Source organism: Citrus clementina, unplaced genomic scaffold (assembly GCF_000493195.1).
Source record: "Citrus clementina cultivar Clemenules unplaced genomic scaffold, Citrus_clementina_v1.0 scaffold_2, whole genome shotgun sequence".
NCBI classification, from domain to species: domain Eukaryota; kingdom Viridiplantae; phylum Streptophyta; class Magnoliopsida; order Sapindales; family Rutaceae; genus Citrus; species Citrus x clementina.
Genome location: NW_006262688.1, coordinates 24,412,339 through 24,473,286, shown reverse-complemented (window position 1 = coordinate 24,473,286; position 60,948 = coordinate 24,412,339). Strand labels below are relative to the sequence as shown.

The 60,948-nt window shown below is 31.9% G+C and overlaps 2 protein-coding genes across 2 annotated transcripts; one reads left to right on the top strand and one right to left on the bottom strand.

The window, feature by feature from the left end:
* Positions 1-21,374: 21,374 nt before the first annotated feature.
* On the bottom strand, positions 21,375-23,591 carry LOC112101127 (7-methylxanthosine synthase 1-like). The gene is made up of 4 exons (XM_024191467.1): positions 23,225-23,591; positions 22,711-23,118; positions 22,351-22,611; positions 21,375-21,751 (listed from the first exon to the last, which is right to left on the bottom strand). Exons 1-4 carry the CDS (start codon positions 23,333-23,335, stop codon positions 21,389-21,391), a joined length of 1,143 nt encoding a protein of 380 aa, XP_024047235.1. The 5' UTR covers positions 23,336-23,591; the 3' UTR covers positions 21,375-21,388.
* Positions 23,592-39,157: 15,566 nt separating this feature from the next.
* Positions 39,158-41,220, top strand: LOC112100740 (probable caffeine synthase 4). Its single transcript, XM_024190084.1, has 4 exons — positions 39,158-39,636; positions 39,728-40,132; positions 40,312-40,515; positions 40,635-41,220. Exons 1-4 carry the CDS (start codon positions 39,562-39,564, stop codon positions 41,001-41,003), a joined length of 1,053 nt encoding a protein of 350 aa, XP_024045852.1. The 5' UTR covers positions 39,158-39,561; the 3' UTR covers positions 41,004-41,220.
* The last annotated feature ends 19,728 nt before the right edge of the window (positions 41,221-60,948 follow it).

The window sequence follows — 60,948 nt, the reverse complement described above, 5'->3', positions numbered from 1 at the left end:
AATTCATAATGAGCACTTAGTCAATTGTGAATTCAAGTTACGAAAAGCTTAAAGGCTTGTTATCGCAGAAGTTTTATAAACATATATGTAGTGTCAACCTAGAGAAATTGTTAGAAATAATTTTCTAAGCAAAACGCCCACGGGAAAATTGTAACAACGGGACCTAGGTCTTTTCTTGCATAGGATGACCTAGGTCCAATTCCTTAGAAATAATTTTCTGAGGAAAACGCCTGCGAGAAAATTATGACAAATGGACTTAGATCTTTTCTTCCATAAGATGACCAGGTCCTTTATTCCATAGGATGACCTAGGTCCAATTCTTTAGAAATAATTTTTTGAGGAAAACGCATGCGGGCAAATTGTAACAAAGGGACCTAGGTCTAATTCCTTAGAAATAATTTTATAAGGAAAACACCCGTAGACAAATTGCAACAAAGGGACCTAGGTCTTTTCTTGCATAGAATGACCTGTGCAAGAAATGACCTAGGTCCAATTCCTTAGAAATATTTTTTTTTTAGAAAACTACCCACAAGCAAATTGTAACAAATGGACTTAAGTCTTTTCTTGAAAAGAATGACTTAAGTCCAATCCATTATTTCTAAGGAAACTACCCATAGGCAAATTGTAACAAAAGGATTTGGGTATTTTCTTGTGAAAAATGGCCTTGTTCTAGTTACTTAGAAATGTTTTTCTATGAAAAATATCGATCGGCAAGTTGTAATAAAAAGACGTAGGTCATTTCTTTTAAAAGAATGTCCTAAGTCTGATTGCTGATAAAAATTTTTAAATCAAACGTCTACAAGAAAAGATCTATATAAAGGAATGTATGGTGTTAAGTCAAATCGACTTCGAATAAAAATTACTTGGTCAAAATTAAGAAATTTTAGGCTAAACTTTCATTAGGAAAATAAAGCATTTCATGCTGCGAGTTACGCCGAAAAGAAGCCAAAATTGCAGCCATGATTACATCCGTAGAAAATTAAAATCCAACAAGAAAGAAAAATTAAAATGCTGAAAAATGATCTTAGGAACAATCTAAGGATCCATGATGTGTTCACCCTCCTCAACATCCTTGCACATCTCATCATCTAACTCAGGAGGACGAAGGTGAAGATCTCCATAGCAATCATCAAAACCCAGAGTCGCAGGTAATATGATATCTGATGGTCAACCGATGGGGACTTCATTTCCGCCACTCGTGTACTCTTCATACTCTTTATTTCTAGCTTTTTCAATTTCAGCTTGTGCTTCCAAAAGTTCATCCTCAAATTGTTCATTTGACTCTTCAAGATCTTTTACACGGGTTTCAAAACTAGAAATCCTCTCAGCATCGAGAGCAATTATTTCTTCAGCCTTTTTTTGCTCCTCTTTGGCTAAATGCAACTGACTTTCAATTGTTAACTTTTCTTTATGGAGGGCAATGAACTCAGATTCTAAATTCTTTTTAGCAGCAAGAGCTTGAGATAGTTCTTTACTTGTGGCAGCAACACGATCTTCGGCAGCCCTAACTCATGTTTCATAGGATGAAAAATGCTCCGAATGCTACAAAAAAATAAAATAAAAAATAAGGAGAGGCAGAATAAAAAATGAAGGGTAAACATAATGAAGGAAAAAGTTCTTTACCTTTATAACAAGTCTCACTACAACCTTGAGAGACTCTATGGCCCCCAAATCCTTCACACTCGATCCTCCAGCCTCACTTACAAATTGGTCCCAATCAACATCATCGGCTTGATGAGCGCGAACTGGTGATGAATTAACACCTTAGGCAAGAACCGTAGATGGATCGATGATTTGATCAACAGTAAATTTTTTAGTCACTTCTTTCGGCATCAAAGTTTGGACTAATGTACCATTATTCTGATCCTTTGTCTGTTGCTGGGAAGTAAAGCCCTTCTCCATGAGTCGTGGCTTCTCCACGTTCTTTGTCTTATCTGACAGTCTCAGCCTCTCAATGGGTTTTGCCTTTTCAGATAACCTTGGCCTTTTTCTTCTTTTTTTTCCTCCAACAGGTTCATTAGTTGAAGAATCCATTATACGTTTAGTTGACTGAATGGATAATGGACTACTTGGAATTATGTGATTCTCGGTGAAAATATTGAATAAGCATAGGAAGTTGCAATCACGATCTTCTGGAGGCAACTTTTGAGCTGACCTAATGTTTTTCGCCTCTACTCCACGGATCGTGGGTCTTTTCCAAATATCTACAATTAAGAAGTGAAACTAAGGTTAGTAAAAAAATTAAATATGTGCCACATAATATATATATATATAAATCGCACTTGGTTCACGAAAGTGTGTTGGAACCCGAACCCGGGCATCAACGACTTCATCCCCAAACTCCCAATTTCCACTAACCAAAAAATAAAAATGCTTCCACCTCTTGATTGAGATGTGAACATGATTAAGTAAAATTTCATTGGAATCTTCATAAGCTTTGAAGTGCCAAATGTCATAAGTTTTGGGGTTACGACATAAATGAAATAGATATTGGAACTCGATCACAGACGGATCTGAAAATCCAAGCTTCCTCCATACAACCCACATTCCAATTATCGCTCTCCAAGCAGTAAGAACTAGCTGAGCAGGAGCAGTCCGAAAGAATGTAGAAGCTTTCAAATATTTGGGGCAAGAGGAAGAGAAGCTCCAACTTTGAACATTGCTTTTGTAAACCCAACACAGCCAGTAGGGGGTTCGCTAATCAAATCACTCTCCAACAAGTTCATTTCAATAGAACGGGGAATTTGGTACATGATCTGCAGTATTTCGACACCGACCCAAGTAAGTGAATTACTGCAATTGTCCATGGTCCACACACTAGAAGTCTTAGCGCAATTTTTGTCATACCAAACTTTAAAGTTATTTTCCCCATCCTCAGATTCAATTTTAACGCCTACATGTTTGAATGAATCCTTACTACAAGTCTCGCCATTGGTTGCTTCAGTTTCAGGTAACTTGGCCATATTAGGAACCTATTAATCAAACTCTATGCGAATTCTCATGCTAAAAGCTAAGTCTTTGCATACGAAAATTATATATGTGGTTACATTTATTTAAGTTTATGTGAATAAGCATGCAAAAATAAATAAATAAATAAAATGGCTAGAACTTTACACGTGTATATATATATATATATATATAGCCATGCACTGATTTGTGCATCCACATACATCATATCAGAAGTTTCAATAAACATGCATATAACATTTTAATATATGCATATATTAAATTCAACATGCATGCAAATAATTAAATCTTCACTTGCATGCAAATTGCTAAGTTTTCACATGCATGCAAATTGTTGACGTTTCATATGGACATTTTATTATATGTCAATAAATGCATTTTTTTAAATAAAAAGAAAGAACGGAAAAAATACCTTACAGCCGGAGAGACACCAAAATTGAGCACTGCTCTGGCGCGAATCCGTGAAACTCCTTCAAAAAATGCTCACCCTCTTCACTATAAATTGAAAGAGTCTCCCTCTAAGGTAAATTCTCTCATTAAGTTTTTAGTAGTGCTTGTGAATATATTATGGAGTTTTGAGGGTTTTTATAGATGAGAGGAAGGGGAATGCCATAAGTCATTTGTTGTAATTGGGCAAGAAAAAACAAAGATCATCGGAAATGAAAAAACAAAGAAAATTAATAGGAAATGATATACAATTTTTGAATTTCAAAAATTGAGTTAAGCCCGCACCCATTGAAAAGCCAAGGCTGGAAGCCATAAAATGATTCAAGCCTAACCTAAAGCACATGAAGTAAATAATAGTAATAAATAAAGTCTAACTTCTCAAATTTGAAAAAATAGACTGGGGGCATCTGTTGTACCAAAATTATAATAAACCCAAAAAAAGCCCACATGAATATAGGCTCAATAAGAAGTGATCTAGGTCCATTTTAAATAAAATGCTCAAAGGGCAATTCTTTGGCCAAGTGTTAAAGGTAAATTTCTGCAAAAAATGACCTAGATCGATTTTCTACAGAGAGCGACCTAGGTCCACTATTTATAAAGAAGTACCTAGGTTTGTTCTAAATAAAACGTCCAAAGGGCAACTTTTTGACAAAACGCTAAAGGTAAGTTTCTACAAAAAGTGACTTAGATCCATTTTCTACAAAAAGAGACCTAGGTCCACTCTTTATAAAGAAGGACCTAGGTCCATTTTAAATAAAACACCCAAAGGGCAACTCTTCGGCAAAGCGCCAAATGTATATTTCTACAAAGAACGACCTAGGTCCACTCTTTATAAAGAAGGACCTAGGTCCATTCTAAGTAGAACGCCCTTCAAAAAAGCGCCAAAGGCATGTGTCTACAAAGAGCGACCTAGGTCTATTCATTATAAAGAATGACCTAGGTCCATTTTCTATGAATAATGACCTAGATGTTCAACAATTACTTGGAAGTAACATTCTACGAATGTTACATACATGTGAAATGCTACAAAACCAATCCTCTTTACGAGGAACCAACATAAAAGCTGAAGTGCTCGAGCCCAACGAAGATTAAGAGCTTGAAATCATGACAAGTGTTTAAAGAAGACTTGTCAATGAGGAAGCTTGACACGTAATGACAGGTGTCTTTATGCATGAGTTTTGCGGACACTTGTCACTAAAACAATGCCACGTGTCATTATGATGCCTCCACCTCATGAATCAAATTATCCATATAATGATCAGAACTTCCCACATCAGAGGCCAAGAGAAAAAAAAAAGGGTAACAAAATAATGTCCTTCTTTCTTTAAATTCTCTTTCTATAATCAAATTTGAAATGCTGACTTGAGCATCAGAGGGTCATCGCCGGCAACCCCAGCACCCTTTGACAATTCATTTCTTTTTTGCAAAACCTTTGACAATAGAAACTTTCATATCATGGAGAGATGATTCACAAAGCTTAATATAAAAAGAAATTTGTAGCAAAAAGTTAGTTATTACGTGTCGAGTAAAAAATTGCAATGACAATTTTTTTAATAATATAATATTATTATTATTTTCAACAAACAAGCAATCAAACATATGCTTGCTAGATTTCACTTTTAAAAATTATGTTAAATTAAGCTAGCAAATATGTTTTTATATTCATCAAAATTAATTATTTTTATATTATAAAACAAAAATAAAATTTTCATTTAAAAAATAATACCAAAAAAGAACTTAGCATGTGTTCAGTCGAATCCAAAGTGACAGACCAAATATAAAATATAGCGCCTTTACTTTACTGTGCATGCATATAAATCACTGATTCAGCAATTTTTTTATTTTATTAGTTTTTAATAATATAATATTATTATTTTCAACAAACAAATAATCAAATATATATTTGGTTGATTTCATTTTTAAATATCATGCTAAATTAAACTACCAAATAAGTTTTAATATTCACCAAAAATAATTATTTTTATATTATAAAATAAATACAAAAATATTATTTAAAAAATAATACCTAAAAAAGCTTAGCATGTGTTCAATCGAATCAAATGTGAGCCATGGAATATAAAATATAGCTATTTACTTTACTGTGCATACATATAAACTGCTGTTTTAATAATTTTTTTGTTTATTATTTTTTAAAAAATATAATATTATTATTTTCAACAAACAAACAATCAAACAGATTTTATTTTTAAATATTATTTTAAATTAAGCTGCCAAATACGTCTTTATATTCACCAAAATTAATTATTTTTATATTATAAAATAAATAAAAAATAATACCAAAACGTAGGGATGGCAAAATAACCCGGACTCGGCCCGGGCCCGGACGAATCCGGATAATTCGGGCTAGGTTGAACCCATATGGGAGTGTAAAAAAATCCGGATCCAGAATAAATTTTAATAATCTGGATGGATCAAGGTCCGATTCCGGGTTTGGGATAACCCGTATATCCGGAACCCAGACCCGGATATTCTTATTTTAACATAATATTTAAATAATTTTTTAATATAAAAAAGGGAAAAAATGTTGATGCCTTAATCATCCTTTTCGTCCTCCTTCTTTTCTCTTCTCTTTCTTTTCTACTTTCACAGCCGCCTCTCTTCACCTTTTTCTTTTCTCTTCATCAAATCATCATTTTCGTTCTCATTCACTTCTTCTCTTCATCAAATCATCCTTTTTCTCTTCAATTATTCTCTTCATCAAATCATCGTCATCACTCCTCATCGCTTCGCTTCGCTGTGTTCGCATTCATCATCATCACCAGCCTTCATTTGGCTGTCGTTTCTCCATTGCGATCTCTGTTTTGGCTGTCGTTCATCCGCCTTTTGCGAATTGCGCTGGCGGCTGTGACGTGTTCATCATCATCATATCATCAGCCACCGATGTTCAATACTTCGCCGAACACCGATTGTTGAAGTTTGTGAACCAAATCCGTGAATCACGATTTTGAGTTGTAGACATGGATTTGTATTTTGTGAGTGTATGTCATGGATCTGTATTTGTAAATGGTTTATTGTTTTGAAATTAAAAATCTATAAAATTAAAATGGTTTATTACTTTGTATTTGATTTATGTTGAATCTGGTTTTGCAAATTTGTAAAGTGTATTTGATTTTTTTTTTTATTTGTATGTGATCCGGGTTGAAAACCCGCAATCTGAAAACTCGTAATAATCCAGGTTTAACCCGTTCCGGACCCGGTATCACAAAAACCGGGTTTAAATCCAAGTTCGGTATAACATTTTAGTATTCGGGTCCGGATCCGGAAAGGCCAAACCCGAACCCGGACCCAGATTTTACCATCCCTACCAAAACGTACCCGTAATATCATTGGACTACAAGTAATGTTAATCATGTGGAGGTTACTAAAAATGGTCGGCCAGAAGTAAAAGTGTGCTACTTAGTGGCGAATTGTACTGTTTGTTAAAAATTGGGATATGCTTAGTTTCACTAAGCCATATTTTTTCAGAATCACATCGGCCAAAAAATATGGTTTGCTGCCACTCATTATTGGATCGGATGCAAAGAATGTAGCAGATATGATGTTAATGAAGGCTATGCAAATACAAACTATAGAGTGTTCTTTTTTTAAAAGAAAGTAATTATAGAATTAGGGTATGTTCGGGTTGCATTAGGTTCCCATACAATTCCTATAAAGATTCTCAAATAATCAACTTTTCAAATAATTTCCTAAAATATTTGGTAAATCAAGATTATGAGAAAATCACTTGTTAAATAATTTGTAAAACGTGCTTGATGATAAATCATAAATGTGTCATGGCTGGGTACGTTGACCAAATAGTTCATATTTGCGGTAATAATAAAAATGTAACCATTTATCTTCCGATAAAAATAATTCATTTAGCAAATAAATAATCATTCAATAAACAAAATATATGAAATTTAATAAAATTGTTCCATTATCAAAATGTGTACCATCCCAGCATAGACTGTTGGTTTGAAAAATATTTTACAGCGAAAATATCTAGATCGTGTTAGGAAATTGGTGGGTGAAGCAGACACGCAGCTAAAGTAAAATTGATAGAAAAATAAAGAACAAGCACAAAAGAAAATACCAGAAATTACGTGGTTCGGCTTTTAGCCTACGTCCACGGGCGAAGACAGAAAGAAATATTATACTAGTGAAAAGGAGTTACAAGTATTGTAGTATTTTAGCTCACTACCCAAAACCCCAATACACCCAAACTCTCAAATCACTAAGCACACAAAATTCTTTGCTCTTGCAAGAATCACTTCTCACAACTCTCAATTCTCTCTACAAAATTGGATGAAAAATGAGGGTGGGAAGCCCTCTTTATATAGCCAAAATTTTGGCTCTTTTTTTTTTTTTTTTTTATTGGAGTCATTCAACACGGCACCACCAACAATGGCGGGCCGTGTTGAATGTTGAATGGTTGGCACCGGCCATCTAGATGGCCGGCGCCAGCCATGACTTTCAACATTCTCCCACTTGGAGATTTGATTGAGGACCAATCAATCTCACACACCATCCTTTCTGCTTCGCCATAGTCATGTTGCCTACGTTGCTGCTAGGCCACAGGAGGATCTACTCCAGACAAACTTATCAGTATTTATCGGCTTGGTCAAAACATCTGCTAGGTTCTCCTTCGTATGGATTTTCTGTAAATCCACACTTCCATCTTCCACTACTTCACGAACGAAGTGATACTGGACTCCTATGTGTTTTGTCCTGGAATGAAAGGCTGGATTCCTTGCAATGTGCAAGGCACTCTGACTGTCACAAAACACAGGAATTTTCTGTTGTTTGTGCCCGAGCTCCTCCAATAACCTTTGTATCCAAATAGCTTCCTTGCAAGCTTGTGTAGCTGCCATGTATTCTGCTTCTGTTGTAGATAAAGCCACAACGGTCTGCAGTTTCGAAACCCAGCTTACAGCTGCTCCCGCAAGTGTAAACACATAACCAGTAGTGGATTTCCTTTTATCAAGGTCTCCTGCAAAATCTGAATCCACATAGCCCCTGACAGTAAACTCTGACCCTCCATAACATAATGCAACATCTGAGGTTCCTCTGATGTATCTCAGAATCCTCTTCACAGTTATCCAATGCTCTCCGCCAGGATTCGCCATGTATCGACTGACTGCTCCCACTGCTTGTGCAATGTCCGGTCTTGTACATATCATAGCGAACATTAAACTTCCCACTACTGATGCATACGGTACTCGAGACATCTCCTTCCTCTCTGCTTCATTGCTAGGACACATACTTGAGGATAATTTGAAATTAACAGGAAGTGGGGTAGAAATTGACTTACAATCTTGCATGTTGAAGCGCCGCAAGATTTTCTTCAAATAATTCTTCTGTGAGAGCCAAATCTTCCTGTTATTTCTGTCTCGGTGAATTTGCATCCCTAGAATCTTGTTTGCTGGTCCCAAGTCCTTCATTTCAAACTCCCTAGCCAACTGTGCCTTCAATTCTTGGATTCGATCTTTGTTGGGACCTGCTACCAACATGTCATCCACATACAACAGCAAAATGATGAAATCATTATCTTCAAACTTCTTGTAATATACACAATGGTCTGAACTGAGTCTGTTGTATCCAAGGCTCATAATGAAGGAATCAAATCTCTTATACCAACACCTCGGCGCCTGTTTGAGACCGTATAGAGATTTGTTCAACCTGCAAACCAAGTTCTCCTTTCCTTTTTCTGCAAAACCTTCTGGTTGGAGCATATAAATTTCTTCTTCAAGTTCTCCATGAAGAAATGCAGTTTTAACATCTAACTGCTCTAGATGTAGGTCAAATGTAGCACACATTGCCAAGACTATTCTGACTGTTGTGAGTCGAACCACCGGAGAAAATATCTCGTTGAAGTCAATACCTTCTTTCTGAGCATATCCTTTCACTACCAGTCTCGCACGATACCGCTCCACTTGGTCATTGCCATCACGTTTGATCTTATAGACCCATTTGTTTCCAATGGCTTTTCTTCCACGTGGTAGTGGTACAAGTTCCCATGTCTTGTTCTTGTGTAGAGCTTCAATTTCTTCCTGCATTGATGTCATCCACAAAGCAACATCTGAGCTGTTTAAAGCTTCATGGAAAGTTGAAGGCTCTCCATCCTCTGTTAGAAGACAGTATGCAACGTTGATCTCTGTGACATACTCCGAGTGCCACGTTGGCGGTCGTCTCTCACGAGTTGACCGACGAACTTCTGGAGCCTCGGACTCAACTGGTTCTTGTTCCTCGTGCTCTGATGCTACTTCAGAAGAATCTGAATCTTCTGGATTATTTTCGACATATACCGGCACAGTCTCTGACTTTTCTTTTACAGTGCCATCATCTTCATCTTTTCTTTGCAGTTGATCTTCTACAAAAATAACATCTCTGCTGATGACGATCTTGTGGGCAGTGGGGTCCCACAGACGATACCCCTTTACTCCATCAGCATACCCCAAGAAGATACATCTTCTAGATTTTGCATCCAGCTTTGTTCTTTCTTGGGCATTGTACATCACGTACACAGGACATCCAAATGCATGTAGGTAGGAATAATCAGCTGGCTTTCCAGTCCACATCTCCATCGCTGTCTTCAACCCAATAGCTGTAGATGGCGACCGATTTACTATATAACAGGCAGTTTTGGCTGCTTCTGCCCAGAATGAATTGGGTAGACCAGCAGTCCTCAACATAGCTCTTATTCTTTCTGTAAGAGTTCTGTTCATCCGTTCTGCCACTCCATTTTGTTGAGGAGTGTATGCCACCGTGAACTGTCTCTGAATACCTTCTTGCTTACAGAAAGTAAGAAACTCGTCGTCTGTATATTCTCCACCATTATCTGTCCTCAAGCACTTGATCTTTTTACCAGATTCAAGTTCCACCCGCGCTTTGTATTCTTTAAACACAGGAAATACATCTGACTTTTTCTTAATTGGATACACCCAACATCTTCTGGAATAGTCATCAATGAAAGTCACCATGTACTTTGCACCTCCCATGGATATATCCGGTGATTCCCAAACATCAGAATGAATCAAGTCTAGAATGCATTTACTTCTAGCAATAGATCTACTGAATTTTAATCTATGCTGTTTACTTGTAACACAATGCTCGCAAAATGGTAAACTTACCGATTTGAGCCCCGGAAGTAATTTTCGCTCAGAGAGAATCTTCAAACCTTGTTCCGACATGTGGCCAAGTTTGAGATGCCACATCATCGTTGACTCTTCTCCATTTGATGCGACACACGCATCAGCCTCCTGTAGTGTTTCTCCTTTAAGCATAAATAGATTAGCACTGATCTTTTCTGCCTTCATCAATACAAGCGCGCCTTTAACAATCTTCATAATTCCATTCTCCACATGAGTTTTGCACCCATGATTGTCTATTTGTCCCAAAGACAATAGATTTTTCTTTAGGCCGTTGACATGTCGTACCTCCCCAATTGTGCGAATTGTACCATCAAACATTTTTATTTTGATAGTACCAATACCAGCGATCTCCAAGGCATGATCGTTACCCATATATACAGATCCACCTGAGATAGGTTCATATGTGTGGAACCATTCTCTCCTAGAGGTCATGTGCCAGGTAGCTCCTGAGTCTATAAGCCAGACATCAGAAAGTCGTTTTCTGCCTTCTGAAACAGTTGCTGCCTCACTGTAGAGAATTTCGCCATCATCCGAGGTACTTGCTACACACCCCTGAGCATTTGATGACTCAGGTTCTTTGCCCTCTCTTTTCTTCTGGTTACTCCAACACTCCTTTTTGACGTGCCCTTTCTTGCCACAGTTGTAGCATTTAACATTCTTCTTACTTCTGAATTTTGATCTACCATGATTTTGACTCCCACTGGGGCCACGTTCTGTTGATCTTCCTCTCGTCACCGATAGCGCCTCCGCTTGCTGCGAACTTGCTTGTCTGTTTTCCTTGTTTTTTCGCCTGCTCTCCTCATTTAATACGGAGGCTGCAACATCGTCGAAAACTAGACCCTCCACTGGATTGTTGTTCGTCAGGTTGATGATGAGTTGATCATACGAATCTGGTAGACTTTGAAGTAGAAGCTCTGCACGTTCATTTTCCTCTATATTATGACCCAACGTTGTGAGTTGTGAAAATAGAGTCTTCAATGTGTTGATGTGGTCGGTCACCATTGTAGATTCCGCCATTCGAAGAGTATAGAGTTTCCTCTTCAAGAAGATTTTATTGTGTAGTGACTTGGCCTCGTACAATTTTGTGAGAGTATCCCATATTTCCTTCGCCGTATTTTTCTCTGCCACACTGGATAATACTCCATCCGCAAGTGCCAAGTGTAGATCAGAAATGGCATTGCCGTCTACCTCGTTCCACTTGTCATCAGTTATCTCCATGGGCCTTTCTTCAATTGCTGCCAAGCAATTATTTTTCCTCAATACAGCTTTCATCTTCATTTTCCACAACGAAAAATTATTTCCATTAAATTTCTCAATTTCATACTTTGCCGCCATTTTATTGATAAATACTGTACACAAGCTAGTGTACCACCTTGAATAGTTGTGAGTATGTGTGAGAATGCACACCAGGAAAGTTCCCAGGAAAGACTGGAGGGGTCACAATGGTCCCACTTAAAACCCAGACTCCTTAAGCTCTTATCGCCTTTGTGACAGAACTTTCCTAGACATGTACAGAATCACACAGTTGCTTTACTCACACCACTATTCCCTGCTTTGCACCGCAAAATTCTTGGATCGCTTCCACCGTTTCACGTGAATAGTACCGTATACATGAATAGTACCGTACACCGTATACGTGAATAGTACCGTACTCCGTATACGTGAATAGTGCCGTACTCCGTATACGTGAATAGTATCGTATGCCGTATACGTGAATAGTGCCGTACACCGTATACGTGAATACGTGAACAATTCCTGACTCCAAAAATACAACCAATAGCTCTGATACCACTGTTAGGAAATTGGTGGGTGAAGCAGACACGCAGCTAAAGTAAAATTGATAGAAAAATAAAGAACAAGCACAAAAGAAAATACCAGAAATTACGTGGTTCGGCTTTTAGCCTACGTCCACGGGCGAAGACAGAAAGAAATATTATACTAGTGAAAAGGAGTTACAAGTATTGTAGTATTTTAGCTCACTACCCAAAACCCCAATACACCCAAACTCTCAAATCACTAAGCACACAAAATTCTTTGCTCTTGCAAGAATCACTTCTCACAACTCTCAATTCTCTCTACAAAATTGGATGAAAAATGAGGGTGGGAAGCCCTCTTTATATAGCCAAAATTTTGGCTCTTTTTTTTTTTTTTTTATTGGAGTCATTCAACACGGCACCACCAACAATGGCGGGCCGTGTTGAATGTTGAATGGTTGGCACCGGCCATCTAGATGGCCGGCGCCAGCCATGACTTTCAACAGATCGCAATTCTCATACAATATATAAAATTAGCATAATCTAGAAATTGTACTTTTGTTTTTTTGTTAAAGTAATCTAGGCTCCCAGATCACGATCCGTCATCACCAATCTTGTTAGATCACGATCTATCACCAATGATCTTCCAGGTTATGACTCAAGTTTAACCTGCACTTGACGTGTGAGCGCCTTTATCACTAATAAAAGCAACTAGCAAGAGAAAATATCTCTATCAAAATTAGAGAGAAAAACTTTTTTCTCTGATCCGTATATTGTGGCTCCTCTCACCTTTTAGAGAAAACAAATCCTTTTATATCTCTATTTGGTGGAAACCCTAGACTCCATATTTATATATTTTTTAATTCTATTAAATCAAATTTGATTTAAATTAAAAAAATAATAAAACTAAAAGTGGCGTTACTTTTTTTTGTTATAGGGGCCCACCTTGTAAAATAACACAAGGCCCCTTACACACAAGCATATTAAATGAAGCCTCCCACTAAATTATATATTTAGGCTTTTAACTCAAATAACTAGTTATCTTGCTTATTAATCCAGTAGCGGCGCAGTCAATTAAATGAGCTAACCCGGGGATCATATGGGTAGGTACAAAAATGGCTACAATAATTAAGTCTGTAATTAAACTAGTCCAATTATTTAATTCCAAATCTACTCCACTAAAAGATTGGAATTGATCTCCATAATTGTATGCTATGTAGGATAGTGTTCTCGAAAAATAATTCGACTCATGCCATATTAATTTCTTTACTAAACAATCCTTTGTACCACATCGCTAAATAAATTGATATCTCAACTGTCCAATCAATTTAATTACATCTTGTTCATTGACACTTACTGGTTTTCTCTAATGATCATTTTCAACATACTAATTACGTTGACACACTCTAGCCAGAGAATTCTATGATCAAGTGCCGAAAACCCATCAAGAGATGTGTTGTACAAATTCTATATTGTTAATCTATAATCTCACTACTCATAATTGCTTCCACCAAGATACTGGGTAATCTTGACTATAAATGTATGTCGCGCCCATTGGTAACTCAAATGAAATGACAATTACAAACATGAAACCATAATTAACTCAAGATTAAGATTGCAATAAAATCAATGCCTATGAGATTTAATAAGTCTGACAGTCATTTCAAAGTTAATTAAATCTTATATGTGATTCAGTTCAATGCAGTCAAACTACATTAGTAAATTCATACATGATTAAGACAAATCATTCAATGAATTTACTATAGTCTAAACATAAATAGAGCATTCAACTCTATTTATCAACTACGAACTTAATTTATTTAATCACAAGATAACTTGTATTTATGTCTTCTGTGAATCTATATGATGATCACATAAATACATATAATATGATTAAACGGATCTTATTCAAAATATTTATGTAATTGAAAATATCTCAAATATTTTATTAATCTAAAAATAAAATAATTAATATGGTTTAAAGAGCACATAATCCCAACACAATCGACTGACATTGTTACCTTTAGTCCACAAAAATGGTACCAAAGTGAAGATTGGCGGCATGAAACCACTACATAATGGTCATTGCTTGTCGATCTATTAAATAGCAATGGCATTGCATCAAATATTCCCCAATTTTGATGGTGGTGTGCGGTGGTTGTTGTACTATTTGGAGTGTATGCTTTGCCACCATCTCTCATTTTCCAACTGGAACATTACAAATACATAGGTCATATGATTTTGAGTTTGATAGTATTGGTGGTATCCAAATAGCACTTTCACAATCACCGACAATGGCATTGGTGAGGTCACTAGTTACCAAAAATAATTTTGGTTTTTCAATTTTATTTTTAATTTTAAATTTTAAATATTAAAAATTACATTTTTTTAGTGTAGGGATATTTTTGAAAGTTTGCTATAAAATTAGGGTAATATTGTTATTGCAAATTACAAATCAAAATTTTAAAATCTACTCTTATAAACTTTTAAGAGTTACTTCAAAAACAAATTATTTCATAAATAAGATTTTGTGATGATCACTCTTGCTATGAGTTTACCAAATATATTTGAGGTAATGGATTATCAAGTAAGTGATTATTTGGCAATCTAAAGCAATCCTAAACATACACCTAGGTCCTATTTAGGATTGAGATGCTATAATTTTTAAGCTAAAACTACTGTGGAAAAAAAAATTGTAATTATCAAACAAAAGTTAATAATATGTAGTAAATATAAATTTTAAATAATAATTTTGACAAAATTATTAAAGATATAATAGATTTTCTATTATACAAGTGAAAAATCATATCAATATAACTTCCAAGTTACAACAGCTAATGTTTACCAAACACTTTAGTACTGTATTTTTTAAGTGACAGCTGTCCAACCTCAATCCCAAATATACTCTTAGATTGTCATTATCTTAAAAGGTAAGAATCATATGGCCTCCAATCTTCAACTCTTCAAATCAAAATTTGAGAAATGCTGTGGAGTCACTCTCTAATTTATCCAAATATGCTTTATGATTAGATTTTATCCCTGCACATTTATTTTTTTTAAAAAGTTGATTCATGAGCCATTCATTCTCCCTAAAGCACACTAAATCTTAATTTTCTCTCTCTCCAAATGATCTGAATATCTTGCAAAGGTGGTAGCCCATCTGGATTCTTTGATGGTGTAATGTCAGCAAACTAAGTTAGTAATGGTTGCACTTCTTCATGAACAGTCTTCACCTCGAACTCATCTTCCTTTTCTAGCTTATTGCAACCTTCACAATCTTCCTCCAAAGACCCTTCACAATGGTCAAAAAATTATTCCTCTATATCTTAGAATTCTTATTCTAGTTCGTTAAAGGCACTGAATGAACCTTCTTCCTATCTACCAAAACTTATACACATTATTCCTTCCTCTATGGATTGCATCAACATTGAACTGCCAAGGTCGTCCTAGTAACAGATGAGACACATCCATAACTACTATATCGCACATCACATAACTTTTATAAATCTTTCTAGTAGAGAAAGAAACACGACACACCTTTTTTACATGTGCTTATGTAAAGTGCTGAATTTTTTTTGTTAAAAGTCCCATCATGTCAACCGACGCTTTTAAATTATGCTCTCCCTGCTACCACTATCAATTATCACATTGCACGCCTTATCGTTGATAGTGTCACGTGTTTTGAAAATCTTATTTCACTGGCTATCTTTTTTTATCTTTAGCGCCAATAAAACCTTCTACATAATACAATTCAACATCTCCTCTTCATCTGCTTCTAACTCTAGGGCTTCTTCATCATTCGCATCTATAACATTATCTACTTCGCCAACTTCAGCCTCTACCAAATTCAAATTTTTTGTACAACAGTCAGTCGATCAATGCCCTAATTCCTCACATCAGCATAGGCTTTACGTCTGGGTTATTATATATATGTGGTTCGTATTGCTATTGCCTTGGTGATTGTTGTCTAGGTGGCTGCTGTCTTAGCTGTTGCTATCATGGTTGTTGTGCCTGACTACTACCTACCCATGTTTTATGCTTATTTTTAACCCCAACACTGCTTGGTTTATTCTACACACTAATGAATTGTTGTTGAGTTCTAAAAACTACATTTTGCTTCCGTTCTTCCAATTTCTATGTACCCATGTCCCAAATGGCATTTACAATCTGATCTTGTATCTCTTGTTTTAATCCACCAAGATACTTCGCAACTATCCACAACTCTAGCTTATCCATATTGTTTCTTGTGTGTAGATGATAAAATTCCTTTGTATATTCATCGACATGCGTTCCCTTGTTTGCAGTTTTGATATTTTACATACAACTACTGTTGATAATCCACTGGTAGGAAATACTCTTTCATCATCCTCTGCATTCTAGGCCATGATTTGATAAGTGGTTTCACTGCAACTCTTCTTCGATTCTCTACATGTTGCCACTGTGCAGATGATGTGCGCTTAAACTTGAATGCCACAAGCTTAACCCATTTCTCTTGGGGAATCTCCATATATTAGAAGAAATTCTCTATATCTGCTATCCAATCTAAAAATTCGTCAACATGCATTCCGCTATAACAATCTGCAATATCAATATTAATCTTGTAATCTGAATTCTTTTTACACTTCCCGTCATAATCCTCTATCTTTTTTTTCGAATTACTCTATCACTCTTCACGCACATGTAGCTGCACCCGCCTTGCGAGTTCTAAATTCTGAGGAATTACTTTGCGATTGATGCCTAAAGGCACTACATCACGATTAAAGCCTTGATGTATCTCTTAATAGTAATAATCTTGAGGTTGTTCTTCACGATTTACTCTTACAACAACTTCCTAACGATTAACTCCTTCCTGCTATTCTCTCTCTGTCATGGAAATCATGAGACCCTTGATTACTTGCTCCATCGCTGCCATTCTCGGGTTATACATGTCCTCCATGACTTGCAAGACTACTTCTCTTACCATATGTCTGATAGTCTCCATATACGTTGTCTGCATCCCTTGGTCAACTTCTTCGAGGTGGTGCTCCTTTGTTTATGTGGTCGTACAATGATGACAGGTGAACCTGCTCTAGTACCAACCGATGAAGTGAAAACATAAAAGGTTGAAGATAGTTAAAACAAGGTTTCTAAATAATGAAGTTTACGGAGAAATATTGAATTGATAAAGCTAGGGCTTTGGCCTCTTTATATTTGAAATATTATTTTATAATAAAATTCTCCTAATCTAAATAAGAAAAAGAACAAATGGTGTCCAGATCCAAATTCAAAAAAATATATATAAAAATTTTAGAAGAAACAGAAAAAATGGGGAAATATCTTAAAATTAAAAAACGATCAGGAAAGAAGTAGACTTTTTGACTTGACCACAGTGCAGAACGACACATGGAGTTTTGGGTTTTTTTTATCACGACCTTTGAAACAATATATTATACGCCGAAACCAGACACCTGTAGCCCAAGTTATGGCCTCCAGAAGGTATCCTGCTCGTCATAAACAACATCTTACATCATCATTGAAAAAAAAAAGCAATGTCGGTGGCTTGTGATTCAAGCGTTGGCAAATTTTGTCGAGGGCATCTATAACTTCCCATGTTGGCAACAATGAATTAGGCCTTGAAGAGCATCTCATATCTGTAAGTCTTATGCAATCCGAGAAGCATTGGAAAACAAATCAAACAAGATTTGTTCTAGTATAAGCTTTGCTTTCAAGGTGGCCTCCTTTTGAATACAAGAAAATATATTCAATATATATAAATGAAACAGAAGAAAATAGTATATATATAATGAAACAGAAGAAATTAGTAGTGTGAAAAATGGAGAGGAGATGATGATGACCCGTTTCAATGAGTTATTTGCATAGCTAGTGCCTCATTCTCCTCCATTCATGTACATAACTTGTTCTATTTCCATGGCTTCATATTTGCAAGAGACTTCCTCTAATTCCATTGCCCTTCTATGTGGCTCCAGAGAAAAGATTCTTTCCAAGTATTTTTTGAAAACTCTTTAGAAATAGTATAAAGAAGGTAAATTTCAATCTTTTTAATTCATGAACAAAAAGGCTTAATTTATACAAGTATTTGAAATATGAAAAAGGAATTGATACAATTGATATAATTCAAGAATAATGATTGATTAGTAAAAAATGAGTTAATCAATTTTTATGTTTATTTACAATCAATCTTTCTTAATAAATCATTTGATTGATTGTTCTGTTTCCATGAATTTTGTTTGATTCTTATCATCCTCACTCAATCCAGCAAGGGAAATGTTTTTAAACTCTTAACTTGCCTTCAAAAACTATAAATACTTTATTTTTATTTACAATCTCATAACTGTCATGCAAAAAAATTAGAAAGCATTCCTTTGAAGTTTGTCTAAGAAATCTTTCAATTATTTTCATGTACACTTTTTTTTAAAGACTGGGAAAAATCAAAAGTAATAAACTCTTTTGATCAAGGAATTCTTTTAATATAAAAGCTGTTCCTTTGATTTTTTTAAATAAAATCTTCACTCAAGCATTTTATCTTCATTCCTTCAATTTCGACATTGAGTTTTTTTTTTTTTTTATTTAGGAGGGAGGTTGCTCATTTGTCCCTACCAAAATCAATAGATAAACTTACCTCCTAAGTTTTTTCATAATAATCAATAACCTCCCTACCATCATAATTTTATAATATTATCCTTATTTTTAAATATACTTTGAATCGTGTTTATTATTAATTAAATAAATTATATAAATAGAAATTAAAACAAAAAATTTAAATACTAAAAATAAGAATTTTTTTTGTGTGAATAAAAAATTAATAATAAGATATTTTTCTTATACATTTTTGTTATTTTTAAATATCTTTCTTTATAATAAATATATATTTTATATTCCCAAGGTAAAATATCAAGTAAGTGACCCATTTCTTTTCCTTTAAATTATTTATACGAGAATGGGTTATTGACTATTGTAAAAATAATAATGGGTAAAGTGATATAAATTGATTTCAAAAGAGGGAAAACTAGCAATATCCCTATTTAGAAAACCATTCCATTGACTTGTCAAGAAAAACAACAATTTTGAGGATTCCTTTTTATTCCCTTTTTCTTTTGACATCTTTCCTTTGTGATGGTGGAAGTGGTGGTGGCAGTGAGATTTTTATTTTTTTTTTCAGTGAAGAAATTAATAACAACTAAGAAGGATCTCACATCTCCCCTATTTAGATCACCATGCTCCATGGCTAAACCCACGAATTTGAAGACTCTCAATCCCATCAAATACCACGAAAACGTTTTAGAAATATTGTAAAGAAGATAAATTTCACTCTTGTTAATTCATGAGCACAAAAGCTCAATTTATACAAGTACTTGAAATATGAAAAGGAAATGATAAAATTAATATAATTGGGGAATAATGATTTATTAGCAAAAATTGAGTCAATCAATCTTTCTTAATCAATAATTAAGATGAAGGAAATCAATCATTTGATTAATAATTTTGTTTGCATCAAGACTGTTTGAATTTTATCATTATTTCCAGTCGTAAGGATGAAAATAGAAAATATATTAGCACATAAAATTGTCAAGTTGTAAATTGTGTAGTATCAAAGACATGAGAAAAACTATTATGGAACAAACGCATGTGTTATATATGTGACTATGTGAGCCCTTTCGATAATATATTTTGACACATATATTATACATATATATTTTGATGTTGACTAATTAATCATAATAAAAGAAATAATCATTGCTTACTGTATGTGTAAGAATATTATCACATTAATTTGTTGAAGGATATCAATAACAATGAGTGAATGGATTTTAATGGAACTCTCTCATCTATATTTTCGGTTTAATGGAGTTTAATGTGTACTAGATGACAAAAAAAGTTGCATTATTGTGCTTAATTTTTAAAAGGGAAAGTCCTCGCATCATACCATCCTTTGAGGAGTTTTACTTAAATAAAAAGAAAAAAGAAAATCGAACCATCCATAAAATTATATTCATATCCTCTTCAAATCCAAAGTTTGAAATTTAAATTTTATGTTTATTAAAATAAGTTTAATAGACAAATTAAAAAATCTAAGTAGAGTTTCACTCTTCAAAGTTCAAACCCTTATTATTATTTTATCTTCTTATTTTTCATCACATGAGGTTCGTAGTGACATTGATGTAGGATGTTATTTTAGGATTTTAGGATATTAGGATTTTTTTTTCATTTTTTAATATCTTCTATTAAAAAAGTAGAGTTAATTATGGTATGGGCCGGTGCTCTCAATAATATTGAGGGCATTAGTTTGAGTTCTCATGGAGCCTCCTCTTATTTTCCACCAAAAAAAAAAAATTAAACTATTTATGGGTGGGTTTATTATGTCCAATGTCATTAGTGAAAGTAGTGAATTTCTGAGCTAATCCCCATAGATTTTTAAGTTATAAATGCATGTATCTGAAGTATTAATAGGTATAACTCTAGATGGTAGTATATCTGTGTAGATTGTAATCACGAAAAATAAATATAAGTTATTAACCTGAGTTTTAATTTGTTCTATTACGTGCATTCCTGAATTTAATTATAAATAGCACTAAGAACAAGTTTTCACAAAGAATTGAATAAAAAATCTTCTCCAAAGGGCAAAGGCTGTCAAAGAAAAAAATAGATTAATTTCTTTCTTATATTCTAATTTAAAATGATAAAAACTAAAACATTAAGTAGAAAAAAATAATTGTAAGAAATTTTATTGGTGAAATGATATGTTATAAAATGATAATATCTATAATAATAATAACAAAAATAATAGTAATAAAAAGTGCTTAAATAAAAGCATTGGATACTTGCAGCACGTGGGTCCCATTGAAATACCAACATAAAACAACATAAAATAACAAAAGAAAAATACATTGATATATAACCTAAATTAATACGAACCATAGTAATTTTACGTAAAGTGATACGTATTTAAGAAAACACAAACAAACAAACAAACGGCAACAACAATGAGGACAACAGAGCCTCATGTAAGACAAGAACTGAAAGCAATAAATATACAAAACATTTATTTTATTTTTTTGGAAATAACATAATTCATTTCTTTATCAAGTAAATGAAGAGAACTGTGTGAGCTCCTAGCCCCATTTCCAAATGTGCACTTATCTTGATTGTAAATCGATGGAACAAATCATCCATGATTGCACTTCCAAAATGATTGGCCAGAAGGGACTCTGAGACTGCTCTTATATTATTTGCCACGTGCTTGGCTCTTGCGTGCTTGTTAAACTCCAAGCCTTTGTTATCATTCTCATAGCCCACTGACCAACTTATATGTGATGTTTCAAGCTGATGGATGTTAAAGGATCCTTCTCTTTCGATAACTTGTCTTACTTCTTCAACACAAGGGTAATAGATTGGATAATTGAATGACTCCAATTTTGATTCTTCAATCAAACCCTAAATAAGTTCAAAAGAGAGTAAATCTCCTTAAAATATGTATAATTTTTACACACATATAAATATTTGTTACAATATAACATCTTTAATGAGAATTTACCTAAAAATTTTCATATTTTCTATATGAAAATATGAAAATTTATATATATATATGAAAATATGATAATGTGAAAATATGAAAATATGAAAATTTTCATATTTTCATATATATTTTCATATGAAAATATAACACATATATTTTCATATATGAAAATATTTTCATATTTTCATATGAAAATGTGAAAATGTGAAAATATGAAAATATGAAAATATGACACATATATGAAAATATGAAAATATGAAAATAAAGTTCATATATATATATAGAAAGAGAGAGAGAGAGAGAAATATTTCAGTCATGAATTTTAAAGTGCGGGAAACCTTTAAAACAGCATGGTTTGTAAGCCTTTAAAGCCGTGTGGTTTTAAAATTTTCCTGGACTTTTCTGCACTTTAAAATTCCTGACCAAAAAACTACTATATATATATATATATCATCTTAACTAACTTTGTGCAAATATACTTATATGCATTTGTTCAAGAGAGAGAGAGAGAGGATACCTCATAGACCATGTCATTCAACACCATTCCCATTAACTCAAAAACACCCGTATGGTGTTTATCATTACCTATAAAGTTAAGAATCATACGACCTCCAATCTTCAATTCTTCCCATCGAAAATTGAGAAATGATGTGAAATCACTTTCAAATTGATCCAAGTATGCTTTATGCACATTAGAAGGGCTACAGGTTTTTGCTACGCAGACATCCCTTTTATTTAATAAAGGAATTCCACATTCACTTACTAACTCTTTGGGTACCTGTTAAAGCATAAAATTGACGCATTATAAGAATATGATTTTGTACACCATTTTTATAAATTTTTTATTTTTTATTATCTTTAAAAGAATAAACGGTACCTGAGAGAGCCAATTAAGACAGAAAGAAGAGTAAACCAAGTTTAGGAAACATGGAGGAAATAGCCTTCCATAGAGAGACCCAGGGGCTACACCTATGAAACATGAACCAAAATCGTCATTGCGCTTTTCTGTCTTCAATCTCTCATAAAAGCTTGGAAGAGATTTGGAAAGAGTATTGAAATCATTTCCAGGAAGATCATTGAGAAAAGCATGCAATATTGGTGGCTTATGTTTCAAGCGGCTGCAAATAGTGTCCAGTGCCTCTATAGCTTGCCACGTTGGCAAAAATGCATTAGGCCCTGAAGAACACCCCATATCTGTAAATCTGATGCAATCTGGGAAGCCATTGCTATACAAATCAAACAAGCTTTCATGCAGTAAAGGCTTTGCTTTCAAGATTGCCTCCCTCTGAGAAAAAAATGGAAAAGAAAAGAAAATTGATAAACAGAAGAAATTAAAGTGTGAACATCAAGAGAGAGGGAAAGTGAGATTGAAGTTTATAAATTAAATTGACCGGTGGCGCTGAGTTTTTTGCATAGCTGTTTTCTCCTTCTCCTCCATTCATGAACAGAACTTGCTCTACTTGCATGACTCCATTTTTGCTAGAACCTTGCTCTAATTCCATACCTCTTATGTGTGTGAATGATCTTCGTCGTGTTCCTTGCTCTAATTGACTAATTCTATGGCACTTATGGCTTATATACAGAAATCAATGGAATTTAATGGGACTGTCATCTAAATTTTTCCCTCGAAAAATAATTATTTTCAGTTTCACTCGTGACCGGGCTACCCCTTGTGTGCTAGATGACAAAATAAAAAAAAATTATTATTTTGCTTAATTTTTAGAAGGAAAAGTGTTCATATTGCACCGTTTGCTTTGAAAAAAAAAGGAAAAATTGTACTATCCATAAAATTATTTTAATATCCTCTTCAAACCCAAAGTTTTGAGATTACAATTTTATGTTTGATTGAAATTACAATAACAGCCAAATTAAAAAAAAAAAATCTAATTAGAATTTCACTCTTCAAAGTTCAAACTTCAAACCCCTGTTATTTGTTTCTCCCTTTATTTTTCATCAGTGAAGTTCTTAGTCGCATCAGATGACAGTGAAATTCAGCGAGATGAAGCCGTGAGGCTTTTGAATTGAATGAAATAATTTTCGGTAGGTGCTAACAATTATTAATTAGATTAGGGTCCTCTTCTTCTCCTAATTAATTACTTAAGTCAAGATAAAGAGGAAGCCTTGGTCAAGATAAAGAGAAAGCCTCCCCACCTCAAATGTAAGTGTATGCGTGGGCGTATATGAAGATAATTAATTAAAAACATATTAAAAGTTCTTAAACATAACAGTGGCCTTTTAATTTGTACTTTTTCTGAGTTCTAAGCTTGGCTGGATCACCAGATTTCACCGTTCACACAGCAAATTACATTTTCAGTGATTTCACAATATAACTTGAATTAAGGCCCTAACACATCAACAGTTGTGGTTGGCAAATGCATTTTCTTATATAGTTTAATTAACACGCCTCAATATCGGCTATGTTTGGTTGAGACTTTGAGACTTCGTTGCCAACACTCAACAATAAATGGTTTTGTAATCGGTGCTTGATATATTTGGGATTGGATATCGACGTAATGTTAGGTATGAAAAAGTGTACTCGCACCCGGCCCTTATTACCTAATATGACGAGCCCTTACGGGGATTTTCGCCATGCCCATTGTTATATAGGTAGATTTTTAATTTCCAGATGACAATTCTGGTTACAAATTGTAATCAAACACGTACTATGAAAGTAGCCACAGCCCACCCACATGTTCAGTCTCTGTATCTGCAAAATATTGTTGTTCACAGGCCATTGACAGGCGTTGTCCTTACTTTCACTGCCGCACTGCGAGTGCGAGAGATACTTTGCTTCATCAAATTCAATAGTCCCTCCCCTTTTACTTCGACATTGGAACTTTCTTAGGCCTTCGTGGGCTTATTGAATTTGACTGTATTATTTAATTTGGGATTTGCTGATTTTCTTTTGGTCTTGTTGATTATAGGCCTCTTTCGGCCTTGTTGAATCTAGTCCAACATCAATTGAATTACCCAATTCTTGTAGAAAAGGTACACGCCCTCAGAAAAAGTTTCATCAACTACTAATAAGTTATTAAATCCATCACTGGATAAATTATTGACACAAAATATTAAGATTCTTATTGCGATATCCACCATTATTACTAAATATATTCATACTATATATATATATACTCCTAATATAGACCAGGATCTTAAATTTTATTACAGTCCAAAAAAGTTATTAAGATATTTGAATTAATAAATTAAAGTACAAGGTAAGCTAAAAGAAAAAAAATATAAATTCAATACAATATATTTTATCTTTTATCCTGTCATTTATTTTAAAGTAAGGGACTCCATTATTGGAAGGGAACTATGTATTTATATATATTAACGAAGATAAAAAGTTATGAGCCGGGGCTCTCAATAACATTGAGGGTATTAGCTCAATTTCTCATAAATCCTCTATTCCCTTTCCACAGAAAAAAAAAAAAAAAAAGGAATATGTATGGTAGTTTTACGTGCAATGTTATTAGTGAAAGTAATAAATTTTTTAGCTAGTCTCAACAGATTTTTAAATTTTATTATAAATGTATTTATAAAAAGTTTCAATAAATATAACTCTCGATAGTAATATATCTGTGTAGATTGTAATCATTAAAAATAAATATAAATTATTAAGTTTTAATTTGGTCTATCATGTGCATTGTTGAATTCAATTATAAATGGCAGTGAGAACAAATTTTCACAATGAATCGAATAAAATCTTGTCCAAAGGACAAAGGCTATCAAAGAAATGTGATAGATTAATTTCTTCTTTATATTCTATTTTCAAATGATAAAAATTGAAACATTAACTGGGAATAAGTGATTGTGAGAAAATTTTATTAGTAAAGTAAGATAGAGTCATTCTATAATGTCGTAATGGACGTGAATTGTTAAATTTAAATGAAAAATCTCCACCATTAATTCTAAATAAATAGTTAATATATTACCTAAGTAGCAAGTAATTACCATTTTTTGTTCAAGTTGCAGGGGGCATTTACTAGTCTTATTTGTGATTTACAAAATTAATGTGTTAATTGTCATTTAATGTTGATTTACAAGTTTTATGCAATATTTACAAGTTTTTATTTTGTTTACAATTTCTTCTTCCAATTTACAACTTTAACATTAATTTACCCCATTTTCCATCAATTTACTAGTCTTATGTGTGGTTTATAAATTTTTTTGTTTCATTTCACACTTAATGTTAATTTCCAAGTTTTACGTCCTTTTTCTAAGTTTTTGTTTTGTTTATAATTCTGAGACCAATTTACCACTTCAACAATAATTTACCCATTTTTCCTTCAATTTGTGGTTTATAAATCTTTTATTTCATTTCACACTTAAAGTTAATTTACCAATTTTATGACATTTTTCTAAGTTCCTATTTTGTTTGCAATTTCTTATTTCAATTTACAACTTCAACATTAATTTACCCATTTTTTCCTTAAATTTACTAGCCCTACTTTTGGTTTTCAAATTTTTGTTTCATATCACATTTAATGTCAATTTACAAGTTTTATGTCATTTTTCTAAGTTTTTATTTTGTTTATAATTTTGAAAAGCAATTTATTACTCTAGTATTAATTTACCATTTTTTCTTTTAATTTACTAGTCCTATGTGTGGTTTACAAGTGTTTTGTTTCATTTCGCACTTAATAGTAATTTACAAGTTTTATGTCATTTTTATAAGTTTTTGTTTTGTTTACAATTTCTTGTTCCAATTTACAACTCCAACATTAATTTATCCATTTTTTCCTTCAATTTACTAGTCCTACATTTGGTTTCCAAATTTTTTGTTTCGTATCACACTTAACGTCAATTTGTAAGTTTTATGTCATTTTTCTAAGTTTTCATTTTGTTAACAATTTTGAAGAGCAATTTACTACTCTACTCTAACATTAATTTGCCTTTTTTTTCCTTCAATTTACTAGTCCTATGTGTGGTTTATAAATTTATTGTTTCATTTTACACTTAATGTTAATTTACAAGTTTTATGTCATTTTTCTAAATTTTTGTTTTGTTTACATTTTCTTATTCTAATTTATAACTCTAACATTAATCTACCTTTTTTCCATCAATTTATTAGTCTTATATATGGTTTAGAATGTTTTTTTTTTCATTTTATAGTTAATGTCAATTTACTCATGAACATGGGCCCAGAAGCATTCCACCAACCTTGTTTTTAATTTCTTCCCTAATTTTGATTCGATCTTTACAATCTTGATTGGGTCATCTTGCTTTATTCTCACGAATTCCACTTCTTTAATAGGCTTCTGCCTTCCTTTCTTGGAGTCTCCTCATGTCTCCATTGAGATTATCTGCATGGTTTCCCTAGCCGCTATTGTGTAACAACCCCTAGTAATCTTCTGGTTGCCTTTCACAACTCCTATCATGCCATTTACCCTGTATTTCAATGTAAGATAATGATTAGACATTACTGCTCTGCTGGTCCTCAAGAAAGGCCTGTTAAAAATCTTTTAGTACAAACTGTCTTCAACCACCACAAAATCTAGCACCATAGTCCTTTCGAAAAGTCTCGCACCTATTATTACTGGTAGCTCAACCACCCTGTGGGGTGTCAATCTTCCTTGGCCAAATCATTTTAAGGAGGTTCTAATGTGCTCGAGTCTCAAATAAGTAATTCCCATCTCATGTAAGGTAGACTTAAATAGAATATCCATTGAGCTTCTTAAATCCACAAGTATTTTGTTAAACTCTGTGCTCGCAACATTGACCTTTATCACCAATGCATCCTCATGCGGATATAGTGATCATTCTTCATCGTTCTCTATCCATATAATTGGAACTTGCCTGGTTTTTGCTTGCTTTGCTGCTGGCATATTGAACAACACATCACAGCTGATCATCGCATATCTTGTGTAGATTTTACGAGCTCAATTTAAATCTTAAGCTAATGTCGGACCTCTAACAATGACTTTTGACCACCAATTGTTCACCATTTATATCATCAGTATTCTCTTCTGCAATAAATTATTGATCTGTAATAGGATGAAAACCTTCAATGAACTCATCAAGGTAACGATTTTATATAAGATCCTCCACTCGGTTTTTAACGTCACAATATTAGATCATGGTGTGGCCGTAAGTATCATAGAACTCATAAAATCTGCTTCGGCCTCGCTTGTTGGCCATCTCTATGAGCGGTGCAAGAGGATAAAGTGAATCTCAATCCTTTATTGCATGGTATAGCTCCTCTATTGAAACTTTCAAAAGGGTGGACTGCCTATAGGCAGTGCTCTGATCAATCATCTACATGACTCTATTCCTTGGGAAATTACTGTGAGAGAGGGTAGGCCAATAAGGCACCATGAAAAAGCAAACGCAAACAGAAGGATAGATAGGCGAGCAGCTCCTTATGCGCGTTACTTAAAACATCTACCATTCTACTAAGAAAAAGTTCCACCACACCACTTTCAAAACCGAGATCATTGAAAAGAGCACAATCAATCACAAGATCACTCTCAATTTTTTATATAATTCTCGTGCTCGTCCTTCCAATGTCAATGGGAATGCTTTAAATCTTTATAGCTGAGTCAAGCCTTGCATTCCAATCATATCATTGAATTATTCAATGTATACCAAAAAATCTTTTTTTTAAAGAATATTTGAGACTGGAAAAGCAGAAATCCTTTAGAATTATGGTGTGCACAATTTCCTCCAACAGTGGGGATTTGTTGTCCAGCATGATTCTCCAAATTGGAGCTCTTCCTGACCTTGTATTTCCTTAATGACTTATGTTAGCCTTCGTACCTCACATTCTAATTCCCTTATGCGACTAGGATTCTGCTCACTTACATGTTCACGTTCCTATTCAACGCCCCACAAATACTGACGCAACTTTCTTTCTTTAGTATTTACTTATGCCTTCGCATTTGTTGGGTTATGCTTGCCATGAAACAAATTTCTTACTCCCAGACTCTGCACGGCAAAAAACTTCTTGTTATTGGGCTGGGTAAAATTTTGGTTCTTCCTTGAATTACCTCCATTAAACCTTCTCTATTCGTCCCTCAATTCATGTAAAACTACAATGAAGGTTTTTATTTGCTTATCTATTCTTTCCATTCTCTCATGTATTGCCCTTTCTCAAGGTTTATTTGCTATCTCTCGTACAGTCACAGATTTGTTCACCCGTCCTAGACCCTTGAGCATTGTCACCTCTAATGTTCATGTCTTTTTCCTCATACATGTATCCTCCTTCTTTGATTTTCTCTGGTACAAGCAACTTTTCGTTTTGTCCCCATAAACAGCACCAAAATGTCGATGCAGATATTTGGTCGAGAAGTGTTGCAATTAGACAACCACCTCAACATTTAAATTTATTTGATGGGAGACGGCACTTGCTCACACCTCTTTGCTTTAAGTAGAATCTTGCGACCATGAGCACTTTTTAAGAAATTCACATGTGTTCATAAAGAATGGTTAGGGGGACGCCAGATATTTTTCTGACGTGAACCTTCCAATGCTCAAGTCAGTAATCAGGCCTTTTTGGGAAAAATTCTATGCCACCGCTCTCATGGCTTAGTTTCGGTTACTTTTAAACAAAAATACTTTTTAGAGGAAATCTTAGAAAAATCAACAAAAATCTTAGAAATAAGAGAAAAAAGAGAATGTGAAAGAGTCTAAAGAGAGAGAACAACATACCTGGTTTGAATTTTCAACGATTCTTATAGAGGACTGAGACTTTAGTTCTTAGGCAAGGGAAGTAATCGTTAGTTGATCAGGATCATGCCTTGAGTTTTTAGAGAGAATCCTCGAGTTGACTCTTGACCAAGTCTTTAGGTTAACTGGTTTAAGTCTCTTCTCGCGAGATCCTTGTGCAAGCACGCCTGCATGCGAGCAAGCCTGCAGAGCCAGCTGCCTGCTACATGATGACTAAAGCAGATTGTTTATGAGTTCCTTAGGATCACACCCCAAGAAAGCATGTTATTAACTCTAATATTGAAGAGAGCATGATTTGCTCATAATCATATTCAATCATGCTCCCTCTTTTATCCCTTAAACACCAGTCCCTAAGCCAGTTACCATCGTCCACCGACCAACTCCTACCGTGGCGGCCTCCTCCAACTATATGTATATGTAAAAACAATTCATTTCTTTATTAAGGAAACAGGCAAACATGTGTCACTTCAAGTAGGCGAGTGGTCATCAATTGCCTTTATAATAATAATTTATCAGTAATGAGTCTAGAAGCATTGTTCAACTTTATCGATTCTAAATACATAAACTCTTCAAATGATATTTTATTTCCTATTTAAAAAAACCACAAAATTTAAAAAAAAACTTTTCAAATAAGTTTTTTCAAATAAGATTATTCTTCCATCTCTTCAGTATCAAAGAATATTTTTTCCCTCTCCAATTTGTATTGTATTATTATCTCATCATTATTAAGGAAAGGGAAATGTTATATTGTTATTTTTTGTGGAGAAAAAATTTAATTAAAATAATATAAGCTTGTTTTTATTTGAAGAGTCTTTTAGAAGGGGGCTTATTTTTCACTTTCTATTTGCCATGCAAATAAGTAAATAAGTAAGTATTTGAAGATTAAAAATTAGAAGATTCTTTTGGTAATGGTCTATACAGGGTTCGAACTTCATGGAGACTCTATTCGGTTGTGACCGCCGAACAAATTTTAGAATTTTTTTTTTAAATATACATCCTATGTCTTCAATTATATCTAAACTAATTGGAATATTTCACTAAATTATCATTATAATATATTTTTAGTCCTTTATATTCTAGTTTTTACAATAAATGCATGTTCTAATCCCTCGTAATACCTAAATCCTACTTTTATTATAATTTTACTATAATTTATCTTTTCTTATAGATCGTAGCATGTTATAATTCTCTTCCCTCTAACTCAATATTCAAGTAAAATATATATATATTTTAACTCATTTCTACATTTGTATTATTAAATTCTTTGACTATCTTAGCTTCAGTTTTTCACATTATTCGCCTAGCCCTGTAACCAAATTTTTCAGCTTTCGCCCCTGGCTCTATGTTTGGCTATTTGATTTTTTTTAAACATATCAAAAATATAAAATAGTGTTCGCATGCGTATTGGTGGGTACATCCTTGCTTCCTTCCTGAGTTTGAGTTCTCTGATGTACAATGTAAAGATGATACATTTAGAAATAAATATGATCTATACTTATGAATTAGTCCAAAACATTTAAATTGCACCATTAAAACTAATTCCGATGACTTTTGATCGTAAATATTAAAAGATTGTAAAGAAACGTAAAGTAATAATAATAATAATACTAATAAGTGCTTAAATAGAAATGGCGGTGCAGCGCCATGTTAGATTCCAATAAAATAACAACAACATAATGAACAAGAATGTATAATAATGATAACAAGTGCTTAAATAGAAATGTCAGTGTAGCACCATGTTAGATTCCATTAAAATACCAACAACATAATGAACAAGAATGTACAAAATTTAATATGAAGTTTAGTCATTTTCACAAAAATATATTTTTCTTTTTTCTTTGGTAGGATTATTTGAACACAACAAAGTACTCAATAAATAAATTATTAAATTTAAAATATAAAATTTTAATACCAAAATAACCTTGTTAAGCTAAATTATAATTGTTTCTTTTATCCTCTTCTTTTCATGACCTTTTCATTATTGACTCCGTCTCTTATTCCTTGTTAAGCTAAATTTTAATTATTTCTTTTATAGACTATTATCCATAATAGTTTCATATCCAAATCCTTCATTTTATGATTTATTTTCAGTTGCTATTTTCCCTTAATCCTCGTGCATTCAGAACAATACCTTTTGTTGATACCAAAAATTTAGCAACACAGGAAGAGTTAAGAAAAAATTGTTTTCCTTAGGGAACAGACTGTGAGAGAACTTGATGTCTTCGAGATTTGTATTGTTAAGAATAAATAGGTTAGTAGTCGGAATCCCGCAAGATAATAATCCATTAGGGTTTGTCTGGGTGTTACAAGTGCAGATCCTCTAGTGCTTAAGTTAGAGATGGCCAACAGGCCAGACCGGTAAAGGAAGGCCATGTGTGCTCGTGTTCGTGTCATGCCGTGCCCACTATGTGATTTGTGTTGTGTCGTGCCTAATTTGTTTTTTTTTTCACTTAGGCCCGTCCTGGCACACATGCCATGCCTTGGGCCGTGTCGTGTCGTGTCGTGCCATGCCGTGCCTAAGAAAAAATAGCCCGATAAGCCTTTTTTTTAATAGTTGTTTTTAAGAGAGAATGACAAGTTGTTGGCATACTTTTTTCAAGCCTATATATTTTTTTGGGCCATGAGCCTTTAGTCAAATTCAATAAAATGATAAATTCAAAATTCAAGTCCATATTTAATAATAATAAACTAATAATAGTAAGAAAATGTAGTACCAATTACTAAGTTAGACACTAGGTATTAGAATCCTTTTCTAATACTTAATAACAACAACAATAATAATAAATGTTTTTTAAGGGTTAACTTAATTGTTAAGTTGGACTTATAAAGAGTCATAAACCAAAGTTCATAATAACATTAATGCATATTTATAAAATCATATATTTATATTTTATTTATCAAAATCATGATATCAATTATTCATTTAATAAATTAAAAACATAAATCAATTAGAGTATTTTTTTTAAACTAGGAATTAAATAAATTTAAAAAACTTACGTTAATAATATATCAGAAGATTCAATTTCAAATTAGTTGTAAAATCATAAAATTTTTAGTTTACTTTCATTAAAAAGTGAAACATACTTATTGCGGGTTTTTTCATGTGATGTGCTTTAGCCTATCTTTAACCGTGCCATGCTTTTAAGGGTTATGTGCCTGCGTGCTGTTTCATGTTGTGCCGTGCCATACCACGTGCCTTGACAAAACGTGCTCGTGTCATTCTGTGCTGTACAGACACGTTCCGTACTCGTGTCATGCCACATGCCGCTCGGCCCATGGTCATATGTAGCTTAAGTCAAAAATCGTGAGTGGCACAGTAACAAATAAATAATAAGGAAGAGAAAAGAGTAAGAGAAATGCTTGAATGATATTATACCCCCTCCTCTAATATACATATTTCTCCTTGTCTATACCCTTAAGTGATAACCTATATATATAAGAGAAACAATCAGAAGTATAATTGAATTAGGAAAACTTATCTCTTAGCAGTATTTGAGTTTAACGAGGATTAGGACTTGTATTAGTCTATCTTATTCAGATTAGGACATGTTGTTGTATGTAGGTATTTGGGCTCAAAGGCCCATTCATTTAGGTCATCAATTGAGTTTAGTAGAAATATGTGTATATCATTCACAAATAAGAAAAAAATAATAAACAACGAAAGAGACAAAACTGATTGTAATAAATAATGAAAGAGACAAAATTGATTCGTCAAAAATACCCAAACCCAAAATATATGGATATAACAAATTCAGTGAATCTTGGTTCCTTTATCAAAAAGCATATGAAAAATAAATTCAATAAAAGGGGTAAAGTTTTAAAGAAATATTGTGTCATTGAATAAGAAAGATGAGAGTAAAGTAGTCAATTTTTTTAATTTAATTATGTATTCATGTATATAATAGTAATTCTTAATATGGGCATTTTAGCAGGAAATTTTTTTATCAAAAATTGAGTTTAGTGAGTATTTTGGTGCATTCAAATAATCCATCCTTTTTTAAAAAAAAATAAACATTGACAAAGTAGGCAATTTATTAACAAAACAAGGAAAATGAAATTTCAACAAATTATGAGGACATAATGAGCCTTACTGAACAAGGCAAAGAGATATTTATTGGAAAAACAATACTAAAAATTCCAACATTTAAATCTCAACTTGAGTCTCAAAATTATGTGTCCTTCATCTAGTGGATTATATGAATGTGTTAATGAATGTCACATTGGTTAAGATTTAAGTTAGAACTCAAATATTGGGATGCTTAACATTAATTTTATTATAGGAAAAGCAAAAAAGAAAAAAAAACAATAAAGCATCATGAAAGACAAGAACCGAAAGTAATTAACGTACCAAACATTCTAACATCTTAATTAATATTTAGATTAATAATGAGGAAATCAATTTTGAGAAAAATTTTGACTACGAAATATGTGTGATATTTTTATTTTTTTCAAAAATAAAATGAAACAAAAGTAGTATAAAAAGAACTTTTGTGGGGGGGGGGGGACTTGACCATTTTTTTTATTATTATGTTCTCATTGCTAGTAATTTTGGGTCCAAGATTCAATTTTGAACAAAACTAAACAAAAAATTAATAACTTAATTTATGTTAAATAATCTTTTTACAACTTGACTTAATTATACTATTGTAAATATATGTTAAATCTTTTAAAATTAGTGTGCTAAATAGTTTTATTAGTGTTTTAAGTAAAAAAAAAAGTTAAGTAACTTCTATAGTTTAAGTAAGGATATTTTTGAAATTTTTAAGAATATATGAAGTAAAACTTGATTTTTTATAATTAGTGGATGAGTATGCAAAGTAATAGAACGTTCAAAGAAATATTTGGCGTGCAAATATACCCACCCTTGTAAAAATCAAATACATAATAAAAAACCTAAAATTAGCATCCAACTTCGGCTCTTTCCTTTTCTCATCCCAAAAACACCACCGGCACCCACCAATTCATAACCAAATGCCACTCACCAGCCACCATAGCCAAGCCAAATCACAAATACCATAACCACCATAGTATGAAATCGAGTTCATATTTTAAATGAGCTAATTATCTAATATTTGGTTGAAGCTAAGGTCTACACCAAATAGTATTCTTAGAACCCATATCTTCGATTTTAGGCCTCAGTTAATAATTTTAAAAAAAAATCTAATATGATTCAAATGCTTGTAAATTTCTCGAAAACCAGAAAAAAAGAATATGTAGTCATCAACAACATTCCTTTAAATTGGAAACTGACAAAATCCTTTCCTTTGTTTGGTTTGTTAACAGGAGTATTTACTAGGCTTGCTCTAAGCCCAAATTGACTACAGAGTACAAACCGAAAAGCTCGGAGTGTGTATACTTTATACGGCAAGGATAGTGCGCATTTGTTGGTGGGTTTTGTGATGGCGAGCAGGCCCTAGTGGTATATGGTGGCAATTGTGCTAGTAGTGATCAGACGCTTGGTGGGGTTGAAGATTAATCATTTTGATAAGATAATGTCATAATGATGCTGATGTTATAATAATTGATTATGGAAGTATGTGCATGGCATTACTTAAAAGAGTTGAATCCAAAGCCTTCTTATTGTAAATATCTATACATTGTTATGAAATTTACAACAACACTACTCATAAATGTAAGTATATCAATTGAATGTTAGTTTTTTGAACCGCGGCTCCTATTGAAATACCAACAATACAGAGCATAGTTATTTCACGAAAAGAAAAAATGGAATTTTCAAACAAATTAGAGGAAATAGCGAGTCTTACACTATAAAATATGCTTTAGAAGAGCTCTTCATTAAATGAAATGAAGAGAAAAAAAAAAACCAGAAGAACAACAACAAAGCTTAACGAAAAACAATAACTGAAAGTGATGATCGTACAAAACTGGTATATACGAGTTTGTACTAACTTTCTTAGTTCTATTTAATGCGTGACTAGGAAGGAAAGTAACTAATTAAATTTATCAGGTTCGTTTGAGGGAGCTTGAACCTTCAGACTATAAGTAGTTTTTTTCTTTCAAAATCAGAGTTGTCCCTTAATAGAGATGGCAAAATCCTCCATGGTTTGGGGTCCCATGGGGCTCCACCCCAAATGGAATGATTTTTTAATAATTTTTTAGGAATAAGGTGGAAAATGGGGTAATCATCAAATTCTTAATATGGTATGGTTTGATTTTATACTCCTAGGGTTGACAATTTAAGGGTTTAGATTGGTTTTTTTAAGCCCAAGCCCATTAAAGTAAAAGTGAAAGGGTTGGGCCTGGGCTGGGCTGGGCTGGGCTTGGACTTTAACTTATTTTTTCAATTTTTTTAAAAATTATTGTAAACTTGAAATGAGTTAATAATAATCAAATTGTTATAATTAACAATGAATTAAAAAAAATAAATATTTCAAATTAAAATAATAAATAAAGAAAATAAAGCAACTAAAAGTTTAAAATTTTAATTTTTTAGTACTTAATTCTCTAATTCAAACATTCTCTTAATTAATTAACACTTAAAAGAGAGTTTAATATTATAATTTTAAGCTTTTGATTCATTATTGATATATAAATTAGGGATTTAATCCTTCTTTTTTTATTTTTCCATTATTTTTCAAATTTGGATTTATTATTCTAATTTATAAATTTATGTTTTTTAAATGGAGGGTTTTGGCCTAGCCCAAACTTTTTTTCCTAAGTCCTTATCCAGGCCCTCATGTGGGAGGTCCAGGCCAAAGCCTTTGCGAATGGGCCGGCCCGGACGTTTTTGCCATCCCTATGTACTCCCCACCCAATCCCTATTATATATAAATATTTTTTCTAATTTTTGTTTTATCAATTACAATGTTACGTAATAAATTTTCTTTTTATTTTTACTTGATATAAATGAGCTATAACTAAAAGAAAGCCCTGCAATATAATTTTTATTCAACCTTAAAATATTATTATATTTTCTTTTCTCTCTTAAGATATTGTTCTCTTCAAATATTTCTCAATTTTGATTATTATTTTAAGATATTGTTTCAAACATTTAGAGATTTTTTAAAATAATTTAAATATTTTATAATATGGTAATGATTCTATTTAAGTTTTTTTTAATTTATTGAAATCATATATCTATATTTACTATAAATAAATAAATGAGAAATGAGGTGGAGATGATAAAATCATTCCCCACATGAGATTCTCCATCCTCACCCCCATTAAATTTACTGGAGAATGAGGTGGAGAATGGGGTAGATCTCCCCACTCCATTACCATCTCTGCCCCTGAAGCATTATTCCATCAACTTAAATAATGGGAATACAACTGCCTTTCTGTAACACTAGGCACGTGCCAACAATTTAGCTATCTAAACAGCTTTGACTCTAACTTATTCAATAGCTAGCAAGACTTATTCAAAGCATAAAAGAAACAAGTAAAAGAAATTAACCGGAACAAAATATAGGACATGTAACAAAAACATAATTCACCTATTTATCAAGGAAAATGAGCAAATTTGTGTAAACTCCAATCCCCATTTCTAATTGCTCATAAATTTTAACGGTATATCAATGGAACAAATCATCCATGCTTGCACTTCCAAAATGATTGGCTAGTTGAAAGATCCTTCACTTTTAATAACTTGCCTTACTTCTTCAACATAAGGTGTCAAGAAAAGAAAAGAAAAACTGAATAATTGAATTACACCGATTTTGATTCTTCAATCAACCCCTAAATAAGTTCAAGAGAGGGGTAAGACTTTTTAATATATGTACAGCTTGGTTAGCGCTTCTTCCAACTTAATAGCCGTTCTCATCCCTTTGACATTGGAATTTTGTTGGGCCTGTGTGGGCTTGTTGAATTAACTGTGCTTGTTCAATCGAGAGTTGAGCTTTTAATACCCGTTTAAATATCTTTTAAAACCCCATAATATTTTATCTTTACAATTTTGACCTTACAAATTATTTTATTAAAATTAAAAAAGAAGTTATCTTCCTAAACCCTACTTCATTTTTCATTGCCATAAAAATACAAGGATTTTGATAATGTTTTAAATACCTGTAGTAAAAGGTGCTTAAATGATTTTAAATTATGGGAAATAATTTAAACTGAATTATAAATTATTACGATTTACATAAGAAAGTGTATTGAATTTTTAAAAAATTACTTGAAGGGCAAATGTTAATTTTTTTTTTTTGAGAGAAAAAGTCAAGTTCCTAGGGATTTTCTTGATAAACATAAATAAAGGACAATGATCTGAATCAAAGCTTTTGGTAATATGGAAAGTGCTCAATTACAAAGTTGATAGAGAGAGAAAGTTCGGATAATTTAGAGAGGAAAAAAATCAAGATTTAGTGTACACTAGGGCTGACAAACACCTATTAAGAGGGGAGAAGGAAGGCCATTGTTATCTTACATGATAAGTTAACAAACATTAGACAATTGAAAAAGTTTCCCACAACTCCTCTATTACAATTTATTGTATTTTCAGCTATTTGATTAAATCCAATGGTTGTCAATTCTCTAATACTATAAAATAAAACCGCGTTTCACGCGCCTTTAAAAAAAGAATTTAGTATTATCTTTTTTTCTTACTTTACACTTGAAGAAACTGATAAAAAATATGAATTGATTTTTTTTTAAGATGAGGCAGCTTTATAAAAAACAAAAAAAGCTATTAGCCAGCAATACAAATAAAGAAGCAACTCAAGATAAATAATAAAATGAGAGAATATATTATAGATTGATTTTATTCATTCCAATTGTGTGTGTACAAAACAAAAAGATGAACTCTCATTTTATAGTTATATAATCACTCCATGAAATTAATGAAAAATTATGGATCATAATTCCTTATGAGATAGTGAGAGTTATAGGGAAGCTAAAGGTTGCTAATGAGAGATAGTGAGGAGACTAAAAAATATATGCTATGAACATCTACATTTATTTTAATAAATTCATAACACTCCCCTTTGGATGTTCATTACAAAGAATATGCCTCATTAAAATCTTTACATAATTGTTATTGTGTAATATCAATCAAATTAATTATGAGAAGATGAAAAGCCAAATCTAAAAGAAAATTTCTCTATTTATTAGATAATAGAGAATATACAAAGATGAGAAATGGTGATGCCACATCACCTCTTCAAGTCCCAGCTCTATATATATATATAGATAGATTTCAGCTATTTGATTAAATCCAATGGTTTCAATTCTCTAATATTTGTCATCCCACGTGTAAGGTAAAAAAAAGAAAAAAAAATTCCAAGAATGAATGGCTCACGAATTGGTTTTATTTAAAAATAAATAAATAAACAAATGTGCGAGGATATTTTTGTAATTAGAAGAGAAGAGGGATGTGATAAGAGTTTTTGTGTGGTGGGAATAGCGTCACGCTTTAATCTAGGCTTTGCTGAGTTTCTTTGAGCCTTGCTGACTCTGTATTGGGCGTACTCCGCCTTGCTAACTCTGCTACGACATCAATTAATCTACCCAAATCTGTTGTTCAGTTGGAGAAGGTTCTTACACACCCTTCGCGCCCTAAGAAAATATCTTCATCAACTGTTACAAAAAGTTTAAATATACCATATTTTGTTAAATGAATGTATCCAAAGCCAGCTCAGCGTAACCGCTTTTTCCTATTATCTCATATTAATTAAAATATATATATATATCTATGTTTTGATAAAGGAAGCATCCCGATTCTCCAAAATTTGGGAAATTGGTTCCTTTGTAAGTGAGCGCAAAATTTTTGTCAATTGATCCAGAAGATGGAAACTTAAGATTCAATTTGACGGAGACAAGTTATCAGTCAGTCAACAAACAGGAAATAGGAAATTAAGATTCAAGTCAATCTGTCAACAAGTAGTAGACTTCCTTCTTCGTAGGGTAATACTTTTAAACCCATTTGCTAGAAATTGTGCCAAGATGCGGTCAAAGAATTGCAGCAGCCACTAATATCACAGTCAATGGTCAATCCATGTCGCTGCCAGAAACATTTCCATGAATTTGAACTAATGATATTAATTTGAAGGCCTTGGTATTTAATCATAGTCGCCAGGATTGAGCCGATAGAGAAGCAGATAACGCAGCAATGGAGGTAGAGCAGATTCTGCGCATGAATGAAGGAGAAGGAGAAAATAGCTATGCTAACAACTCACCTACACAGGTAATAAATCTCTCTTTTTCGATTCACAAGCTTCAGTGATCAACAAAGTTATCAAACCATGCATCTGCTTAATTTCTTATATTATTTTCAGAAAGAAGCAATCTTGAAAGCAAAGCCTATGCTAGAACAAAGCTTGAATGAACTGTATTGCAACGGCTTCCCAGACTGCATAAGATTTGCAGATATGGGATGCTCTTCAGGGCCTAATGCATTGTTGCCAACATGGGAAGCTATTGATTCCCTGGACAAGATTTGTCATCGCTTGAATCGTAAGCCACCCGTTTTGCATTCTTTTCTCAATGATCTTCCTAGAAGTGATTTCAACACCGTTTTCAAATCCCTGCCAAGCTTCTATGAGAGACTGAAGACAGAAAAGGGACATGAATTTGGTTCATGTTTCGTAGCTGCAAGCCCTGGATCTTTCTATACGAGGCTATTTCCTCCCAATTTCCTTGACTTGGTTTACTCTTCTTACGCTCTCCACTGGCTCTCTAAGGTAAGAATTGGGATCCCATGTTCATTAGTATTTCTTTTCACCAATAATCTCTTAATAATTTTCTGGCAAGTGTATATTTAGAGCCGTGCATATTCAGATCAACAACGAAAGCAATTTGAAATTCAAGAATTTATCAATCATCTTGGCTTATCATTTCCCTCGGTTTAATGCTTTTTCAGATGCCTAAAGGCCAGGGGAATGAATCTGATGTCCATAAAGCATTCCTGAATCAATTTGAGAGCGATTTCTCAACATTTCTCAAATTTCGATCTGAGGAGTTGAAACCCCAAGGTCGTATGGTTCTCACCCTTCTATATAATGACAATTATCATGCTACTCCTGGAGAGCCAATGTTGATGGTATTAAAAGACATGATCTCTGAGGTACTTTCTCTCTCCTGAGACATATTAAAAACTAATTTTGTGTGTGTGTATATATATATGACTAATAGATAATGGACAATCTCTTTTTCTTTTGGTTTTAATTATTTCATGCATTTCAGGGGTTGGCTGAAGAATCAAAAGTGAAATCATTCGAGGATTTTCCGGTCTATAGAGCAAGTGTTGACGAAGTAAAGCAAATTGTTAAAAGAGAAGGATCGTTTGATATCCAAGAGGTTGAAACATTCAACGTAAGTTGGTTGGTAGGCTTTGTCGACGGCGTAGATAACAAAGGCTCAGACAAATACGCAAGAGGCAAGTATGTGACAAAGCATGTAAGAGCAGTGGGAGAATCATTTCTGGCTAATCTTTTCGATGATGCCACCGTGGACGAGATCCATCGTAGATTTGCAACCAAGGTGACTGACGAGGTTTTGGACAAGGGGCGAGGAGCTTATGCAAGTCTACTCATTTCCTTGGTAAAGAAATGATCGTTAGTTTCTCTCTAGCTTTATATAAATAAAGGCATGACTGTGACAAATTAGTCCCTGCGCTACGTACAAGATGTATTGGACGAATGAGATTTCTAGTGGGGATTTAAATATCTTTTGTTCTCCATCTTTTGTGGCGGGGGGTGCTGGGAAGGTTCACGAGTCTCTTATCTAAATGTCATGTCTGTTTGTTTTCTGTCTTTTTATTTTTCTTTTTTCTTTTTTCAATAAGGTTTTTACCCATTTGGTTGATAAAAAGAAAAAGAATATTATACAACTTCTGATAAATGTCTATTCAAATTTTACTGACGACAGCTTGCAGCCTTCATTGTTTCTAATATGTAATCTGTTAAATCGTACTGATATTTACTTAAAAATAAAATTTAGGCCGATTCAAAAGAGTGAAAAAATAAAAGCAATTAAGCAGGGTAACTTTTGGTAAAAGTCTTTTTTATTAACACGATTTAAAAATAATTTTTAACTCTTAAGTATAAGAGTGTCTTGTTATATTATAATTCGATGAGTCCGAGATCGATCCACAAAGAAAAAATTTAATTTTTTTATTTAAATTTATCAAAAAATAAAAAAATTAAAATTAAAAATATGTAAATTAATTTAAGAAAAATTATGAAATTGAATTACTTAGAGTTATGGATCCACTTATAGTAATAAATAAAATTTAACAAATTCTTTTTATTTTTATTTTATTTCCCAAAAGATTAATTGTATAAATTAAAGTTATTTTCCCATTTATTTTATTATGGATTAAGAACTTAATGTGCCAAAACTTAATTTGTCTACAATAAATCAAAATATCATTTTACCATACTTTATACCAAGATATTAAGAATTCATTGTGCCAAACTCCCATGTTTGTCTATAATAAATCAAAATTTCAAAATATAAATTGTGGATAAAATTAAATAGAAAACAATTTAATTTGTACAATTAAAAATAGAATTGATTAAACCATATTTTTACTAAGAGTTTCACCTTCCCCTAACTACTAATATTGAGCTAAACATTTTTAAAATAAAGGAAATTATTAAAATTGAAAAATGCATAATTAAAAAAATAGAATTTGAAAATTGAAATACAACTAATTTTATTGATTGAAAATATATTACAAAGAGAAATGAGAAGAAGAATTTGAGGGGAAAGAAGAGAAGAGAAGGTGTGAAGATGTGTGTCACCCCCCCCCCCTCTCTATTTATACTAATAAATGGTAAATCCACAACACACAAATAAATAAATCTAATTACATCTTAACCTTACATTTGTTCCACTAATAACACATAAACCTAACTTAATCCACTCAAACACATTCAACACATTCCACTAACAATTATCATACCTAATATGATAAAAACTTATAATTTTACAATTACCACATTTACTATGGTAAAAACTTAAAAATTTACAACAAAAGTCTTGGATCCTTCTCGACAATAACATAATTTCTCGGATTTTCGGAATTCAAATTTGACATCCGCACATTTGTTTGGAGCCTCAAATTGTATGAAATTATTATTTTTACCTAATAAACACAAAAAAATACACAAAATCAAATACTTAAAAAATAATTAGAAATTCACAATATGTTACACAATTATAAATATAAATTACAATAATAGCACAAAATAAAATTTTTACCCCTTAACAAACATACAATTTTTAACACTAATCACACCCCCCAACTAGCTTATTGCTAGCCCCTAGCAATGAAAGTGTTATATTAAATCAAGATTTACAAAATTCACATGCAAGTTAATAGTTGTTCATCTATTCTCTAAACTACCAAATAAATAAACTCTCCCAAATTTTTCTAACTCTTGTTTGTCCACTCATTATCTAGAAAATTATAAACCTTCTTTTGTGCTCAAGTAATTAACATAATACTTATGGGGTTTCATTAAAAGAAAACAACATTTTCATTCAAAAACTCATTAGAAATTCTATCTTCAGGCAATGGATTATTCAAATTGTTTTTTTAAATATTACATTTTTAACTCATGTAGCGAGCTTTAGGCCAGTGACTCCTAGACTAGTTGACCTTAGGGCACTAGGTGTTGAAACATCCCTACGGACTTAATTACTCGGGTTCTAGATATATTAAAATTAAACACATTCAATTTTCTTCTTTTTCTTCTCTTTTTTTTTTTGTTTTTTGCAATATACACTTTCTACTACCTTAAATATTATCCCTAGTAAATCAAAAGAACTAAATGCTGCAAAAAATTTAACTTACAATCCACTAGTATGTGTCATAGTGTGTGTGTGTGTGAAGAATGATTTAATAATATATGTTAAATGAGTAAAAACAAAATAATTTAATAACCAAATAGAGAGTTCACAAATTTGAGTAATTCAAAAAAAAAGGAAAAATAACAACTTACTATGAATTTTAAAATTAAAATATAATACAACATGATTATTAGGATGCGTTTCAAAATTTGTGACTCTTTCCACAATCATCATAGACACGACTTAAAAAATTTATTTATTTTTTATTTTTTTGGGTTTTTTTAAATAAATAAATAAATAAACGCATCTATTTACAATTTACGTCAACTACCCCTTCCCCCCAACCTAATCTAAACATTATTCATAATTTAAAAATATGTATGCAAAAAGACAAAAAAGATAAAGAAAACATAAATAATAAAAGAAGAAATAGGAAAGATCACACCTGAACAGGCCACTAAAGATGCGTTTCTAAATTCGCTACACCTCATATTCAGTCATTTTCGACATAAACATTACTAGAATTTGCTATATTCCACAGCTGTCAACTATTTCATCCCCTCAACCTGAATAAGACATTATCCTCAATTGCTTAAAGGAAAGAAGCAAAGTTTAGAAGACATTACCTCATCGCTCCAAGAAGATAGTTACAACCGAAGAGTTAAGTCCAACTTGTACTTCATACTAGGGCTAGGGTTACCATCACTAGTCAACCATTCCAATGCCAAGATCCTATGATCTGGCTCTGGTTTATAAGCTTGTAAAATATCAAGTAACTAATTAGCAGTAGAAGCACAAACAAAGAGATTTTTCGCAGAGATTGGAATAAAATGATTCTTAATTGCATGGTTAATTATTGTGAGCAACCTATCAAAAAAATTATTTACAGTTAGTAAACCGATGAGTTTCTGATGGATGTTTAAATGGGCCCAAGATACAAATGTAATCAGTGCCTCTAAAGTTTCAAGATCTCTTGGCAAGAAAATGAAACTGTCAGCATGATTTAACATCTCAGATATTCGCTCTTGCATACTTAAGACAACTAACTCTTCTCCAATTGGTACGTTAGACATGCATTCTAGAGGTTTTAAGACTTGTGGAATGATACCTAGTACCTAATTTTCTCTAATAAAAACAGTTTTTGAGACAAATTTTGATAACTCGCAATCACCTCCTCTATATACAAGGTGCAGTTTCTCTCAGCTATAGCACGACTAAAATTTATAGCTACCTGAACGAATTATTTATATTTTCCATAATGAAATTCAGAGAGCACACAAATGTTTTTGAATTGTCTACTCAAAGATATTGCCATTAGAATAATCTTCAAAAACAAGTTGTGAGTGGTTGGAAAAAGAGCACATATTTAAAGATCTTAATGACAGACAAAATGAGGAACAATTGTAAATGAGTTGGTGTATTTTTCAGATAACGCGTAAAGCTCATGTCTCAATATTTCAAAAGCAAACAGTAAAAAGAAAAACAAACAATGAAAAAAAAAGTAAAAGAAAACAAATAATGATTAAATACAAAATCACACCATTAAATGTAATAATGCAAATGATAAGAAAATGTTATTTACTGGTAGTTGTGATTATGACTCACATCTTCCTCTGGTTTTATATCCAGTAACAACTTGAACGCCCTCTATGGGTCGAGGATATGATTCCCATCCAGTTTTCTTATAAACTGGCAAACAAAGTCTTTTTCAGTCAGATTCGTAAGAGTAAATTGTGCACTTTCTTTTTGGAATAATCTCCATAACTTGTGTATCTCATATTGCACATGTCCGCTTCGATGCATCTCAAGAGATCGTAAGATATCATCTAACGATTCTTTACTCATGCCATCTTTAACGAATTTAATTTTATCTTCTCGATTATCAAAAATCATTTCTAAAGATTTACAAACTTCTGGTTTGCAACTAAGTCGTACACAATTATGACATTCTGAGCCAAGTCTTTTAGCTCTCTATTTTTTAGCAAATGTGTTTTTACCAAAACCAAGCATGTAAGAAATAAATGGATCAGGAAACTCACCAGCTAATCGGACTTTTGCTTCAATTAACCAATGAATATCAAAAGAAATTATGTTGATCATTAACAAACGCAATCTTTCACAACGAGCTTTGAAAGGAATTTAGATCTATTACAAATAGATGTAGGTAATTAAAAACCAAAAATTAACAACTTAATTAATTTTCTGAAAATATTGTTCATTGTTACTGTTCACCACAACGGTTCACAGTTACTGTTCACGATTACTGTTCATCCGTATAAAAAATATTAATTTTTCAAAAACACAATAAAATACAAAAAATAAATAACACAGAGATTTTTATATGGTTTAGATTAATTAATCTTATATCCATGAGGCCAAGCCCAAATGAAAAATAATTCACTAAGTTGAAATATTACAACCTATGAATTTACAAAACTTAAGACTCTCACTTATAGTTTATCACCATATAGTTTACTCAACCTCAGATTGAATCTGCTTCTCTTGAATAATTGCTACCCCTCTTGATCCACGATCCTCAAGGCACTTCGCAAAATGATCAATAGCAATTTTTCAATTCTACAATGTCTAGTGATCCAAAATCCACATAAACTCTCCACAGAGATGGAAAGAAGATAAGAAAACAAATCAACACAACATGATGCGCAAAATCCGAATTCTCTAGGGAGGAGGCCAAATTTTGCTTCTCTGCTTTATGCTCTGTGTTGTGTGATACCTTCAATTGTGAAATACCTCTCTTTATATAGGTACTAGGGTTTCACCAAAATAGAAAGTCTTAAAAGATTTGGATTCTTTCCAAATAAGGTTTCTTTCATCTTATAATTCCCATGAATCTGAATAGGAATAAATCTTATCTTCTTGCCTTACTTGTCTTCCAAGAAATATCTAGAGCATTTAATGAACTTTCTATTTGAACCAACTTCTTGCTCTAAACAGATCTCATGCGCCAATTATAAAATCCAATCATTAATTGACTTTCTAAATTAGACATCTAATTAAATTAGGAAACAAATATTCCTAATAAATTGGAATCTCACTAAATTAGGGAATTAATAAATTAATCCCTATTACAAGATATTCAAGAAATAAACTTCCAATTTAACTAGACTTACCATAAAATGCCGACTCTATAAATAATGGACTTAACAAGCTTTGTAAATTTGTTTTTAGTGCATTTTGAGGGAGAAAAGGAAAATGTTTTGCAATTTATGTTGTATTTCTTCCATACTTGATTTTGAGATCTCAATTATTGTGGGAAACTAAGAATACCGACTTAAGAAGTCACGGAGTACCGTTATCTGCCATTTATACGGGAAAATAAATCAAAACACACCAAAATCAAATTTGCAAAATCAAATCAAACGTGAAAGCGAACAAACAAAAGAAAAACATAATGTAAAAAGGAAAATGAATTTACATTCGTCCTCTCATTGAGTTAACCTCAAGCTCCAATTGAAATTCATATATACCTCGCTCTATTTCTCTGAGTTGTCTTTCTTGATCCTAAACGTAGGCCACTAATGTTGGTGGTTGTCGTTCCTAAATTAGATATGATTTACACCTTTGTATCTAGCCTCTCAAGCGAAATTTTATTCGCAAAAGGTTTTTAAGATGTCTGAACAGAATCTTCCTTATTGAGGTACTCATGATGTATAATGAAGAAAAAAATAATTATTAAACACACTTTAAGCAAGAAACATCACAACGCATATCATTCAAGACAACCGACAATTCAACGGTAAAACAACAATGAAAAGTTAAAATACTCATTAAAAACTTAATCAAGATTTGGTGGATCACTCAAATTTATTTGGGTGCTTGCTTCACATGGTTGGTATTCTAGATAGGGCTTTATTCTTTGACCATTAACTTTAAATGTAACACTATTTTTTAGATTCTCAATTTCTACAGCTCCATGTGAATATACATTTTTTACAATAAATAGGCTACTCCACTTTGACTTTAACTTTCCTAGAAACAAATGAAGACGAGAATTATAAAGCAATACTTTTTGATCAATTTCAAATGTTTTTCGAAAAATTCTTTTACCATGAAAAATTTTTGTAAGAGCCTTAATAATTCTTGAATTTTCATATGCATCATTTCTTAATTCCTCAAGTTCATTCAATTGTAATTTTTGCATATTACCAGATCATCTAAATTTGAATTAAAAGCTTTAATAGTCCAAAATGATTTATGCTCAAGTTCAACAGGTAAGTGACAAGGTTTACCATAAACTAGCCAATAGGATGACATTCCTAAAGACGTTTTAAATGCAGTACAGTAACCCCAAAGCGCATTAGTCAGTCGAAAAGACCAGTCTTTTCGGTTTGGGTTAACTGTTTTTTTTTAAATTTGTTTTATCTCCATATTTGCTAATTCAACTTGACCATTTGTTTGAGGATGATAACATGTAGTAATTTTATGCCTAATTCTATATTTTTCATTAAAGAATCAAATGACTTATTACAAAAATATTTACCTCCATCACTAATAATACCTCGAGTGATTCCAAATCAACTTAGAATATTTTCTCTTAAAAATTTAAGGGAAATTATCAGTCATATACCCTTAAATGACACCAGTATCAAACGTGCTACAACATTTTTCAAGTGTATCACTCGTATACCCTAAGTTGATAAAACACTTCTGCCGTCCACCAATCCGTTTGTGAGCGCTGACATCATAAGGGTAATCTAGTCTTTTTAAAAAAATGACATGTCATCCCATTTATCTAGTAAAAAATGACATGTCATATGATATATTTTGATAAAAATGACATGTCACCCCATTTATCGGATAATTGTTAATAATTGCTAAAAAAAAAGCTACTTTACAACCGAATTTACTCCTTCAAAATTTAACCTAAATTATTGAAGATCTACCCCTCCAAGCTCAAACTTGAATTTTTTATGATATAATATGTATAATTGTAAATAATATGTTGTTAATAATTTTTTATGGTATAAGATGAATATTTTTTATGGATAATTGTTAATAATATGTACCATTAATAATTCATATTTTTTTAATAAAAAAATGTATTGTTAATAACAAAATAAAAAAAATTGTGTATTGAAAATTTACATTAATTTTCAAGGTAAATTTATTTTTTTACCTCATTTTGAGTTTAAAGGATAAAATAATCATTTTGCTCAAATTCTGTTAAGTTCTTAACGGTAGTAAACGGAAAGGTGGACGCCAGAACTCTTTTGTCAACTTAGGGTATACGAGTGATATAAGGGAAAAGTGTTGTAGCACATTTGATACTGGTGTCATTTAAGGGTATATGGCTGATAATTTCCCAAAATTTAATGACAGTTTTACTATCATTATTTCTACAAGACATTGCTTCAACCATTTTAAGACATAATCAATTATAACTAACACTACAAGAAAACTGCTAATAGATGACAGACAATTTATGACAAATTCTGGGTATATCATAAAATTATGATAGACTTGTGACATAATTTTCAATCGATCATAAATTAATGATGGCTTTGTGATAGAATTATTTTTTATCATGAATTAATGATAGTTTTATGGTAGAATTATTTTTTATCACAAATTATTATTTTTTACTTAACCATGTGTCGAGTTATAATTGGTAACTTAATATGTGAACAATTACACTATATTTCTAAAGTATAAAATGAAAAAGTGAACCCTAAGTCTAACCTAATTAAACACACTATTGCTGCCACTCCCCTGCTGCTCTTCGATTTCACTGCTGCCACTGCTCTGCCATCATCAAGCTTCAGCCACCGACTACCAAACGGGCTACCATTATGTACGTCGCTGACTTGTTGCCGCCATTCATCTTAGTCATCGTTGTCGCTCCTCTACCATCACGTCAAGCTTTAGCCCAGACAGCCGTCGTTGCTTTACCACCACTGTTAGTCTCCCGCCAAAATCAATATCGTTCCTCAACGGCCTTCTAGAATTTTCCTCTCATGCTTTCCACGGTCGTTATTCTCCTTCTTCACCAACATCACTTGCGAAACGAGATACCGAAGGAGTTGCAGATATGTTCTTTTCACACTACATCTCTCTGAATATTGAAAAGTCTGTTCCTTTCATATTCTTCCTCACTTTAAAAACACCCAAAAGGAAATTATAATCACAAGTAATTGAAACGATTTTTTTTTCTTTGGTTTGGCATTTTCTTAGCGACTAAGCTGGGTTAAATTAAGTGTTTCTTTTTTTTTGGGTTTGTTTAGAGTTAAACTGCTTATCGTAATTGTGCTTATTTGTTGTTGAATTATACCCTTATGATTTTGGAACTTTTATACGCAAGTTTTTGTTTGATTTTTTATTTACCAAATACGATTTTTACCTAATGCGTTTGGCTATTGGAATTAGTTAATTTTCTTGTAATTTAATTTCTGCATATCAATAGCTCTGTAAGATAGGTTTCAATGCAGTCTATCGGTGCTTAATGGAGATGTTTCCCTAGGTATCAGTTTGTTCTATAGATTGAACTCATAACTAAGGCATTACTCTTTTTTTGGTTATTTATTTCTTCTTGGCTTGCAATTGTATACTTCAAAACATGTTATTGATATTTAAACGAGATATAATTTTGTTAGTTTATATTTTTGATGCTTCGAATTGAAAACTTAATTCTCTGTTGTCAAATTATAGCCTTGGGTTCGTGATCTTAGGCAAACCATTTAAGGAAAAATGACAATTGTTTGGTGAAGGTCTAGAACTCATTTTTGTGAAGCCCTGCATAAACTGTTGGTGCGACATTTTTAACTTTATTTTTTATATAAAGTCCTTTAGCAGTCATGTATGTGTAGAATTTTTGTTAGCTTATATGGTTATTATAGATTATTAATTAAAGAATTAATCAGGTGTTCCATTTTGGGCTTCTTAGGAAAGTTACAATAGGGCTCATGCAATTCTGAGGTGATCTAGAGTATGAAAATAAAACTTGTCTCCTTCAACATGATTTTCTTATTTTTACTTTCAAATTGTATATTGTACTAGTTTAGTATGTTTCAGATGAGATGCAATCTTCCATGTTCTTATGTCTCTATTTGGTGAGAAACTTTAATGCATAGAAACTAGATCTATTCTTGATGTTGTAGTGATATACCCATTTCTCAGGCTTATGAGGTTTACCATTGCACAAGTTTGTTTTGTGCAAATAACTCCATACCTGTATTACTTTTGTAAGGAATATGACTGCAAGGCTCTTGACTGCAGGTATGGTGTTAGTTTCAAAATTGTTAATTCCTTTCTAGGTATTCTTAATGGTGTTTTGTAGACTATTTTAAGTCACAAAGATAGTTGGTAAATAAAATCTATTAATATGATTGGAATTGTAAATGGATCAGTCCTGTTATGCCCCTTTTCTGCAGAGGAAAATTAGAGAATTTGATAATAGTTTCTTTTCCATTAGAGACCTAAATTTGTTATCAACCTTATGGCCTTATTATCCAACAAAATCTATAATACAAATAGCTTTTTAGATGATTTTTGTCTTTCTTATGACATCCAAGTATGAGTTTCCTTTACTGTTGTGTATTGGCTGATAAAGAAGTAAACTACACTGAGGACAATTCTTTCTCTCACTGAAATCTTCACTTTTGTACTTTTTCCTTTTTTTTTATGCTTGTAATTCTTCTCCTTTTCTCTATTCTATTGTACATTTGATAAGTGCAACATGTAAATTGCTTTTGGTTCCTGGATGCTTAAGGTTATATAAATATTTATGTGAATACTAGTGAAAGATGTTTATGTTGATTCTTAGTTTTTAAATCTATTCTACTTGCTATAGGTTCTTTGATTAGAAAATAGTAAAATATTTTTTTTGCCCCCTTAGAGAATAGTAAAATGCTTGTTAAACATTGTTTTCTACATGTTGCTATAATCCAGGGCTGCATATAAAGGGATAGGTAGATACTACAATTAAGGGCATGCTAAGCGAATGGAGAGGCAACAACAACAATCTGAAGGGTAAATAAAAATAATGGTGGTGATTGAAGGAACTGAGACGAATTGCTGGCCTCTTACTACTTAGACTCTACAAGTGATTTACCACTGGAATTTGGTGGACTTTGATTTTTTGTACAAGTATTTTGATGTTGGTGAATACTTATTTTAGGATATCTTTTGAAAATTTGGGATTGATGTAGTTTAGATGCTTTGGTGACATAGTTTGTATTTAACTGTAGTTTGAATATATATAAAATTCCATGTATTTTATTTATTGGATTTTTAATTACTAGTATTATATTTTGTATTTATTTTATATTGATCAATTTTATTTATAAAAACAAATTTATAGAATTTGTTAAATAATAATAATAAATAAATATACTATTAAGTCAGTAAAAATAATAATAAAATTTACAATATTAAAAATATTTTAAAATAATTTAATAGAAATAATACTAATTTTCCCGCCAAAAAATTCAAAAAATTCCTAAATATTTAAATAGTTTTGATTTCCCACTAAAATGTAGTGTGACGCGTGTATGACTTTTAACAGCTATCATAAACTCATGACGGGAAAAATTCTGTCATAAATTAATGACAGTGACATAGATTACATATATTTTGTCTGTCATGCACCCCTCTTTATGACGGTTATTTCTTGTCATCTATTGCATGTTTTCTTGTAGTGTAATATATACACAAATCCAAAAGATAGTGGAAATGGACCCATGAAAGCAATTCTCTAATAGTCAAATATTTCAACCTCAAGTATGGGATTTAAGGGCATCATGTTTCTTTTAGTAATTGATCCTAATTTTTGACAATTTTCACAAGTTTTGCAAAATTCATATGTGTCTTTGAATATGGTAGGCCAATAAAATCCACATTGTAAAATTTTAACTGTAGTTTTTCTTGAAGAAAAGTGTTCACCACATGCTTCAGAATGACAAAAATTAATGACACTACTTACCTCATTATCAGGAATGCATCATCGAAAAATCTAATCAGGGCAATATTTGAACAAATAATGATCATCCAAATAAAATTTCTTTACTTCAACCAAAAATTTCTTCTTCTCTTGACTATTCTATTGCGAAGACATTTTACCTGTAACAAAAAAATTAACAATGTTAGCATACCATGGTATTGAAGTAACATATAATAAACATTCATCAGGAAATGAATTATTAATGGGTGTTATATCAGTGCAGATTTCATATGTGAGTCTTGATAAATGATCAGCAACAATATTTTTGGCACTCTTTTTATCTTTGATGGTGAGGTCAAATTCTTGAAGTAACAAAATCCAATGAATTAGTCTTGGTTTGGCATCATGTTTAGTCATCAAATATCTCACAATAGCGTGATTAGTAAAAACAACAGTTTTAGAACCAAGTAAATATTAACAAAATTTGTTTAATACAAACACCACAACAAGTAATTCTTTTTCAGTTGTCAAATAATTCATTTGAGTACTATCCAAAGTCTTACTCGCATAATAAATCACAAACAACAAATTTATATTTGGTTTCCCATCATCATTTTGCAAAGTCTGACAAGAATCAAACAACAAATTTATATTAGAAGTTGTTTATTTGATTCAATCAAATTAACTAAACAAATATCACTAAGTTCATAAAAACTCCCTTTTTGAATATTCTCCTCTATACAATATTCAAGCAATTCCTTTTGTTCATTAATTTCATCTTCATTCTCATTTTCTTCATTAGGTTGCCTACACATGTTGAAAACATTCAATTCCAGAGTCATATTTCCAAATGAAAAATTCATTAAACCATTCATACAATTAATCAAAGAATTAGCAGTTGTTAAAAATGCTCGACTCAAAATTACAAGAATTGGTTTATAATTATTTACAACAAGTTCAATTTCTAAAATAATAAAATCCACACGGTATATGAATTTATCAACTTGTACTAAAACATCTTCCATTATTCCTTTTGGTACTTTACTGATCTATCGGCAAGTAAAAGTATAGTTGAAGTTGATTTTAACTCACCAAGATTAAGTTGAAGATAAACTGAATATGGAAGCAAATTAACACTAGCACCAATGTCTAACAAAGCATGCTCAATTTTGTGATCTCCAATGATACAGGAAATAGTAGGACAATCAAGATCTTTATATTTCAACTTATTATTAGTAGACAAAATGGTACTTACCTGTTCAGTCATTAAATGACTTTTTCTTACCTTCAATTTCCTTTTAATAGTGCATAAGTCCTTTAAAAATTTTACATATGAAGGTACCTGCTTGATTGCATCTAACAGAGGAATATTGACTTTCACTTGCTTAAAGATTTCATAAATTTCATAAGAGTGATTTGATTTCCTTAGTTTATTCAATGCATGCGGAAATAATGGTTCAGATGGAACAATAGTTATTTCTTCACTAGGTGTAAGTTTATTTAGTTCTTCATTACCCTTTGAATTTTCATTGTTGCTATCTTTACAAGGTTTGGGAATAGGCCGATCAATAACCTTACCACTACGAAGAGTTATAATTGACTTGACTTAGTCCATGGGTGAATTTTGAATTTTAGGACATGGTTGTGGTTGAGCTGAAAATTTTCCTTTTTCTTGAATTGTGAGTTCAGAAGCAATTTTAGCAAGAGTATCTTTCAAAACAAAAAAGGTTTGTGCATTTTTATTATTAATAGCATCTTGCTTTCTAATCAGTGAATGCATTGTATCTTCCAAATTGTTCCATGGTGGTGGAATATATGGTGCATAAGGCTAAGTATTTTGAAAATTTTGTGGAGGTGGTGCTTGTGAAGATTGTGTATTATTATTATTCTTCCAAGTAAAATTTGGATGATTTCTCCAACCAAGATTATAAATCTGTGAATATGGGTTTAGTTTGTTAAAAGTATTGATGGCATTAGCTTGATCATGCAAACATTCTTTGAGTGCAGGCAGAGTAGGACAATAATGACTGAAATGATCATTATAACTACAAACATCACATGCAATTTCTTGAATAGATTTTATTTGATCACTTTTTTTATTTTTCAAAGCTTCAACCTGCCTAACTAGGAATGCAAATTTTGCTTGTAAATCATGATTTTCCCTAAGTTATAGATTCTTCCACTAGATGGAGATGGTTGTGGTTTATTAGTCAATTCAAATGTTCCAACAATATCTTAATGTTGTGCATTTTCAACTAATTGGTCAAGGTAATCTAGTGCATCTTCATATTTTTCTCTCTAAATTCACCATTACACATCATTTTTACAACTTGTCTACTTTGTGGTGTTAAGCCCTCGTAGAAATAAGTGATCAATCGCCAAGTTTCGAAACCATGTTATGGACATATGTTAAGCAATTCTTTAAATCTATCCCAACATTGGTACAATGTTTCTTTTTTTTTTTTTAGTTAAATAAGTGATTTGCCTTTTAAAAGAATTGGTTTTGTGAGATGGGAAGAATTTTTTCAAAAACTATTCTTGCATATTATTTCAAGTTCTTATTGATCCAGATCTAAGGTTTTGTAGCCAAGTTTTAGGTTTATCTTTTAATGAAAAGGGAAAAAGTTTTAATCTAAATATGTTCATGCTACAATTTTGGTATGTGTATGTATTACAAACTTCCTCAAAATCTCTTAGATGCAAGTATGGATTCTCAGATTCTTAACCATGAAATGTTGGTAAAGTTGGATAATACCTGGTTTGAAGTTGAATCAAAATGCTTCTAGAGGAAATACTATACATGATGGTGCTCCGGTTCTCGTTGGATTCATGTAATCTCTCAAAGTTCTTGGTTGATTCTGATCACGTTAAGATTGGTTGTCACCCTGATCAACTAGAGGATTAAGTTGGCCTAAAATGTTTTCATCTTGGATCTCGTCTATGATTGGTGGTGGTGATTAAGATCTACAAATTAACCTGTCACTTGAAGTCCGAGACTAACGTCTCATGCAATGATGATGTGTGAGTGTAAAATTATGTTGTAAAGATGATACACAAACAAATGACTAACAAAACAAAAAAAAATGAAAATTACACAAATTAAAAACAAAATGAAAATTAAATAAACAAGATAAATGTACAAAAAAAACACAAGACAAAAATAAAAAAAAACTAAAAATTAATTAACTAAAATTAAAATAACTAAATAGGCAATAAACCAAACATATAAACAAAGTAAAAACCAAAAATAAAATAAATGCAAAAATTAAATTACAGAAATAAATAAAAGAAAAAAAGAAAAGAAATAATTAAAGTGTAGGCTCTTTTTTTTTCAAATTTTAAAAATTACCAACCGATTAAGTGATTAATTCAAATTAATGGGTCTTGTAATTTTTAAAGTCAAAATTCTTTTTATTGAGTCCAAATTAGGTCCAAAGAAATCCAGTTATGTTTCAAGAAAGCTCAAGTTATATGTCCGAATTTGAGATTTATGGGAAATTTTGGCAAGGGACCTATTCAAAAATTTTTTGTGATTTTGTTGTCAAACCGAAATTATGAGAAGAATGAGCCAGAAACGAGATTTTTTTAAAGTACAAATGAAATTATGAAAGATTTCGGGATAGAACAGAATTTAAGAAAAGAAAAAGGGGGTAAAAGAAAATTTACAATAAAAGTAAAAGAAAAAAAAGAAAAAATAAAACAAAATAAATACATCTCCCGGCAATGGGGCCAAAACTTTGACACAACTTAAAAGTGATTTCTAAGAGTATCTTGTTATATTATAACTCGGTGAGTCCGAGATCGATCCACAAAAAAAGGATTTAATCTGTTTATTTAAGTTTATCAAAAAAATAAAATTAAAAATTAAAAATATGCAACTTAATTTTAGAAAAATTATGAAATTGAGTTAGTTAGGATTATGGATCCACTCCTAATAATAAATGCAATTTAACAAATTTTTTTTTATTTTATTTCCCAAAAGATTAATTGTATAAATTAAAATTATTTTCCCATTTATTTTATTATGGATTAAGAACTTAATGTGCCAAAACTTAATTTGTCTACAATAAATCAAAATACCATTTTACCATACTTTATACGAAGATATTAAGAATTCATCGTGCCAAACTTCCATGTTTGTCTACAATAAATCAAAATTTCAAAATATAAATTATGGATAAAATTAATAGAAAAAAATTTAATTTGTACAATTAAAAATAGAATTTGATTAAACCATATTTTTACTAAGAGTTTCACCTTCCCCTAACTACTAATATTGAGCTAAACATTTTTAAAATAAAGGAAATTATTAAAATTGAAAAATGCATAATTAAAAAAATAGAACTTGAAAATTGAAATAAAACTAATTTTATTGATTGAAAATATATAACAAAGAGAGATAAGAAGAAGAATTTAGGGGGAAAGAAGAGAAGAGAAGAGAAGGTGTGAAAAGGTGTGTCCCTCCCCCTCCCCTCTCTATTTATACTAATACATAGTAAATCCACACCACATAAATAAGTAAATATAATTACATCTTAGCCTTACATTTGTCCCACTAATAAAATGTAAACCTAATGTAATCCACTCAAACACATTCAACACATTCCACCAATAATTACTATACCTAATATGATAAAAACTTACAGCTTTACAATTACCACATTTACCGTGGTGAAAACTTAAAAGTTTACAACAAAAGTCTTGGATCCTCCTCAACAATAACATAATTTCTCAGACTTCTAAAATCTAAATTTGACATCTGCACATTTGTTTGGAGCCTCCAATTGCATGAAATTATTATTTTTACCTAATAAACACACAAAAATACACAAAATCAAATACTTAGAAAAATAATTAGAAATTCACAATATGTTACATAATTACAAATATAAATTACAATAATAGCACAAAATAACATTTTTACCCCTTAACAAACATACAATTTTTAACACTAATCACCCATTATTATCACTAATAATGAATATCACTTATTCAAGAAATAATCTTTAACAAGTCAAGCATATTCATTCATTGTGTGTATTTAAAATTAAAAATAAAATCTCCGTACCTACTAGATGATTCATTCAATCTTCATATTGTCCCATCGACTTGATTTGGTCTGCTTAATTAACTAACAAATTAAAACCCATAAAATAAGATTAATTTCATTCGGATTCTTTCTTAATCTCATTTTTGCCAAGATTTGTAAGAGATTATGACATTTTTCCTTTAAATGTATTTAGGGATAGGATTTAATTTATTTTTAATTTTTCTTCATGGACATCAAAATATATAGAATTAGTGGCTAACTAAAATGGAATAACTAATAAGCAACTAACAGATGTTAACTCTATAATATGTCTCTCTTTCCCTTGTCTATCACTGTTTTTTTTCCTTCTTCACACAAATAATCACCCCCATGCCTTTTTTTATTTTAATTTAAACCCATGATTTCTTTTTTTATTATTTGATTTGGTACAATGATCACAGCTAAATTAATTGTGAAACAAAAATCAGAAAAAATTACATATTCTCCCCTCAAGTATAAACTAAAAATATTTAGATCCAAACTCAAATGGACTACAATACTTATCATATCTAAATTTAAAAAGTTAATAAATTAAGGTACTTTATAATAAAAAGTTCATATGGCCCCTAATCAATTCAACTTATTTTACAAATCATAAATATCTATCAAAATGAAATATTATGAATGTGGTATGACAATATCATCTTTAATAAGTTGAGTTAATTACCTAATTACAATCCAAGCCTTTCAAACATTCCAAAATCATTCTCCACATGGGATTCTTCATCTCCACCCCATTAAATTTATTGGAGAATGAGGTGGGGATTGAGGTAGATCTTCCCCCACCCCATTACCATTCTTACCCTGAAGTATTATTCCATCAACTTAAATAATGGGAAATACAACTGTCTTTCCGAAATAATGGGAAATACAACTGTCTTTCCGTAACACTAGGCACGTACCAACAATTTAGCTAAATAAACAACTTGGACTCTAATTTATTCAATAGCTAGCAAGACTTATTCAAAGCATAAAAGAAACAAGCAAAAGAAATTAACCGGAACAAAATAAAGGACGTGTAACAAAAACATAATTCATTTATTTATCAAGGAAAATGAGCAAATTTGTGTAAACTCCTTATCCCCATTTCTAATTTCTCATAAATTTTAACCATATATCGATGGAACAAATCATCCATGCTTGCACTTCCAAAATAATTGGCTACTTGAAGGATCCTTCTCTTTTAATAACTTGCCTTACTTCTCCAACATAAGGTGTAAAGAAAAGAAAAAAATGAATAATTGAATTACACCGATTTTGATTCTTCAATCAACCCCTAAATAAGTCCGAGAGAGGAGTAAGTCGTTTTAATATATGTACAGTTTGGTTAGCGCTTCTTCCAATTTAATAGCTGTTCTCATCCCTTTGACATTGGAATTTTGTTGGACCTGTGTGGGCTTGTTGAATTTAACTATGCTTGTTCAATTGAGAGTTGAGCTTTTAACACCCGTTTAAATATCTTTTAAAACCTCATATTATTTTATCTTTACAATTTTGACCTTACAAATTATTTTATTAAAATTAAAAAAATTATCTTCCTAAACCCTACTTCATTTTTCATTGTCATAAAAATACAAGGATTTTGATTATGTTTTAAATACCTGTAGAAAAAAGTGCTGAAATGATTTTAGATTATGAGAAATAATTTAAATTGAATTATAAATTATTACAATTTACATAAGAAAGTGCATTGAATTTTAAAAAAATTGCTTGAAGGGCAAATGTTAAATTTTTTTTTTTGAGAGAAAAAGTCAAGTTCCTCGAGATTTTGTTGAGAAATATAAATAAAGGAAAATGATCTGAATCAAAGTTTTTAGTAATATGGAAAGTGCTCAATTATAAGTTGATAGAGAGAGAAAGTTCGGATAATTTATCGAGAAAAAAATCAAGATTTAGTGTACACTAGGGCTGACAAACACCTATTAGGAGGGGAGAACGAAGGTCATTGTTATCTTATGTGATAAGTTAACAGACATTAGACAATGGAGAAAGTTTCCCACAACTCCTCTATTACTATTTATTATATTTTCAGGGGTCCCTCTATGGTGCCGTAATTTTGTTTACGGTATTAATAGTGTAACAAATTTGTACCATTAGATGTAATCAACGGTACACATTATTTTTAATAATGAAAATATTTAATTATTTCAAAAATGTTATAACCGGTTAACAAACCGGTTGCAAAACCTAATTTAAATTTAAAAGGAAAGAAAATAGAGATACAATAAAACTCAACCTCCTTCTTTATCTCATAAAATTCGTCATCTGTTTATCTCCTATGTTGTTGTATTGAAATTGGATTCTTGAATGCTGTCTCAGTTCACGAATGATTAACCATGTCAAATCGTAAACTTGTTCTTATAATTCAACTTTTTCTCCATTTATTGCCACGTCTATTTGATAGGTAGGCTTTTAAATTTATTGCTCGATCGTGACATTAGACAAGGAATCGCAGATTTGATGTTCTTTGTTGTACTAAATTCATATCAAATCTTGCTTTGATGCTATAATATATTTAGTTACTACCTTACATTTTCTTTTTTCACATTTGAAAACAAATTCTTTTTATTCATAGGATTACATAAAGTGCGCAGCCCTGAAGTTTGAACTTCAAAGGATAAAGTTGCATTGCAGCATGTTAAGCAGCAAAGCTTCTTCGCTGCATCAGATAGAAGACAAAATAACCTAAATCGGTGAATCAAGTGCAGCCAAGACTTGGCTGAGTCAGCAGTTAACCACCAATCGTTTAAGAAAGAGGGGCAAAGCAAGCTGAGGCCCACTTATTAATCTTAGCCTCTGATTCCATTCTCCTTTTCTCCGCCCTGATTTGATTATCTCCAGCAGCGACGCTAAAGGTTAAACTGGCATGATCTTGCCCACATATGAATGTAGTTTTTTTTTTTTTTTTGATTACATGGAAATGAACTAATTACTACAGCTGAAGCATGCAAAACAAGATTAGAAGCACAATACTTCTAGGATCTGAAGGGACAAATTTTTTTTTCAAGTTTGTTATATGTTTTTTTGTGAAGACCTGAAGATTCTAGAGTCAGATTAATAATTTTGCCTCTCTTAGGCTTTATGCGGTGGGAATGATCTTTCTCTCTTTTAATTCTCTGTCATTTTCTCAATGAAGGCAACAAGAGAAAATTCAATCTTTCAAACTCTCAACATTCAGAATTTGGCTAGTCTAGTTGTCTACCTTGCAAGAGATCTTTCCGTTGCACTTTACGAATTTATATTATTTTGAGGAGGGAATTCAGCTGACTATTAATATCTTACAATTGAAATTTAAATGTCGGTCTTTAAATTCTAAAAATTAAAGACAAGCCCAATATGAAAATATTGATGTTAAAATCTTCATTTTTGTTTGTTGATATTTTATTTGTTAGTATCATAATTTTATAGATATACTTGATGTTACATGATTGACTAAATATTAACATTAAAATGCAGATGGAAAAAAAAGATGATGGAGGGCTCCATAAAAGCATTAAAACAAACGGAGAGGGTGAAGCAAACTTTCGAAATTGCAACCATGAGAAGGAATTGACAAAGCTTAATGAAAAAATTGATGGGATGACTTTTAATCTTGCCGCTGTCAGGTATGAATTTGGTGAGCTGAAGAAGAACAATTTAGATACTTATGCATTGGTACAAAAAATGTATAGTGTAGTTGAAGCACTTGAACATAATATAACTCATATGCAATCATA

Coding starts and splice junctions, on each gene's coding strand:
- LOC112101127 (XM_024191467.1), bottom strand. CDS start 23,335: ATGGAATTAGAGCAAGGTTCTAGCAAAAATGGAGTCATGCAAGTAGAG. Junction 22,612..22,710: donor GTCTTAATTGGCTCTCTCAG/GTACCGTTTATT, acceptor ATGCTTTAACAG/GTACCCAAAGAGTTAGTAAG. Junction 21,752..22,350: donor TGAATGACATGGTCTATGAG/GTATCCTCTCTC, acceptor GAACTTATTTAG/GGTTTGATTGAAGAATCAAA.
- LOC112100740 (XM_024190084.1), top strand. CDS start 39,562: ATGGAGGTAGAGCAGATTCTGCGCATGAATGAAGGAGAAGGAGAAAAT. Junction 39,637..39,727: donor CTAACAACTCACCTACACAG/GTAATAAATCTC, acceptor TATTATTTTCAG/AAAGAAGCAATCTTGAAAGC. Junction 40,516..40,634: donor TAAAAGACATGATCTCTGAG/GTACTTTCTCTC, acceptor CATGCATTTCAG/GGGTTGGCTGAAGAATCAAA.